We start from the raw sequence: 60,948 nt of genomic DNA, 5'->3' as shown, positions 1-60,948 counted from the left end.
GATTCATCTCTTGCTATTGCCAATCACAACAGCTACAGCTGAGTCTTCTTTTTTCTCATTGAATAGAATTTTGTGTTCTGAAAGAAGATGTCTTCTGCCTGATCATGAGCATATCATGAAGGAATGGAAGTACCGGATACATTAGAAACCACCAAAAATGAATGCACTGCATTTAAGAAGTTCATTAACAGATTTGTGCAAAATCACAAGAAGAAACCAAGAAGGATGTAGCTATAGTGCGTCATAGAAGGCTTAAGTAGCCAACTTTAATGTGTGAGATGATTTTAAAACATGAATTAAATCTAATAAAATGGTCATGAGACATTTTTCAGTTTTTACTATGGTGCCAAACAGCCCCCCTTCACCCTCACAGTTTCACCCTTCCTCGGTCCTCCCCACTCCCCCATACTTTTGAGTACACCCCCTAATTTCAATTTCTGGTGAAAACATAAACTGCTGAAAGTTACTAGATAGACCTTGGGTCTGATCCAATCTGGCAGTGCCTACGTTCATCTTTAGGGTAGAAAGTCTGTGTCCATTGTGAATTTGCTTTAGAAACTGTGATTAAAAACAAAGATAAACAAACAAACAAAAACCCACACTGAGTCTCCGTGAGTTGAATGGCTGGAAAAGGCCAGCCGGAAATGACCCTTTTATCATGTTTAGAAAAAAGCATTCTCAATTTTCGAACTAATCCAGTAATATAAATCATAGGAAGGGAGGTTTAGGTTGGACATTAGGAAAAACTTCCTGATGCCCTGCTGAGTATGGAAAAAGCTTCAGTCAGTGCTCGCACCTTATTTCTCATCAGAGAAGAAACACGGGAGAGAGACCCTATAGGTGCCCTGAGTGTGGGAAACGCTTCTCTCACAGCACTACCCTCATTATCCATCAGAGAATCCACACAGGACAGAAGTCCTACAAGTGCCCCAAATATGGGGTGAGCTTTGTTTGGAACTCACAGTTTGTTATGCCCCACAGAATCTACATGGGAGAAAAGCTGCATAAATCCCTGACCTGTCAGTGACAAATCACACTTTAATCTACATGAGAGAGTCCGCACAGGAGAAAAACTCCATAAATGCCTGATCTGTGGAAAAAGCTTCCGATGGAGTTCAACCTTTATTACACATGAGAGAAAACACACAGGAAAGAAACCTATAAATGCCCCAAGTGCATGATAAGATTTGTTTGGCACTCTGAACTTGTTATACACAAGAGAATCCACATGGGAGAAAAGCCCTATAAATGCCTGATCTGTAGAGAAAGCTTCTGATACAGTTCAACCCTTACCACACATAAGAAAAAACAGACGGGAGAGAAACCTTATAAATGCCCTGAGTGCAGGAAAAGCTACCGTGACAGCTCAACCTTTAATAGGCATTAGAGGATACACACAGGAGAGAAGCTTTTCAAATGCTGTGATTGTGGGAAAAGCTCCAGTAAGAGCTCAGACATTAATGAACATCAAAGAATGCATTCAGGAGAGAGACCCCATGAATGCATGAAATGGTGGGGGGAAATTCCGATATAGCTCACACCTTCCTAAACATGAGAGAATCCACACATGCAAGAAATCCTGGAACTGTCTTGACTAGGGAAGGGCCAAGTGAATCACGTCTCTGCCAATTCCCGTGAACCTCAGAGCGTCAGGCCAGGCTGGAGTGGCTGTAAAATGGGGATATGCAATGGCTATAAAGTAGAAAATAAAATCACATTCTGGGGACAGCAGCAAAGAATCCTGTGGCACCTTATAGACTAACAGACGTTTTGGAGCATGAGCTTTCGTGGGTGAATACCCACTTCCTCAGATGAATGCTGCAGCAGGGCTGGTGCAACCTATTAGGTGACGTAGGCAGTTGCCTAGGGCGCTAGGATTTGGGGGGCGGCATTTTCTTCAGCAACAACCGCGGCGGCCAGATCTTCGGCCACCCTGGTCGCCGTCGGCATTTAGGCAGAGGGAGCTGGGGCAGAGGGGCATGGGGAGGACCGCCTGCAGCAAGTAAGGGGGGGGGCGGCACGCAGGGGAACTCCCCACCCCAGTTCACCCCTGCCCTGCCTCCTCCCCGAGCACGCCGTGGCTGCTTCACTTCTCACACCTCCCAGGCTTGCGGTGTCTAAGCTGATTGGCACCGCAAGCCTGGGATGGGAGAGAAGTGAAGCAGCTCACCCCTGTTCCGCCTCCTCCCCGAGCGCGCCATCACCGCTTTACTTCTCGTAGCCGCTTCACTTCTCCCACCTCCCAGGCTTGCAGCACCAATCAGCGTAGGGACCTCAAGCCTGGGAGGCGGGAGAAGTGAAGTGGCGACAGCATGCTCGGGGTGGAGGCGGAGCAGGGGTGAGCTGGGGCATGGGGGGGTGCCTCAGGGTGGGGGGGGGAGCTGCCGCGGGGGGGCACCGCAGGGTGGAGGGAGGGAGCTGCTGCAGGGGGGGAGCCTCAGGGCAGGGGCTTGGGGACGGGAGAGAACTCAAGGTGGAAGTTTCGCCTAGGGTGCGAAACATCCTTGCATCGGCCCTGTGCTGCAGTGCATTTTCTCTGCCATACAAGCTCTTGTGAGCATATCACACCTCTTCTCTGCTCCATACACTGACTTCTAATGGATTATCAAATTATATTCAAGATCTTGGCCCTTATCTTCTGGGTGCTCCATGGCCTCAGCCGAGGTTATATAAAAAGACCAAATATTGCAGAAGTCCATTAATTTTGCAGTGCTGTTTGTGGCACTCTTCAGAGGTTAAATTCTCTTCTCTAAGGGCTGGACAGTACTCTGTTTTAGCATGATACACACTGTAAGGGCTGGCAGGATAGGGAGTGTTTTCCTCCCACTCCTGCACCAGCTGTGGGGGCACCATCATCACTACAGATCTCGCTGATTTACCCATTGCCTTTTTTGAACAAGACCCTTCTCCGCCTCTCTGGAACATACCTCAAGGTAAAATCCTTCAACATAAGAACAGGCTGCAGAAGTGTACCTGCAAATATTAACCTATCCCTTGCTTTCCCCCCACCCCTACACACCCAGTAGTTGTACAGGCATCCTATTCGAGGGTGAAGTATGGTGGAAAATGTGGTGGAAAACTTTAAACTAGGTTCGATGGGGACAGGTGAGCAAAGCCCACAGGTAAGTGGGGAACAAGACCTGGGAGATGGGTTGGAAACAGGAGGGAGCACGGGCTATAATAGCAGAGAGGAAGGAGGGTCAGGGCAAAGCTGGGAGGCAAGATCAAACCAGTATCTTAGATGCCTTTATACAAATGCAAGAAGTATGGGTAATAAGCAGGAAGAACTGGAAGTGCTAATAAATAAATACAACTATGACATTATTGGCATTACTGAAACTTGGTGGGATAATACACACGACTGGAATGTTGGTGCGGATGGGTATAGTTTGCTCAGGAAGGATAGACAGGGGAAAAAGGGAGGAGGTGTTGCCTTATACATTAAAAATGTACACACTTGGACTGAGGTGGAGATGGACATAGGAGACGGAAGTGTGGAGAGTCTCTGGGTTAGGCTAAAAGGGGTAAAAAACATGGGTGATGTCGTGCTGGGAGTCTACTACAGGCCACCTAATCAGGTGGAAGAGGTGGATGAGGCTTTTTTCAAACAACTAACAAAATCATCCAAAGCCCAAGATTTGGTGGTGATGGGGGACTTCAACTATCCAGATATATGTTGGGAAAATAACACTGCGGGGCACAGACTATCTAATAAGTTCCTGGACTGCATTACAGACAACTTTTTATTTCAGAAAGTTGAAAAAGCTACTAGGGGGGAAGCTGTTCTAGACTTGATTTTAACAAATAGGGAGGAACTTGTTGAGAATTTGAAAGTAGAAGGAAGCTTGGGTGAAAGTGATCATGAAAACATAGAGTTTGCAATTCTAAGGAAGGGTAGAAGGGAGTACAGCAGAATAGAGACAATGGATTTCAGGAAGGCGGATTTTGGTAAGCTCAGAGAGCTGATAGGTAAGGTCCCATGGGAATTAAGACTGAGGGGAAAAACAACTGAAGAAAGTTGCAGTTTTTCAAAGGGACACTATTAAGGGCCCAAAAGCAAGCTATTCCGATGGTTAGGAAAGATAGAAAATGTGGCAAAAGACCACCTTGGCTTAACCACGAGATCTTGCGTGACCTACAAAATAAAAAGGCGTCATATAAAAAATGAAAACTAGGTCAGATTACAAAGGATGAATATAGGCAAATAACACAGGAATGCAGAGGCAAGATTAGAAAAGCAAAGGCACAAAATGAACTCAAACTAGCTATGGGAATAAAGGGAAACAAGAAGACTTTTTATCAATACATTAGAAGCAAGACCAAGGACAGGGTAGGCCCACTGCTCAGTGAGGAGTGGGAAACAGTAACAGGAGACTTGGAAATGGCAGAGATGCTTAATGACTTCTTTGTTTCAGTCTTCACTGAGAAGTCTGAAGGAATGTCTAGTATAGTGAATGCTTACGGGAAGAGGGTAGGTTTAGAAGAGAAAATAAAAAAAGAGCAAGTAAAAAATCACTTAGAAAAGTTAGATGCCTGCAAGTCACCAGGGCCTGATGAAATGCATCCTAGAATACTCAAGGAGTTAATAGAAGAGGTATCTGAGCCTCTAGCTATTATCTTTGGGAAATCATGGGAGACGGGGGAGATTCCAGAAGACTGGAAGGCGGCAAATATAGTGCCCATCTATAAAAAGGGAAATAAAAACAACCCAGGAAACTACAGACCAGTTAGTTTAACTTCTGTGCCAGGGAAGATAATGGAGCAGGTAATCAAAGAAATTATCTGCAAACACTTGGAAGGTGGTAAGGTGATAGGGAATAGCCAGCATGGATTTGTAAAGAACAAATTGTGTCAAACTAATCTGATAGTGTTCTTTGATAGGATAACGAGCCTTGTGGATAAGGGAGAAGCGGTGGATGTGATATACATAGACTTTAGTAAGGCATTTGATACGGTCTCGCATGATATTCTTATAGATAAACTAGGAAAGTACAATTTAGATGGGGCTACTGTAAGGTGGATGCATAACTGGCTGGATAACCGTACTCAGAGAGTAGTTGTTAATGGCTCCCAATCCTGCTGGAAAGGTATAACAAGTGGGGTTCCGCAGGGGTCTGTTTTGGGACCGGTTCTATTCAATATCTTCATCAACGATTTAGAGGTTGGCATAGAAAGTACGCTTATTAAGTTTGCGGACGATACCAAACTGGGAGGGATTGCAACTGCTTTGGAGGACAAGGTCAAAATTCAAAATGATCTGGACAAGTTGGAGAAATGGTCTGAGGTAAACAGGATGAAGTTCAATAAAGATAAATGCAAAGTGCTCCACCTAGGAAGGAACAATCACTTTCACACATACAGAATGGGAAGAGACTGTCTAGGAAGGAGTATGGCAGAAAGAGATCTAGGGGTCATAGTAGACCACAAGCTTAATATGAGTCAACAGTGTGATACTGTTGCAAAAAAAGCAAACGTGATTCTGGGATGCATTAACAGGTGTGTTGTAAACAAGACACGAGAAGTCATTCTTCCGCTTTACTCTGCGCTGGTTAGGCCTCAGCTGGAATATTGTGTCCAGTTCTGGGCACCGCATTTCAAGAAAGATGTGGAGAAATTGGAGAGGGTCCAGAGAAGAGCAACAAGAATGATTAAAGATCTTGAGAACATGACCTATGAAGGAAGGCTGAAGGAATTGGGTTTGTTTAGTTTGGAAAAGAGAAGACTGAGAGGGGACATGATAGCAGTTTTCAGGTATCTAAAAGGGTGTCATCAGGAGGAGGGAGAAAACTTGTTCACCTTAGCCTCCAATGATAGAACAAGAAGCAATGGGCTTAAACTGCAGCAAGGGAGATTTAGGTTGGACATTAGGAAAAAGTTCCTAACTGTTAGGGTAGTTAAACACTGGAATAGATTGCCTGGGGAAGTCGTGGAATCTCCATCTCTGGAGATATTTAAGAGTAGGTTAGATAAATGTCTATTAGGGATGGTCTAGACAGTATTTGGTCCTGCCATGAGGGCAGGGGACTGGACTCGATGACCTCTCGAGGTCCCTTCCAGTCCTAGAGTCTATGAGTCTATGAGTCTATGTCTTAGCATCTCTAAAAGCAGCCCCATCTACAAAAGCATATGGGAGTGGCTTTTAAAAAATGAAACCGAAGCAGTCTGTTAACATGACTGACTTGGAAATGAGTGTTGGCACAAGAACGATTTCTGATATCTTTGAGTTCCCCTAGCACCTGCAATGCACGGTCCATGCAAAGAGGGGCCTTATAAGCCACTGAATGTCTGGCAAATCTACAAGGAAATGGAAAGAAGATGAGAAAAGACGTGGCTGTTGAAACTGTGGTTGCCTTCCAGCCGAGGGCCCTATAGGGCAGAAGTGTGGAGAAGAGGTTTCCGGAAGCAATGTGAAAGTCCCATAAGTGAACAGAAAGAGAAGGAAAGGGAGCGCCTGGCCCGGGAAAGTGAGTGATACATCTGGTACAGATGCAAACAGCTGTGTGGGAGAACATTCTGTTGCCAAAATCATGACTAGCCGCCCAATCGAGCCATGTCCTGCACCCAGGGGAGAACACAGGATTGTGCAATCTCCATTGACACCACCCCCTCCCAAGTAGCAGGGCTTTGCAACTGCTATTCCACCCCCAGGAAAAGCAAAGGGTGAGCTGATGGTTCCTCTGTGACCAGCTCCGAGCACCCAACTTTCACGAGTGTTGGAACCCAGCAGCACACACAGAGGTGCACTGAGCACTGGGGCTATGCTCAGCCTCCACTCCATTGCTCCTACCTTTGCACCATGTTATTGGGTAACTTGTTTTGATCAACTGGAGCTACTTTATTTTTATAAAGCCCAACTCTACTTATAAAACCACTCTGGAATATTCCCACCAATGTGAAACATTCCCTGGAGCAATTCTTAATAAAATCAAAACTGCAACATCTTTCAGTCATATCTTTGCTTTCAGCACCTTTGTTTCACACCCTTCCACCTTGCTAGGATCCCCGCACCATCATGCCCCTATTTCCTTTACTATTTGGGGTGTTACACTGTAGCATCTTCTCTGCCAGTTCCACACGTTCCAGAAAATCTCTCCCCGTCCACCACCCACCCAGCAGCACGGATCTCCCCAAAGCACCTGGCACAGAGCTGTCTATCTGCAGCTACCCAACATATAGTCCAATGGCTGCTCTCTCCTCTCTGTTGATAAGAAACCTGACCACGCACCTTCGTCCTTTGCTACAGACCAAATCTGTGGAAATATGTTTGATTGGAGCCTGCTGGGCTGTCCGGCCAGAGGCAGTGGCGACTGCAGAAAGCACAGACACATGCAGCCTAACATCTGACCACACCTCCCACTGCACAGCGAAAAAGCCACCCTGATTTGAACTCTGGGGGAGGGAGAATCTGATTACAAGTGACGTTGCACTGAATCAGCAGTACCCAGTGCATTCTGCTCTGTGCCCTCGTGACTGGGGGCTGGGGAGGAGGAAAGAAAACAAACAGGTGCTCTGACATAAGAACATAAGAATGGCCGTACTGAATCAGACCAAAGGTCCATCTAGCCCAGTATCTGTTTACCGACAGTGGCCAATGCCAGGTGCCCCAGAGGGAATGAACCTAACAGGCAAAGATCAAGTGATCTCTCTCCTGCCATCCATCTCCATCCTCTGACAAACAGACGTTAGGAACTCCATTCCTTACCCATCCTGGCTAATAGCCATTAATGGACTTAGCCATCATGAATTTATCCAGTTCTCTTTTAAACCCTGTTATAGTCCCAGCCTTCACAACCTCCTCAGGTAAGGAGTTCCACAAGTTGACTGTGCGCTGTGTGAAGAAGAACTTCCTTTTATTTGTTTTAAACCTGCTACCTGTTAATTTCATTTGGTGACCCCTAGTTCTTGTATTATGGGAATAAGTAAATAACTTTTCCTTATCCACTTTCTCCACATCACTCATGATTTTATATACCTCTATCATATCCCCCCTTAGTCTCCTCTTTTCCAAGCTGAAGAGGCCTAGCCTCTTTAATCTTTCCTCATATGGGACCCTCTCCAAACTCCTAATCATTTTAGTTGCCCTTTTCTGAACCTTTTCTAGTGCTAGAATATCTTTTTTGAGGTGAGGAGACCACATCTGTACACAGTATTCAAGATGTGGGCATACCAGGGATTTATATAAGGGCAATAATATATTCTGTCTTATTCTCTATCCCCTTTTTAATGATTCCTAACATCCTGTTTGCTTTTTTGACCGCTTCTGCGCACTGCCTGGACATCTTCAGAGAACTATCCACGATGACGCCAAGATCTTTTTCCTGACTTGTTGTAGCTAAATTAGCCCCCATCATATTGTATGTATAGTTGGGGTTATTTTTTCCAATGTGCATTACTTTACATTTATCTACATTACATTTCATTTGCAATTTTGTTGCCCAATCACTTAGTTTTGTGAGATCTTTTTGAAGATCTTCACAATCTGCTTTCGTCTTAACTATCTTGAGTAGTTTAGTATCATCTGCAAACTTTGCCACCTCAGTTTACCCCTTTCTCCAGATCATTTACGAATAAATTGAATAGGATTGGTCCTAGGACTGACCCCTCTCCATTCTGAGAATTTACCATTAATTCCTACCCTTTGTTCCCTGTCTTTTAACCAGTTCTCAATCGATGAAGGACCTTCCCTTTTATCCCATGACAGCTTAATTTACGTAAGAGCCTTTGCTGAGGGACTTTGTCAAAGGCTTTCTGGAAATCTAAGTACACTATGTCCACTGGATCCCCCTTGTCCACATGTTTGTTGACCCCTTGAAAGAACTCTAATAGATTAGTAAGACAGGATTTCCCTTTACAGAAACCATGTTGACCATTGCTCAACAGTTTATGTTTTTCTATGTGTCTGACAATTTTATTCTTAACTATTGTTTCGACTAATTTGCCTGGTACTGACGTTAGACTTACCAGTCTGTAATTGCCGGGATCACCTCTAGAGCCCTTTTTAAATATTGGCGTTACATTAGCCAACTTTCAGTCATTGGGTACAGAAGCCGATTTAAAGGACAGATTACAAACCTTAGTTAATAGTTCTGCAACTTTACATTTGAGTTCTTTCAGAACTCTTGGGTGAATGCCATCTGGTCCCGGTGACTTGTTCATGTTGAGTTTATCAATTAATTCCAAAACCTCCTCTAGTGACACTTCAAATCTATGACAGTTCCTCAGATTTGTCACCTACAAAAGCCGGCTCAGGTTTGGGAATCTCCCTAATAGCCTCAGCCGTGAAGACTGAAGCAAAGAATCCATTTAGTTTCTCCACAATGACTTTATCGTCTTTAAGCGCTCCTTTTGTATTTTGATCGTCAAGGGGCCCCACTGGTTGTTTAGCAGGCATCCTGCTTCTGATGTACTTAAAAAACATTTTGTTATTAGCTTTGGAGTTTTTGGCTAGCCGTTCTTCAAACTCCTCTTTGGCTTTTCTTATTACACTCTTGCACTTAAGCTGGTAGTGTTTGTGCTCCTTTCTATTTGCCTCACTAGGATTTGACTTCCACTTTTTCAAGGAAGTCTTTTTATCTCTCACTGCTTCTTTTACATGGTTGTTAAGCCACGGTGGCTCTTTTTTAGTTCTTTTACTGTGTTTCTTCATTTGGGGTATACATTGAAGTTGGGCCTCTATTATGGTGTCTTTAAAAAGGGCCCATGCAACTTGCAGGGATTTCACTTTAGTCACTGTACCTTTTAACTTTTGTTTAACTAACCCCCTCATTTTTGTATAGTCCCCTTTTTTGAAATTAAATGCCACAGTATTGGGCTGTTGAGGTGTTCTTCCCCCCACAGAGATGTTGAATGCTATTGTATTATGGTCACCATTTCCAAGTGGTCCTGCTATAATTACCTCTTGGACCAGCTCCTGTGCTCCACTCAGGATTAAATCTAGAGTTGCCTCTCCTCTTGGGGGTTCCCGTACCAGCTGCTCCATGAAGCAGTCATTTAAAGTATGGAGAAATTTTATCTCTGCATTTCGTCCTGAAGTGAAATATGGGGATAATTGAAATCCCCCATTCTTATTGGGTTCTTAATTTTGATAGCCTCTCTGATTTCCCTTAGCATTTCATCATCACTATTACTGTCCTGGTCAGGTGGTCGATAATAGATCCCTAATGTTATATTTTTATTAGAGCATGAAATTTCTATCCATAGCGATTCTATGGATCATGTGGATTCGCTTAAGATTTTTACTTCATTTGAATCTACATTTTCTTTCACATATGGTGCCACTCCCCCCGCCCGCACGACCTATTCTGCCCTTCCGATATATTTTGTACCCCGGAATGATTGTGTCCCATTGATTGCTCTCAGTCCACCAGGTTTCTGTGATGCCTATTATATCAATATCCTCCTTTATCACAAGGCACTCTAGTTCACCCATCTTATTATTTAGACTTCTAGCATTTGTGTACAAGCACTTTAAAAACTTGTCCCTGTTTATTTGTCTGCCCTTTTCTGATGTGCCAGATTCTTTTTTATGTGACTGTTTATCATCTGATCCTGCCCTTACATTATCATCTTCCGCCCTCTGTTCCTGACTATAACCTGGAGATTCTCTATCATCAGACTCTCCCCTAAGAGAAGTCTCTGTCCGATCCACATGCTCCTCTGCAGCAGTCAGCTTTCCCCCATCTCCTAGTTTTAAAACTGCTCTACAACCTTTTTAATGTTTAGTGCCAGCAGTTTGGTTCCACTTTGGTTTAGGTGGAGCCCATCTCTCCTGCATAGGCTCCCCCCATCCCAAAAGTTTCCCCAGTTCCTAATGAACCTAAACCCCTCCTCCCTACACCATCGTCTCATCCACGCATTGAGACTCTGAAGCTCTGCCTGCCCTAGCTGGCTCTGCGCATGGAACTGGGAGCATTTCTGTGAATGCCACCATAGAGGTCCTGGATTTCAGTCTCTTCCCTAGCAGCCTAAATTTGGCTTCCAGGACATCTCTCCTACCCTTCCCTATATCATTGGTACCTACATGTACCACGGCCACGGGCTCCTCCCCAGCACTACACATAAGTCTGTCCAGATGCCTTCAGAGATTCACAACCTTCGCACCAGGCAGGCAAGTCACCAAACTGTTCTCCCAGTCATCACAAACCCAGCTATCTACGTTTCTAATGATCGAACCTCCCATTACTAACACCTGCCTTTTCCTGGAAACTGGAGTTCCCTCCCCCGGAGAGGTAACCTCAGTGCGAGAGGCAGCCCCAGCACCATCTGGAAGGAGGGTCCCAACTATGGGAGGTTTCCCTCTGCTCTCGTTGACTGCTCTGCTTCCCTAGGCCTTTCATCCTCCTCAACAGCGCAGGGGCTGTGTGAGCGGAGGTGGGACAATTCTACAGTGTCCTGGAAAGCCTCATCAACATACTTCTCTGCCTCTCTTAACTCCTCCAGTTCCGCCACCCTGGCCTCCAAAGTCCGTACGTGGTCTCTGAGGGCCAGGAGCTCCTTGCACCGACTGCACACATACGCCACCCGCCCACAGGGCAGGTAATCATACATGCTACACTCAGTGCAATAAACTGGATAGCCCCCACTCTGCTGCTGGGCTTCTGCCTGCACTGTCTCCTAGTTAATAGAAGGGTGGTTTAAAGAAAGGGGTTTTGGAAAATGGTTTGGATTATAGGTTTTAAGTGGACTACAGGGGAACAGGTAGGACTGACAAGGTACTCCCCCTCCCTTCCCAACTCCCTTGCAAAACTCTCTGTTAGCAGCCCCTGTTCGCCAGCTCCCTGGTCGCTTGTGCCCGGCTTTATAAAGCCCTGGCCTGAGTTAATGCCCCACCTACCGATTAAGATGACGCTCTGTTCAGCGCACTTATGACATCTGTTTTCCACTTGTTTTACATAATGCTTTATGGCAGCTCAGCTGCCGGAGCAAAATACTTTAATTCTTTATTATTTGAGTCCCATATCAGATATTCCATCATCTTGCCTGGGATGGACGTCAGGCTGATGGCTTATAATTACCCACATAAACCCCACCCTCCCCTTTTCCAAGACTTATTGAAAATCAACTCTGACAGCACAGTGAGTTCCTAAGCCTGATCTTTTAATACTCTTGATGCAAGTTAGCTTGACTTGCTGATTTTAAAAAAATCTCACTTTAGTAGCTGCTGTTTAACATCCCCCAGAAATTCTTCAGGAATGGAAAAATTTCATCAGCATCATCTGCTATGACCACAATATTCAGCTATTTCCCAAATACAAAACAGAAATATTTATTGAAGACTTCAGCTTTTTCTGCATTATTTTTTATCATTCTACCATTTCCATCTAATAATGGAGCATGATCATTTTTAGAATTCCTTTTGTTCTTAATATTCTTTAAAAATCCCTTCCTAACTCCTCTTTCATCCTTAACTCTGCTGGCCATAGAGTTCTCCTGGAGTTTCTGTCCTTCCCGTTTCATTTTTCTATAGCTTGTAGCTGGTGATTTCTTTGTATAACTATCAATCTTCATGTTTTGAATTTGACAGATGGGTTGATGGATTGATTTTATATAGCTGCCATCAATCAATTTTGTTTAAACCAGTGTGTGTTCTTGTTCACAATCACATTTTTGGACATTTACTAATGTGTTCTTAAACAATGTCCAATTCTCATTCACATTTTTCTATTTCAATTCTTCTGCTCAGCTGATTTGGCTCAAATTATTTTCAGCTTCATGTAACTGACTCCTGAAAAGCCCCAAGTGTGCATCTAGATTGCCGGGCTGGACTGCTGCAGGGAGTGAGCGGGGCTGGCGAGTGAGGGCAGCGCGGGGAGCGGCGGCTTCAGCAGCGGTTACTGCGCATGCCCCGCCCCGCCCCGCCCCGCCTACTGGCTGCTGCAGGGAGCGGGCGGGGCTGGGGAGTGAGGGCAGCGGGAGCGGCTTCAGCAGCGGTTACTGCGCATGCCCCGCTCCGACCAGTGGCTGCTGCAGGGACCGGGCGAGGCTGGGAAGTGGGGAGTGAGGGCAGCGGCTTCAGCAGCGGTTACTGCGCATGCCCCGCCCCGACTAGCCGCTCCCGGGGAGCTCCCAGCTTCGGGGCTCCCTCTGTCGGCTGCGCGGAGCCGGGGCTGGACTTCCCGGGCCACAGGCCCCCGCCCCCATTGGGAGCCGAGCCGAGCCGAGCCAGCAGGTGAGGGGCCCGGGGGAAGGGCCGGGAAGTGACTCTGCCCCCACGGCCGCGCCCCAGCTCCGCTCCCGGGGGCTGCGAGTCCCAGAGCTGCTGCCCCCCCCCGGCCGGGCCAGAGCCCGAGTCTCCCCGCCCGAGGGCAGGAGGGAGCCGGGGGCAGAGACCGCAGGAGCAATGGGGGGGGCTCCCGGCTCCCAGCCCCCCCGGGCAGTGCCTGGCCTGGGGAGAAGGGGGGGCAGGGAGAGGATCAGCCAGGTCCTGCCTCTGGCTGGTGCCCGCGCCGCTGGGGGGGCGCGCAGCCCTGGGGACAGGTCAGGGGGTCCCGGAAAGAGGCATCTTTGATTCTGCTCTTTGGCTGCACAAGTTTATCCTTTTCAGTTGCTTACAAAGTGCTGAAATGACTAGATGGACCTTGGGTCTGAGCGAGTCTGGCAGCACCTTTGTTCATCTTCAGGCTAGAAAGTCTCTCCAGAATGAATAAGTGTTATCAACTTTTGAACTAATTCGGTAGCAGAAGGATTTAGGCTGGTAACTTTATACTTGAGACAGCGAGAATTCCTAGGTCAGACGTGCTTATCTCTCAGCTCTAGTTAAAAATGACATAAGAACATAAGATTGGCCATATTGGGTCAGACCAAAGGTCCATCTAACCCAGTATCCTGTCTACCGACAGTGGCCAATGCCAGGTGCCCCAGAGGGAGTGAACCTAACAGGTAACGATCAAGTGATCTCTCTCCTGCCATCCATCTCCATCCTCTGACAAACAGAGGCTAGGGACACCATTCCTTACCCAGCCTGGCTAATAGCCTTAATGGACTTAAGCTCCATGAATTTATCCAGTTCTCTTTTAAATCCTGTTATAGTCCTAGCCTACACAACCTCCTCAGGTAAGGAGTTCTACAAGTTAATTGTGCACTGTGTGAAAAGAACTTGTTTTTAAATGTTTTAAACCTGCTGCCCATTAATTTCATTTGGTGGCCCCTAGTTCTTATATTATGGGAACAAGTAAATAACTTTTCCTTATTCACTTTCACCACATCACTCATGATTTTATAAACCTCTATCATACCTCCCTAAGTCTCCTCTTTTCCATGCTGACAAGTCCTAGCCTCTTTAATCTCTCCTCAGATGGGACCCGTTCCAAACCCCTAATAATTTCAGTTGCCCTTCTGTGATGTGTGTGTTTCCTGAGGGTTGAATAACTCTCCATTCTGCACACACACTGATTTCTTCTTTCATTTGCTAAGTTTTGTTTATTAACTTAGGATCTGATTTTGCCAACACTTCCACACGTGCTTGTCTTTAGCCATCTGAGCGGTCTCATTGACTATTAAATCACTGTTTCTGGTCAGGTTTAAAAATGTCTCACGGATTTATTCCTGGTGGCAGGGGCAGAGTCTGTGCTATAATCAAATGACCAAGGCCTGGAACTTTAATTACGGGACCCTAAAAGTACATTTCCAAATCCATATTCAGGCAGTGGAATAAGTGGCCTGGTGTCAATAGCTCTGGACACTCAGAACCAAGCCCCACTGTTGCAGGCTCAGCGTTTTTGAAACTCAGGCCACTTAGAGGTAACTGAGGTACCTACCTTGATGTTGCTCATTTGTTTGCTTGACCCCAAGTAGAAGTTCCAATGTCCAGACCTGACGTGATCTCCTGGCTGGAGTGAAGAGAGGAGCTGTGGGGCCCCAGTCTCCAGAGAGAGGAGGAAAGAGAGATACTGAGATGTAAGAAATTGGCAAAAGTGGCTCTGAAACTGTGTTTTACACCCTCATGGCATATGCCACTCCTGAGTTTTCACCAGTCCCGTGTGCCCATGTAGAAACAAACACTCTCCTCCATATTCAGATGGGAATAAGGTGGCAGAATTGTTCCCTTCTTTCTCTCCTTGAGGAAAGGATTTGGGGGCAGTTGTTCAGTTTGTTTCTTCTTTCCCATTCCCCTTTGTGATGTCCCCTTTTTTCTGCATCTCAGTGGGTGACTCCAAACTGGATTCTCTCTCTGTCCCAGCAGGTGATGGGACGGTGAGTGAGACTGAGGAGGAGAACCCTCAGCTAGAAGTCCAGAGCAGAACCACACAGGACAGTTTGGGAAGATTCAAGGTGAATATTTCCCAGTGACTGGGGATGGGAAAAACTTGTAAGACCCAGTCCCGGCCACAGGGGCAACAGGGAAAAGATCCAGGGCAGAGACAGGATGAATCAGCTCACTGGAGCAGAGGGGTTGGAAAAATCAAAGAAACTGCTCAGCTCACAGTCCCCACTGGAGAGACACCCAATATGTTTGGTGACTCTGGGAAAAGCTTACGTAAGAGTTCAGCCCATATTACTCAGCAGACAATCCACATGGGGAAAAAACCCTATAGATGTGCAGAGTGTGGGAAAAGCTTCTCTCAGAGTACTACTCTCATTAACCATCAGAGAATCCACACAGGAGAAACACCCTATACATGTTTGATCTGTGGGAAAAGCTTCCGATACAGCTCAGTCCTTGCTACACATCAGAGAAAACACACTGGAGAGAAACCTTATAAATGTCCTGAGTGTCAAAAAACATTCAGTGGCAGTGGAAACTTTAACAGGCATCAGAAGATGCACACAGGAGAGAAGCCCTTCAAATGCATTGAGTGCGGGAAAAGCTTCAGGGAGGGCTACCACCTTGTTTCACATCAGAGAATGCACACGGGAGAGAGACCCTATGGGTGCCCTGACTGTGGGAAACAATTCTCTGACACTGCTGGGGTCATTATCCATCAGAGAATCCACACAGGAGAGAAGCCCTATATGTGCCCCAAGTGTGGGATCAGCTTTGTTCAGCCCTCACAACTTGTTAGACACCAGAGAATCCACACTGGAGAAAAGCCCTATAAATGCCTGACCTGTGGGAAAAACTTCAGTGATAAATCACTTTTAAATCAACACCAGAGAATCCACACGGGAGAAAAACCCTATACATGTACGACCTGTGGGAAAAGCTTCAGATACAGTTCAGCTTTTGCTACACATCAGAGAAAACACACTGGAGAGAAACCTTATAAATGCCCTGAGTGTGGGAAAAGCTTCAGTAGCATCACAACCTTTAATGGTCATCGGAAGATACACACAGGAGAGAAGCCCTTCAAATGCTGTGATTGTGGGAAAAGCTTCAGGAGGCGCCCAGACCTTAATGTACATCAGAGAACACACACAGGAGAGAAACCCTATAAATGCCTGACCTGTGGGAAAACATACCGATGTAGCTCACACCTTTCTAAGCATCAAAGAAGCCACACAGGCAAGAAATCCTTGAAGTGCCCTGACTAGGGAAGGGACAAATGAATAACATTTCTGCCAATTCCTGTGAATCTCAGAGTGTCAGGCCAGGCTGGAGTGGCTGTGTAATGGGGATTATGCAATGGTTCTAAGGCAGAGAATAAAACCACATTCTGGGGACAGAGCTGTGTAGAACAAGAGGCTGGGATAAGGTTCCCACATTGGGATGAGATTGGTTTATGATTTTTCAAGAAGCTTTGAACAGCTTCTGATCAATGCCTACATTTAAGTTAATTCCCCACAATTTGTCAATTCAGGCCATAGTCAAGGAGCATGTTGGATTCCTCGTTGACACTAAGCTGTCACATAGTAGCATCTGCAAGTAATGTTCTCTATCATCTCCCCTTGGCTAGGAGATGCTGTTCCCTGCAGGCAGACAAAAATCCTGCCTCAGTTACTTACAGCTTTGTCATCCCTCAGCAGGGCTGCAGCAATGTGATCTGCCTGGCCATGAAACCATCAGTGCCAAGGGAGCTTCAGCTAGTACAGAACGCTGCAGTGCATCTTCTCTGCAACGCAAACTCCTGTGAGCATACGCCTGTCCTCCACTCCCTACATGGCCTGTCCCAGAATATCAAATTATGTTCAAGATCTTGGTCCTTATCTTCAAGGTGCTCCATGGCCTGGGCCCGGGTTATTTAAAACCATTCCTAAAGCTCTGTGAAGAAGACCATAGACAGCAACTTTGCAACTCTGGCACATTGAAACTGGCCACAATAAGGGTAAAGTTTATTTGGGCAGAGACAAAACTGCCTTGGTGGCCAGACTGAGACATTGGAATGAACTCTCCCAGGAGCTAAAGACCATTACCAACCTGACCACCTTCTGCTCCAGATGTAAGCCACATTTTTTAAACTTTGCCTTCTGTAGTATAAATACATATCAACACATATACTTGTTGCCACAAACAAAAGCTGCCGTAATAGATCTCTTCCCTGCACGCACTTGTCCCCCAGGAAATGATGAGAGAACAAACATGTGACAGAAGATTGCTTACAGCACCATTGAAAGGTGCTCACATACTGTGGGGATGCGCCTGGTGTAAGCATCCACACAGAATAGAATTCTGCTGCCGTGCAGCTCCAGTTTGATTTTCTTATTCTTTGCAATTTAGCGTCACAGACTCATCGAGGATTAGGGTTGAAGAGACCTCAGGAGGTGTCTAGTCCAAGTTCCAGTGTCCCTCTATTTTTTGCCACTCGTGTACGAAATGAATCTTATGTGACACCAACATGAAGGTGGTGTGTGACAGATCACCTCCATATTGGGGCACATGTCAAAATTAGTGGGGTGGAGCTGAGGGGTTTGTTCGGTATGTGGGAGGGGGTTCCAGGCTAGGGCAGAGGGTTGGGGTGTGGTGGTGAGGGCTCTGGGGTGTGGCTGAGGATGAGGGATTCAGAGGACAGGATGGGGCTCTTGGCTGGGGCAGAGGGTTGGGGTGGGGGGTGGGGGGGAAATGAGGGTGTTGACTGATGATAAAAAATAATAAATACACCAACCACATTAGATTTACCAGAAACTATAAGCTGTTCAGCCCCCGTTTCAGAATGTGTTAAATTGTCTTGCTTTCAGACCCTATCTGTATAGAAATTCCATTAAAGCACACATGTATAAATTTTCAATTCATTTACATTTTATATAGGATCAAAGAGACTGTTGTATTGGGACCACATGGCCTTTACCTCTCACTTTCCCAACTCTCCTCTGTCCCTTGCAATCTGTCTTTCACCTACTCCTTCTGCTCGGGTTGCTTTCAACAAAAGGCAAGAGTAATTTTCTCTTCTTAATTCGGTTGCCTTGAGTGTTGTCACTTTCTCCTTTGCCTTGTGTTTTCAAGCAACAGGTCTTGATTTTGTTTTGGTGTTTCTCCTACCTGCCCAGATTTTCATCAGCACCCTTTGGAAGCTCCTCTGTTTAGGGTGGCTAAAAATCACAACTAAAAATTTTATTTAAATTATGACATTTAAATATGGTTTGGGTTTTTTTTTAATTTAAATCAAATTTCTTATTTACATATTGCTAGTTCTTCTCTTCCATTTTATGGTCTTACATTGTCAAAGTGATGTTTTCTACTTGTTTTGGTTTTTTTAGTTTCCTAAATGGTGTTAATCTCTTCCCAACCTCCTGCCCTGAGCCCCCTTCCGCATTCCAAACCCCTCATCCCCAGCTCTACCCCAGAGCCCGCACCCCCAGTCGGCACCCTCACCACCTTCTGCACCCACTCCCTTGCCTCAACCTGCAGCCCCCTCCTGCACTCTGAATTCTGCATTTTTCGCCACACCCTGGAGCCTAGGGGGCCCACAAAATCTAATAGCTCTGGACCCCCAGAAATGCTAATCTGGCCCTGGGTGGAGACAGGCTGTGCCGGGACTCAGGCCAGAGGACTCCGCCAAGCCGTCTCCCCACCAGCAGCATGGTGCTCCAGGGGAAGGGGCCTCTCTCTCCCTACCAGGCTCTGGCAACAAGGAGCTCTGGGGGAAGGGGCCTCTCTCTCCCTACCAGGCTCTGGCAACAAGGAGCTCTGGGGGAAGGGGTCTCTCTCCCCCCACTGACAGCAGCAAGCTCCGGGGCTGGGAGAGAGGCCTGCAGCTGCCTTTCATACCCCAACTGGCTCCGCTCCCACCTACCTCTCTCCTCTCCAGGCCCTTTATAGCTGCTGCGCAACCGCGCAGCTGAGAGGGAACTTAGACTCCAATCCCCTGCTTGAAGCAGGACCAACCCCAATGAAATCATCCCAGCCAGGGCTTTGTTGAGCAGGGCCTTAAAAACCTCTAAGGATGGAGATTCCACCACCTCCCTAGGGAACCCATTCCAGTGCTTCACCATCCTGCTAGTGAAATAGTGTTTCCTAATATCCAACCTAGGCCTCCCCAGTGCAACTTGAGACCATTACTCCTTATTCTGTCATCTGCTGCCACTAAAAACAGCTGAGCTCCATCCTCTTCAGGTAGTTGAAGGCTGCTGTCAAATCCTCCCTCATTCTTCTCCTGTGCAGACTAAATAAGCCCAGATCCCTCAATCTCTCCTCATAAATCATGTGCCCCAGCCCCTTAATCATTTTTGTTGCCCTCTGTTGGACTCTCTCCAATTTGTCCACATCCCTTCTGTAGTGTAGGGACCAAAACTGGATGCAATATTCCAGGTGTGCCCTCACCAGTGCCAAATAGAGGAGAATAATCGGTTCCCTTGATCTGCTGGCAGTGCTCCTACTAATGAAGCCCAATATGTTGTTAGCTTTCTTGGCAACAAGGGCACACTGCTGACTCCTATCCAGCTTCTTGTCCCCTGTAATCCCCAGGTCCCTTTCTGCAGAACTGCTGCTTAGCCAGTCGGTCCCCAGCCTGTAGCGGTACATGGGATTCTTCCGTCGTAAGTACAGGACTCTGCACTTGTCCTTGTTGACCCTCATCAGTTTTCTCTTGGCTCAATCCTCCAATTTGTCTAGGTCACTTTGGACCCTATCCCTATCTTCCAGTACAGCGATAGGGTTCAACTTTTCATTTATACTTGATAGTACGTTATTTAATGGATACATTCAGGAGAAATAATGGTCTCCATGAGGTTTGAAATGCAATGTCCTGACATTGGCCTTAGGATGACGATTTATTTGCAACTTTCCTGCTGTGCAGGAGGAGGAATAACATGGGTCTGAGTTTCTCAAATTCATTCATCTGCAAAGGAGAAGAATGTGAGAATGGGCCTTCATGGGGTGAGATGGGACCTTTAGGAAAGTCTCTTGAAGTGTTTCATTTAAATTAGAGTCTAGCAGGGCTCTGCTGTTTATTCCCCATAGTTGCCATGAATTCATAGATCTAGAAGGTTTAGCTTATTGGTTCTGAACCCACGGCCCATGGGCCACTTGCAGCCCAATCAGCATGCAGCTGTGGCTCATGTGACATCCTCAGGGGCATTCAGGTGGTACATATCTTGGGTGGATGCAGCCCACATAACACAGAGAGCGCTGCATTGCGACCCACAGCAGTAAATAGCTTGAGAACCACTGGTTTAGCTAGATGACCGAGTTGCTGAAGCAGTGTTCCCTCTAATTTTTTTATATCCATATGCAGAATGAATTTTGTTATGTGCACCAATAAGGAGGTGATATGTGATAGCAGTGGGGCCAAGGTGTTCAGAGTATGGGAGGGGGCTCAGGGCTGGGGCAGAATGTTGGGGGTGAGGGTTCCAGCAGGGGCTGCGGGCTCTGGGTGGAGGTCGGGGCTAAGGGGTTTGGGCTGCAGGAGGAGCCTCAGGACCGGGGCAGAGGGTTGGGGTGTGAGGAGTGAGGGCTCCTGTTGGGGGTGCAGGCTCTGGGGTGGGTCCAGGGATGAGGGGGTACAGGCTGCAGCATAAGAACATAAGAACGGCAGTACCGGGTCAGACCAAAGGTCCATCTAGCCCAGTGGCCAATGCCAGGTGCCCCAGAGGGAGTGAACCTAACAGGCAATGATCAAGTGATCTCTCTCCTGCCATCCATCTCCATCCTCTGATAAACAGAGGCTAGGGACACCATTCCTTACCCATAACCCTCTCTCTGTGCAGCAGCCCAGGGCCAAGGGAGAGGTGCCTCTCCCCAGCTGTGGCTGCTCTGGGATCAGGGCTAGAGAAGTGGCAATCTACTGAATGTGTTAATCCTATTTGTATGCACGCATTTCTTTGTCTGAAGTTAGAAATATGAGGTATATATTTGTTTTACTAATGTAGTCATACTAAGTGAGGACCATTAATGGTATTTCAGGAACTGGATGGCTCCATTTAACTAGAACTAGTTGTGAATGGTTTTGTTTTCCTGTAAGTCTTCCTGCGGATGTGTGAGCTAGCCCATAAAGTATGGAGCCTGGGGTCTCACAGGGACATGTGACCATGTCACCTGATACTGGAATCCATCTTAAACCAAGTACTTTCCCATAAGGAACTGGGAGGGTCAAGCTGAAGTAAAGGACGCCTGCCTTTTGCCAAATCTATAGAAGGGGATGAAACAGGACAGAAACTGTGGCCAGTCATGAGGAAGGCCCTGCTTACCATCCAGGATGTCTGCTGGAACTAACATACAGTAAACGGGGAAGGATTGGGCCCGGGCTAGAAATGTGTCTAGTCTGTGAAAAAAGCTTATTGGAACATCTGAGGGTGAGATATTACATGTAACTAGTTTCTTAGTGTATTAAGGTTAGCCTTGCGTGTGTGTTTTATTTTGCTTAGCAACTTACTTTTTTCTGTCTGTTATCTCTTCTAATCACTTAAATCCTACCTTTTATACTTAATAAAATCACTTTTGTTTATTAATAAACCCAGTGTAATTGTTACCTGGGGGCAAACAGTTTGTGCATATCTCTCTACAACGGGGAAGAGGGCGAATAATATGAACCCACACTGCATGCCACTTTATAGAGTGTGAGACAAATTCATCTGGGATTCAGACTCCCAGAAAGGCTGTGCACTGGGTGCTAGGGCAAGTCCCTTTTAACTGAGCTGCCCCAGGGCTGAGTGAATCTCTGTGTCTGTGTTCTGCAGAGGGTGTGGCCCTGTCTCAGGGTCTGTGCTGGAGGAGGCCTGCAGGGCCTGGCTCAGCAGACAGAGGCAAGGGGTGCCCATTCTGGGGGAAGGGTTAGGCTCAGTGGTATCTCAGCACATCAAGTGACAGTCCCAAGGGGGGCTCTACAAGTGAATCCACCACACTCCCCTTCCCCTCCCCCCACCACCCCAGATTGTCCCAGCCCTGCCATTCGTCTTTATGTGGGCCCAATGGAAGATGAATGTGGCCAGCCAATGGGAGCTGGAAGTTGCCAGACTCTTCCAGGGTGGGAGGGGAAGGGACGGGACTGGGAACTAAAACTGCAGAGCAGAGAGACCAGTAAGTCTTAGGGGGTCCCAATCCAGTCTCCCATCACACCCCCACCCAGCTCCCAGGGGACCCTTCCCTGTGCCCCCAGCTCACACCCACCCAACTCCCAGGGCCCACCCTGTGCCTCTAGGTCCCATCCCACCCAACTCCCAGGAGGCCCTTCTCTATGCCCCAGAGCCTGGGGGACTCCTCCCTACGCGCAGAGCTCCCACCCACTTCCATGTCCACACGGCTCCCAGGAACCCCCCTTCCTCTACCCCACAGGTCCAAGCCTCCCAGTTCTCAGCCCCCTGCTGCCATTCTCCCCAGTTTTCAGAGTCCCCCTCCTGCATGCCACACTCTGACCCTACAGGTCCCCATGCTCCCCAGCTCTCAGGGGCTCCCCCTTTTTCTTACTCAGCCCAAAGGGACGTGCTAGTGCAGGGAGTTGGGGATATTTTGGGAGCCAACCGTCCACCATCACCACCCACCCTTGCTACCTCCAGTGTGCTGGAGCATTTTAACCTCTTTCCCCCCAATAACCCCCTGCTCTGGGCCTGGAGAGGGGCACTTGGACACTGGAGATGCTCAGTATGGGGGTGAGAGAAATCTGTCCTGGAGCCTGCATGTCTCTGCCCGCCTCCTGGTATCCCCACACCAGTGTGATTCTATCTAGACACCTCTGGTTCCCTCCCCCCTTTCTGGGTCTCTCAGGTCACCATGCGCCCCTGTCACCATGGCCCTCTGGTGCCCTCCTGTCACTGCACTTCCCCTTGGGCTGCCGACCCTCTGGGGCTCTGGCAGAGGAGCTGGATGCCGTGCTGAGTGGGAGAGGTTAGCAGGTGCAGGAGAGGCACGACTCTGCCCCATAGCCCTCTCACCCTGTCAGAGTGCAGTGGACCTCCTACTACCTCGTCTTGCTGTCCTGCTCAGCGTCCAGATGAAGGTCCCTGTGGCACTGGCTGGGGGAGTCAAAGTGACTGCTGTGGGGTTTCCTATGGTGCCCATCACCATGGCATCCAGACATGGGTCACTGCAGGGCAAGGCTGGCCCTCCAGGTGGGTGATGTGGTCAGGGGAGTGCTGTGGTTAAGAAGCAAAAAGCAGGGTGAGCCTGGAGTGCCAGGTCATGGAAGGGAGTTTGGGGCAATGAGTGGGGGAAGCATAGGCTGGGGGGGGAAGGTGGGGAGGAGCCTTGGAAGGCATCTGCTGCTGGCGGTGCCATAATACAGGTTTGCTCAGGGTGTTGTTTTCCCTAAGGATAGCCCTTCATGTGGCCATCGCCAGCCGGGAGCTCCTCATATCTGACAGGCACAGTGGGTAGCTAACCAGTGTAGTGCAGCTGGATCAATCGTTGGGGACTCGTGTGCTGCTATAGAGGGGGTGCTGCTGGGCTGGGGTATGAAGCTTGGCCATGCACAGGAAGTTATTGGTGGCTTTGCATGGTTGAGGTTCTTGAGTGGAATTGCTGGGACTCGTGCCTAATCATTGTCCCCCGCACCAGGTCTTACAGCTTACCAAAGGCCTGAGCTATTCTTTCATGGTGCAGCAAGGCTTGGTGGATCACCCTGGCAAGGTCCCCAGTATTCAAGTGGAGTGATCTGGCCAGGTCAGTGGTGACAGGAGCTTCTGCTTTCTTTTCTCCAATTAAAATGGGAACCTTTGTTCCCAAGGCGAGTATGAACACGCGGGTGTTTGTGGTTCCTCCTGTGGTTCTGAGGGACCCACCTTACCCGCTGCTTCTCTGATGTAGGAACCTTTCACTGGAGAGGAGAGAGCAGCCATTGGACTATATGTTGGGTAGCTGCAGATTGACAGCTCTGTGCCAGGTGCTTTGGGGAGATCCGTGCTGCTGGGTGGGTGGTGGACGGGGAGAGATTTTCTGGAACGTGTGGAACTGGCAGGGAAGATGCTACAGTGTAACACCCCAAATAGTAAAGGAAATAGGGGCATGATGGTGCGGGGATCCTAGCAAGGTGGAAGGGTGTGAAACAAAGGTGCTGAAAGCAAAGATATGACTGAAAGATGTTGCAGTTTTGATTTTATTAAGAATTGCTCCAGGGAATGTTTCACATTGGTGGGAATATTCCAGAGTGGTTTTATAAGTAGAGTTGGGCTTTATAAAAATAAAGTAGCTCCAATTGATCAAAACAAGTTACCCAATAACATGGTGCAAAGGTAGGAGCAATGGAGTGGAGGCTGAGCATAGCCCCAGTGCTCAGTGCACCTCTGTGTGTGCTGCTGGGTTCCAACACTCGTGAAAGTTGGGTGCTCGGAGCTGGTCACAGAGGAACCATCAGCTCACCCTTTGCTTTTCCTGGGGGTGGAATAGCAGGGGCAAAGCCCTGCTACTTGGGAGGGGGTGGTGTCAATGGAGATTGCACAATCCTGTGTTCTCCCCTGGGTGCAGGATATGGCTCGATTGGGTGGCTAGTCATGATTTTAGCAATGAAATGTTCTCCCGCACAGCTGTTTGCATCTGTACCAGATGTACCACTCACTTTCCCGGGCCAGGCGCTCCCTTTCCTTCCCTTTCTGTTCACTTATGGGACTTTCAGATTGCTTCCGGAAACCTCTTCTCCACACTTCTGCCTTATAGGGCCCTCGGCTGGAAGGAAACCAAAGTTTCAACAGCCACGTCTTTTCTCATCTTCTTTCCATTTCCTTGAAGATTTGCCAGGCATTCAGTGGCTTATAAGGCCTCTCTGTGCATGGACCGTGCATTGCAGGTGCTAGGGGAACTCAAAGATATCAGAAATCATTCTTGTGCCAACACTCATTTCCAAGACAGCCATGTTAACAGATTGCTTCCGTTTTGTTGTGTATTTGATTGTCATGGTTTTTGTTCCTATGGCAACTGAGTTAGATTATTAGGGGATAGCCCAGCCAGCTTCTGTGTCTGTAAATAAACGGTAGCTTTGTTAGCTGTCTGCTGTCTGGCCTCAAGTGATTTCTTCCTAAACCGGCTGCCCACAAGGATATAACAAGTGGCAATGATAGATGGGATTCCGGTGCTGCTCCAGTAACAGAAGGAAGTAGAAGTCAAGGTAGAGAACAAACAAACAGAAAAACTGCTTGTTTGCACTGACTGTGAAAGTGAAACTAAAAATCATGGCTACTCTGACCGGGCCACTGGAACCTTTTGAGGAGACTATAGTGCAATAATGGCCTGTGTATACTGAGCGTTCTGAGCTTTTTGTTATTGCAAATGACATTACAGAAGCAAAGAAGGTGCCAATATTCTTAAGTGTTGTAGGGGCTAAAACCTACTCCCTGCTGCACAGCTTACTACACCCTGTTAAGCCAGAGACCAAATCTTACAGTGACATTGTGGAAATCCTGGGGTCCCATTTTTCCCCAAAACCACTAGTAATTGCTGAAAGATACAGGTTCCACAAAAGAGACCAGAAAGGAGATGAAACAGTTGTACAATTTGTAGCAATTTAAAAAAATCTAGCAGAACACTGTGAATTTAAAGAGATGTTAAATGATGCCCTGCGTGACAGGTTAGTGTGTGGCCTCTACAGTGAAGCTATACGGAAGCGCCTGCTGACAGAGGCTCAGCTTACCTTACAGAAGGCTGTTGATATTGCTGTCTCCATGGAACTGGTTACAAGGGAGGCGCAATCCAGTATTGCATCCCCTAGGGTGCAAAAAGTGTCACAAGAACCAACCCACAAAACTGGGGGGAGTCAGGAATGTTACCGCTGTGGTAAGCCAGGTCACCAGGCCTCAGAATACTGGTGTAAGGACCTGGTGTGTTAACACTGTGGTAAAAAGGGATACATTGAGTGTGCCTGTAAACAAAAGAAAAAGAGGCCTGTGGTCTGGCCGACAAAAAGAGGAACCCTGCATACCCTAGAGCAGACCCAGGATGATCAAGGTGATACCTCATCGCAAGAGGAAGTGCCACTGCATGTTTTGTCTTTGGCAGTGGGCTCACATGAATACTGGGTAACCCCGTTGTTGGACGGCAAACCTATACGCATGGAACTGGACACCGGTGCAGCCATCTCTCTGTTCTCCGATAATGTGTATAAAGAAAAGCTAATGCATCTTCCACTTAAGGCAACAAAAACTGTTCTGAAGACGTATATGGGAGAAGCTGTGTCCATGTTGGGCACTATTGATGTTAATGTGGAGCTCAATGGACAGGCTGCTAAATTGCCGCTGTTTGTGGTGAGAGGTAACTACCCAGACTTAATGGGTAGGTCTTGGCTTGGGAAGATTCACCTGAACTGGGCAGAAGTGCACCGAGTGACTAAAGAAGAAACCGGTCTGACCACTATACTAAGGAAGAGGATCTGGGAAGTATGAAGGGAATCACTGTGACATTGAACATTAAACCTGACAGTCCACCAAAATATCTGAAAGTCAGAACTGTGCCATATGCCATCAGGCCGAAAGTTGAAGCAGACCTGGAGCACCTGGTCACAAATGGAGTCCTAATACCAGTTACCCATAGCCCATGGGCAACTCCTATCATTCCAATAGTGAAGAAAGATGGCTCTTTCCGGATTTGTGGTGATTTTAAAGTCACTGTCAACCCAGTGTTATGTGCAGAGCAATACCCGCTTCCCCGCATTGATGACCTCTTCGCAGACCTGGCTGGGGGACACAAGTTCAGTAAGATTGATCTGAGTCAAGCATATTTACAGATGCACGTCGATGAAAAGTCCCAAGAGCTGTTGACTATTGTGACTCATAAGGGGCTTTATCGATACTGTCGCCTACCCTTCGGAATAACATCTGCTCCTGTCCTGTTCCAGAGGGCTATGGACCAGATCTTATGTGGCTTGCCAGGAGTCCAGTGCTATCTGGACAACATCCTGGTCACTGAAGGAATGAAGAGGATCACTTAAAGAATTTAGAGGCTACCCGACAAAGACTGGAAGAGTATGGCCTACGAGTTTGCAAAGACAAGTGTGAATTCTTCCAGCCCTCTGTTGAATATTTGGGACACATCATTGATGCTGCAGGTCTCCATGAGGCCGCTGCAAAAGTTAAGGCTATTGTGGAGGCTCCCCCATCTTGAAATATAAGCCAGCTGTGCTTGTTTCTAGGACTACTGAACTATTATGGAAAGTTCATCTCACAGTTAGCCACACTGCTAAAACCACTTCACGAGCTCCTTGGGCTGAACAAGGCCTGGAAGTGGACTGAAGCCTGTGATGTTGCATTTAACAAAGCTAAGGATGCATTGCTAAATTCTGAAGTTCTAACTCACTTTGATCCATCCTTACCCCCTACAATTGGCCTGCAATGCCTCCCCTTATGGAGTGGGAGCAGTCATGTCACACATTATGCCTTCAGGAGAAGAGAGACCTATTGCTTTTGCTTCACGCACTCTAAGCAAAGCAGAAACTAACTACGCCCAAATAGAACATGAGGCATTAGGAATTGTTTTTGGAATTCGGAAGTTTTATCAGTACCTGTTTGAGTGAAAGTTTACTCTTCTCACAGACCATCGACCTCTGATGTCAATTTTTGGACCCTACACAGGCATTCCCCCGTTAGCTGCTAGTCATATGCAACATTGGGCATTGTTACTTTCAGCACACACATATGAAATCAAATATCAGAAATCCACTCTGCACGGCAATGTAGATGGCCTCTCAAGGTTGCCTTTGCCGGTCAAACATCAAGATAGTGCCCAAAAGGAAATCTTCTATTTCAAACAGGTAGAGAATACACTCATCACTGCTACTCAGATAAAGAAGGCAACTCACGTTGACCCAGTATTGTCCCAAGTTATGGACCTGGTGATGCATGGAAAATCTCAACAAACCTCTCCGGTCTCACCCGACCTTGTTACCTACATGTCCAGGAGGACGGAGTTATCGGTCCAATCTGGTTGTTTGTTGTGGGGGAGACATGTCATTATTCCACCGCCACTGAGATCACAGATGTTAGAACAGCTACATTCCGGTCACAGTGGAATAGAGCGCATGAAGGAAATTGCACAAAGCTATTTTTGGTGGCCTGGATTGGACAGTGCTATTGAAGAGAAGGCAAAAGCTTGTATGTCATGTCAGAGCGTGAGGAATGCACCCCAGTGGGCACCCCTACACCCATGGGACTGACCTGAAAACCCACTGGCCCCCTTGAAGGAAACATGTTCTTGGTGGCAGTAGATGCCCATTCTAAATGGCCAGAAGTCTCTATAATGCAGTCCACTACTGCAGAGAGTACTATCCAAAAACTACAGGGACTCTTTAGTCGTTTCAGTCTGCCAGAACAACTTGTGAGCGACAACGGACCGCAGTTCGTCTCTCAGGAGTTTCAAAATTTTATGAAGGCAAATAGGATACACCACATCACTTTAGCACCATATCATCCATCCACCAATGGATTAGCTGAAAGATTTGTGCAGACAATGAAAAACGCTTTGAAATCAGCAAGGGGACAACACTCCATTCAAAAGCGTCTGGATACCTTCTTACTTTCCTACAGAAACACACCTCATGCTACGACCAAGGCATCCCCGGCCTTTCTAATGATGGGACGACAGCTGCGCACTTGCTTTGATCTGCTGAAACCTTCTGAACCTTGACAAATTGTGCAACATCAGCAGCAATATTAAGTCATCAGATGGGCACCCAGAGCAAGAGACCAAACCTTTAGCTCGGGACACCCAGTTCTGGCTCGGAATTATACTTCTGGAGCTAAATGGGTCCCTGCCACTATCATCACTCAAACAGGGCCTGTTTCCTACACAGTCCGGACTGCAGAGAATCTTACCTGGCGGCGACATGTAGCTCAGCTGTTGCCAGGTCATGCCAGTCCTCAGGACACATCTGCAGTTGAGTGGTCTGACTTCACCTCTTCCGGTGAGACACCGAATCACGAATCACCTGTTCCTGACCGTTCTCCTCCATTACTGCCGGCGGTTGAGATACCCCTTTGCCCAACATGAGCTGATAACACCTGCTCACCTGTTCGTGCTGCAGACCCTGAGCCCGTAATACTTTTGGGTGCAACAGCACCAGAAGTTCATCGTAATCCACCTAGAGACAGAAGGCCTCCTCATCGACTGGATTTTTAGCGAGGGCGAACCCACGGTTATGGGGCAAAATAATCCCCAGGGTTTAGCCGGGAATGGAGGCAGTCTACCCTCCTTTTCTAGTCTATTGTGTGTTTTATTTAGGGGATGTTCTTATTAGGGGGGAAGGAATAGGCTGTGTATTTGGTTGTCATGGTTTTTGTTCCTGTGGCAACTGAGTTAGATTACACTGCTCTACAGCCAAAATGCTTCTGAAATAAATGTAGTCCAACTTTACTAATTCTGGGTCACTGAGAACGAAAATGATGCTTAAAATTGTTGATTGGCTCTAGTTTTCAAGATATGCTACTGGGTCAGTATATACGACCCTTGACTTGGGAATGGCGGAGGATAAGTGAGTTATAAAGGGAAGGGATCTCAATTTAAACCAGAAATGACTAAAATACATCTTTGACTGGATCTATGAATAAATCTATGCCTGGGTTTGGACACTACTTGCTTTTTAGGCAAAACAATGAATGATGCAATCTGAAGCTGGTATTGCATCATACATGATATGAATTGCATCATGTTATTCCTAGAAGTCATGGATGACGCAATCATAACGAAGCTTACATCACTCTGCTGAACAAATTGCCCTATATCAGCTCTAGAAATCATACAGTGTCATGCTCTCTTATTTGTCAGTGTTTGATTTTGCAAAGGGACACATTTCTATTTAACCAAGGTGAGCAGAGATGCCTCGTACTTGTGTGAACAGTGCAGATAACTTCTGCTATGTTTGTGGTGAAGTGACTTTTGCATCCCAAAAGCGCAGTATAACCACTATGGTTAATAAAGCCTCTCACCTTTCTTTTGGCTGCAAAATTGGAGATCAGGACAAGAGATGGGCCCCATACATATACTGCAACACTTGTGCAACAAATCTTCGCCAGTGGTTGAACAGGAAAAGGAAATCTATGCCTTTTGCAGTGCCAATGATTTGGAGAGAGCCAACAGATCATACCAGCAATTGTTACTTCTGCATAGTGCCTCCAGTTGGGAAAGGTGTGTCAAAGAAGAAAAAGTGGACTGTGCATTATCCAAACATTCCATCAGCTATACGCCCAGTACCCCACGGAGAAGGACTGCCGGTTCCTGATGCACCAGAATCATTCTCACTTGAGTCAGACGAGGAAGAGGAAGAGGAGGAAATTTCTGGTCCTGAACCATCAATGTCACAGGACCCACATTTTCTCCCATCCTCCTCCTCTGAACCACACCTCATAACACAAGGTGAACTGAATGACCTTGCCAGGGATTTGGAACTACCCAAGAGTAAGGCAGAGCTGTTGGGCTCCAGACTACAGCAGTGGAATCTCCTGGCAGGTTATCAGGGCAAATGGAGCCCATCAATGCTTGCAGACTATTGCTGGACAGTGACAAGAGATGCTCCATTTAATGAATACAAGAGACAAGCCAAGAAGCGCCAAGTAGACACTGAATAGGACTAAGCTTTGTACATAGTTTCATAATCAATTTTATTTATATAACCCTTTTGCTGATTTTTAAAGTGTTACATAAACAGGACAGGTGAAATATTATCATGTAAAGGAACCATAAACACATGAAAAGACAGGTTTACAATTTATGATTAAAACTCTACTATCTACACAATATACATAGACATAAAATGTAAAAACTTAAATATCTTAGAAACAGTAGCCAATCAGTTGTTTTAATTGTCATATTTGAATTCAGCACATCAAAATACATAATAAATATCACATTTTATCTCTGAAGCAGACGACTTCTCAAAAATTGTAGACCGGTGTTATTAGGATGTAGCCCAGCCAGTTAGGGGAGCTCTGTGTCTGTAAATAAATGGTAGTTTTGTTAGCTGTCTGCTGTCTTGCCTCAAGTGATTTCTTCCTAAACTGGCTGCCCCCAAGGATATAACACGTTTCACTTTTTAAATGCCACTTCCATGTGCTTTTGTAGACTGGGCTGCTCTTAGAGATGGTAAGACATTTTCCACCTTACTTCACTCTTGAATAGGATGCCTGTACAACTGCTGGGTGTGTGGTGGGGTGGGGGGAGCAAGGAATAGGTTAATATTTGCAGGTACACTTCTGCAGCCTCCTCTTATGTTGGAGGATTTTACCTTGAGGTGTGTTCCAGAGAGGCAGAGAAGGGTCTTGTTCAAAAAAGGCAATGGGTAAATCAGCGAGATCTGTAGTGAAGATGGTGCCCCCACAGCTGGTGCAGGAGTAGGGGGAAAACACCCCCTATCCTGCCAGCCCTTACAGTGTGCATCATGCTAAAACAGAGTACTGTCCGTCCCTTAGAGAAGAGGATTTAACACCTGAATGTTACCACAAACAGCACTGCAAAATTAATAGACTTTTGCAATATTTAGTCTAAACCCAAGAGGTTAACAATGTAGCCACAAGTGCCTTATCTCTATGCATCATGGAATGACTCTGTGCCTCCTTTGGGCTATGTACCTCCCATTATAGTGATGGCTTGAAGCTGTGAAGGGAGATAAAGGCGCAGGGCTCAGATCATGCTGGAAGCCAAAGGACGTCCTCTGTTGCTTTTCCTCTTTCCCTATCTGCTGTTACAATAAACGTGCCAGCTAGGCCAGGTGTTGTATGTTTAACCTGCAAGGTGCTGCCGTCTTGCCCAGCGGAAGGAGGTCTGTTGTTCATGGGAGGTGGCAGATCTATGTCCAACCCCCTGCTTTGCCAAGCTGATCCAGCTAATTCCTCCATTCAGTACAGCTACACTGAACACAGTTAATGGCAGCTGGAGGCCCTGCAGATGCATGTGGAATTCAAATCTGTGGCACCCACCACACTAAGGATGGCACTGTCTCTTAGCTCCTCTGTGTGTCTGCGTATTGCAGCATCACTGTCATGGCCCCCAGTGGCTATTGCCAGCCCCTGGCACCACAGCTAAGGGAAATTTAATTCATGACATCACGAGGGCCAGGAGATGGTCAAGGTAAAGGGCAGCCCCTGCTCTGTGAGAATTTGCTATCTGAAGTCCAGGAGATGGGGAAGGGGGATGGGATGTAGCAAATTCTGACAGTGTAGCAGAAAAGAATAGGTGGGTGTCTGTATCCGCTACTGGCAGCAAATTGTGCAAGAGAACAGTCTTGGGACACGTTTCGTAGAAGCCCATCCCTAGTGCTGCTCAGCAGATCAGACATTGAACTTCCTGGGTCAGACGCCACCACTCCTGCTACCTTTCTTGCCGTGGTTTTCGAGCTAGTTACCGTTGTGGGACGCATGCAGTATTACCTATATGGCTCTGGGAATGTCACATGGGTCGCAGTCATGTGCAGACTGGGCCACAAGCAGCTCTTGGGCTGCAGGTTGAGAACCTCTGCTTTAATGTGAGCCAGGAACCTGGGCTGAGCCGCTGCTGCTCTCCAGTGGGGTGTGTGCGGGGAGTGCCCTTCCCTAGTGCCCCTCTGTGCCCAGCCTGAGGGACTTTCTCCAGGCGGGGGCTGGAACCCCCCCAGGCTCTTACCCTTCCTGGACAGGTGAGTGACTGCAGCTCCCGGTTTTGAATCGGGTGTGTAGTGATCCCAGGGTATCTGCAGAGTGACAGGGTGAAGGAGAGAGGATGGGAGAGGGCTGGACACTGGGTTGGAGTTATGGGAGAGCCAGGAAGTAAAGTTATTATTTATATTATATATACATTATTAATATATAAATTAATATATAAATTAGATTAAATGCCAATAGCCAATGTTCCATACTGGGGAAACCGGACTGATTGATTGATTCTTTATGTAAATATGCTTATATGGATATGGCTTAACTGAGATGTACTTCATGCAAGAGAGCGCATGGAAAATATGACTGGAAAGGTTGTGATTTATTGAATGTGAATATCCAGTCGGTGTGCCTGTATCATTTCTGTAGCTGAAGTCAGGAATATTGACCATGTGTCTGTATTTCAAATGTACTACTTTGGGTGTCACCCACAACTACTCCTTCAGGTACAGCAGTGACAAGCCAGACAGGCTGATGGCCCATTAGCAAAGACAAAGGACTGTGAAAGGGGTTAGTCGTGTGGACACTCCAGACAGCTTGCGAGTAATGGCTACCACAGCCCTGCAGAGACCTGGGTCTGAGACACCTGGCACTGGGTTTCCCTCCCTTTCGACTGCCAGTGTTTTTCCACGGGATGACAAAGGGTTCCCACCATACACAAGAGCGATATAAGGCAGGAGAGTGACGGCATCATGGTTCTCCTCTGCCTTCCCACCCAAAGAGACACTCAAAAGCACCCGGAAGCAAGAACTGAACTGGAGGGAGAAGGGTTGAGCTCAAGCTGGAAGGGCGTCTAGCCTGTGAGTAATAATACCTGAAGTCTCATGCTGCAAATGATGACTCTGGCTTTCAAGACTTTCTGTAATCTGCCTGTGACAATATTTAGGGGGAAAATTTACTATTTGTAACCAGTTTCTTTAGTGAATCAAACTTAGTTTGCATGTTTTGTTTTATTTGCTTCGTCGTCTGCTCTGTTCTGTTTGTTATCTCTTTAACAGCCAAAATCTGCCTTTTATAGCTAATAACATGTGTTTTGTTTATTATTAACCCCAGTTTATGTAATTTATAATGGGAGGGAGAAATTGTGCATATCTCTCTTCACATTGAGGAAGAAGGCAACATTTTATGTGCTTGTGCTGTACAGATATTTCTATACAGTGCGAGACAGCATTGTTTTGGGTTTAGCCCCCAGAAGCGGTGTGCACGGGAGTGCTGGGTGAGTCCTCGCACAAAGAACTGACTTCAGTGCGTGCTGCAAGAGGCCAGAGAGCCTAATTCAGCAAAACAGAGACGGGGATCCAGGCTGGTGGAGCAGTGAAACCCCAGTACATCCAGTGGCAGCCTGGACGGGGTGTTGGGGGGGTGTCCACCCTGTCACCAACTGATTATAAGCACATGTTTTAAAAACCCACGAGATAGCAAAATAATTGTATTTTTTGAGATCAATGCAAAGGACTAATGAAATCTTTAATTTAAAAAAATCTTTATTAATTTTGCAGAACAAGCAGAACTAACCTTGTCAGAAAGAAGAATGAAAATAATAGAAGAGTAAAGCCCGCGCTACAAAAGAGAAAGAAAACCAGAACTTACTACCATATCATTACCATTCGTAGCACAGAGTACAGTGTTAACATACATATGCTACCCCGATGGAATTCTGGGCCAAACAAAATGAAAATTCAGTGCACAATATTGTAAAATTCTGCATATTTCATTTGTCAAAGCAACACAATAGAATCACACCATTTTCAGTTATTTTGGTAAATTATTTCAAAATAGCTGTCAACAATACAGGATGTGATGAACTGGGGTTTTGTGCACCTTGTGATGTTGCATGTGAGTCTTGCTGTCCTATACTAACACTGGGTGTACCTCAGTTTCCCTGGGTACTGCACCAGTGCCTAGATGGTGATAGGAACTGGGTGTGTGACTTTTACTGAGGCTCTGGGACAGGTCAGGCTGCCCGTCTGCCTACACATAAACAATGACCGATGCCCTTTGTAACCTGAGTCCCAGGAGAGGGTTGCAACCAGGTCACTCTTTGCCCAGGAAGCAGACAAATAGTGGGGAACGAGCAACAGGCAGGTCGGAGGCCCAGTAGCTGGAGGCTGGTCAGTCTGCATTGGGGACTGGTGGGATCCAGGGCATCTGGCCTGGGAATTCCCTGAGATGCATTAGGCTAAAGCAGAGGTTGGCAACCTTTCAGCAGTGGTGTGCCAAGTCTTCATTTATACACTCTAATTTAAGGCTTCGCGTGCCGGTCATACATTTTAACGTTTTTAGGTCTCTCTATAAGTCTATAATATATAACCAAACTACTATTATATGTAAAGTAAACAAGGTTTTCAAAATGTTTCAGAAGCTTTATTTAAAATTAAATTAAAATTCAGATCTTATCAGTTTAATGTGATCCTTGCCCTTGCTTTTCCTTGCTGAGTTTTCCAATGTCTGGGAGGGAGTTAGGGTGAGGGAGGACACTCAGGGTGGGGGTATGGGCTCTGGAAGGGAGTTAGGGTGTGGGAGGGACATCAAGGTCAGATGCGGGGTCTGGGAGGGAGTTAGGGTGCGGGAAGGCGCTCAGGGTGGGGGTGCAGGTCTGGGAGGGAGAGAAGGTGCTCAGGGTGGGGGGGGTCTGAGAGGGAGTTAGGGTGCGGGAGGGACATCAGGGAAGGGGAGTGGGGTCTGGGAGGGAGTCAGGGTGCGGGAGGGACGTCAGGGAAGGGGAGTGGGGTCTGGGAGGGAGTCAGGGTATGAGAAGGCGATCAGGGTGGGGTCTGGGGTCTGGGAGGCAGTTAGGATGAGGGAAGTTGCTCGGGGGGGGGGGGAATTGGACTCTGGGAGGGAGTTAGGGTGCGGGAAGGCGCTCAGGGTGGGGGTGTGAGCTCTGGGAGGGAGTTAGGGTGTAGGAGGGAGCTCAGGGTGTGGGGTGCGGGGTCTGGGAGGGAGTTAAGGTGTGGGAAGGGGGTCAGGGTGGGGTGTACGGTCTGGGAGGGAGTTAGGGTGTGGGAGGGTGCTCAGGGTAGAGTGCGGGGTCGGGGAGGGAGTTAGGGTGTGCGAAGGCATTCAGGGTGGGGGTGCGGAGTCTCAGAGGGAGTTCGGGTGCAAAAAGGTGCTCAGGATGGGGGGGTGCGATCTGGAAGCGAGTTAGGGTTAGGGAAGGCACTCTGGGTGGGGCTGTGGGGTCTCGGAGGGAGTTAGGGTGTGGGAGGGCACTCAGGATGGGGGTGTTGGTTCTGGAATGCAGTTAGGGTGTGGAAAGTGCTCAGGGTGGGGGTGTGAGGTCTTGGAGGGAGTTACGGTGTGGGAGGCTGCTCAGGGTGGGGTCTGGTAGGGAGTTACGGTCTGGTAGGGCACTCAAGGTGCAGTGCACGGTCTGGGAGGGAGTTAGAGTGTGGGAGGGGGCTCAGGGTGAGGTGCATTGTCTGGGAGGGAGTTACGGTGGTGGAGGGGGCTCAGGGTGGGGGTGTGGGTTTGGGAGGGAGTTAGGGTGCAGGAAGGTGCTCAGAGTAGGAGTGCGGGGTTAGGAGGGAGTTACGGTGAAGGAAGTCACTCAGAGTTGGAGTGCGGGGTCTGGAAGGGAGTTAGGGTGTGAGAGGGAGCTCAGGGTGGGCTGCAGGGTCTGGGAGAGAGTAATGGTGGGGAAGGGTGCTCTGGGTGGGGAGTGTGGTCTAGAAGGGAATTAGGGTGTGAGAGTGCGCTCAGGGTGGGAGTGTAGGATCTAGTAGGAAGTTAGGGTGTGGGAATGTGCACATGGTGGGATGCAGGATATAGGAGGGAGTTTGGGTGCAAGAAGGTGCTCAGGGTGTGTGTGTGGGGGGGGTCTGAGAGTGAGTTAGGGTGAGGGAAGGTGCTCAGAGTGGGGGTGTGGGGTCTGGGAAGGAGTTAAGGTGTGGGAGGGTGCTCAGGGTGGAGTGCGGGGTCGGGGAGGGAGTTAGGGTGTGCGAAGGCACTCAGGGTGGGGGTGAAGTGTCTAGGAGGAAGTTAGGGTGTGGGAGGGCACTTAGGGTGGGGGTGCGGGGTCTCAGAGGGAGTTCGGGTGCAAAAAGGTGCTCAGGATGGGGGGTGCAATCTGGAAGCGAGTTAGGGTGAGGGAAGGTGCTCTGGGTGGGGTTGTGGGGTCTCGGAGGGAGTTAGGGTGTGGGAGGCTGCTCAGGGTGGGGTCTGGCAGGGAGCTACGGTCTGGTAGGGCACTCAAGGTGCAGTGCACGGTCTGGGAGGGAGTTAGAGTGTGTGAGGGCGCTCAGGGTGAGGTGCATTGTCTGGGAGGAAATTAGGGTGTGGGAGGGTGCTCAGGGTGGGCTGTGGTGTCTGGGAGGGAGTTACGCTGGTGGAGGGGGCTCAGGGTGGGGGTGCGGGTTTTGAGAGGGATTTAGGGTGAAGGTGCTCAGAGTAGGAGTGCGGGGTTAGGAGGGAGTTACGGTGAAGGAAGTCACTCAGAGTTGGAGTGCGGGTCTGGAAGGGAGTTAGGGTGTGAGAGGGAGCTCAGGGTGGGCTGTGGGATCTGGGAGAGAGTAATGGTGGGGAAGGGTGCTCTGGGTGGGGAGTGTGGTCTAGAAGGGAATTAGGGTGTGAGAGTGCGCTCAGGGTGGGAGTGTAGGATCTAGTAGGAAGTTAGGGTGTGGGAATGTGCACATGGTGGGATGCAGGATATAGGAGGGAGTTTGGGTGCAAGAAAGTGCTCAGGGTGTGTGTGTGGAGGAGGTCTGAGAGTGAGTTAGGGTGAGGAAAGGTGCTCAGAGTGGGAGTGTGGGGTCTGGGAAGGAGAGAAGGCGCTCAGGGTAGGGATGCAGTGTTTGAGAGGGAGTTTAGGAGTTGGAATGCGCTCAGGGTTGGGGTGCAGGGTCTGGGAGGGAATGAGGGTGTGGAAAGGTGCTCAGGGTGGCGGTGTGTGGTCTCAGAGGGAGTTAGGGTCTGGGAGGGAGCTCAGGGTGGGGTGCGGGGTCTGGGAGGTAGTTGGGGCGAGGGAAGGTGCTACGGGTGAGGGTGTGAGGTCTGGAAGAGAGTTAGGGTGTGGGATGGGGCTCAGGGTGGGGTGCGGGGTCTGGGAGTGTTTTAGGGTGTGGAAGTGCACTCAGGGTGGGCTTGTGGGGTTTGGGGGGCAGTTAGGGTGTCAGAGGGTGCTCAGGGTGGCGGTGTGGGGTCTGGGAAGAAGTCAGGGTGTGGGAGGATGCTCAGAGTTGGGTTGTCGGGTCTGTGAGAGAGTTAGGGTGCGGGAAAGCGCTCATAGGGGTGGTGCGGTTTCTGGGAGGGAGTTAGGGTGATGGAAGGCACTCAGGCTGGCAGTATGGGGCCTTGGAGGGAGTTAGGGTGTGGGAGAGTGCTCAGTGTGGGGGTGTGGATTCTGGGAGGGAGTTAGGGTGTGGGAAGGTGCTCAGGGTCGGAGTGTAGTTTCTATTAGGGGGTTAGGGTTTGGGAGGGTGCTCAAGGAGGGGGTGTAGGGTCTGGGAGGGAGTTAGGGTGTGGGAGGGCTCTCAGGGTGGGCTGCGGGGTCTGGGAGGGAGTAATGGTAGGGGGAGGGCACTCAAGGTGGGATGCACGGTATGGGAAGGAGTTAGAGTGTAGGAGGGCTATCAGGGTGGGATGTGGGGTCTGCAACAGAGTTAGGGTGTGGGAGAGCGCTTAGGGTAGGGTGCAGGGTCGGGGAGGGACTTAGGGTGTGGGAGGTAGCTCAGGGTGGGGTAGGGGTCTGCGAGGGAGTTTGAGTGCGAGAAGGCACTCAGGGTGGGAGGTGGGGTCTTTTGTGGAAGTTAGGGTGAGGGAAGGTGCTCAGGGTGGGGGTGCAGGGTCTGGGAGAGGGTGAGGGTGTGGGAAGGTGCTCAGGGTAGGGGTGTGGGGTCTGGGAGGGAGTTAAGGTGTAGGAAGGCGCTCAGGGTGGAGCGTGGGATATCGGACGGAGTTAGGGTGGGGAAGGGTGCTCAGGGTGGGGAGTGTGATCTAGAAGGGAATTAGGGTGTGAGAGTGCGCTCAGGGTGCGGGTGTAGGATCTGGTAGGAAGTTAGGGTGTGGGAATGTGCTCAGGGTGGGGTGTAAAGTATGGGAGGGAATTAGGGTGTGGGAGGGCACTCAGGGTGGGCTGCGGGGTCTGGGAGGGAGTTTGGGTGTGAGAAGGCGCTCAGGGTGTGTGTGTGGGATCTGGGAGGGAGTTAGGGTGAGAGAAGGTGCTCAGGGTAGGGATGCAGTGTCTGGGAGGAGGTGAAGGTATGGGAAGGAACTCAGGGTGGCGGTGTGTGGTCTCGAAGGGATTTAGGATCTGGGAGGGAGCTCAGGGTGGGTGCGGGGTCTGGGAGGTAGTTGGGGTGAGGGAAGGTGCTACGGGTGAGGGTGTGAGGTCTGGAAAGGAGTTAGGGTGTGGGATGGGGCTCAAGGTAGGGTCTGGGGTCTGGGAGTGTTTTAGGGTGTGGAAGTGCGCTCAGGGTGGGGTTGTGGGGTCTGGGGGGCAGTTAGGGTGTCAGAGGGTGCTCAGGGTGAGGCTGTGGGGTCTGGGAAGAAGTAAGGGTGTGGGAGGATGCTCAAGGTCGGGTGTCGGTCTGTGAGACAGTTAGGGTGCAGGAAAGTGCTCAGGGTGGTGGTGCGGGGTCTGGGAGGGAGTTAGGGTGCAAGAAGGCACTCAGGGCAGGAGTGGGCTCTGGGAGGGACTTAGGGTGATGGAAGGCGCTCAGGGTGGGGATATGGGGCCTTGGAGGGAGTTAGGGTATGGGAGAGTGCTCAGTGTGGTTGTGTGGATTCTGGGATTCTGGGAGTTAGGGTGTGGGAAGGTGCTCAGGGTCAGGGTGTAGTTTCTGTTAGGGGTTTAGGGTTTGGGAGGGCGCTCAGGGTGAGAGTGTAGGGTCTAGGAGGGAGTTAGGGTCTCGGAGGGTGCTCTAGGTGATGTGCGGGGTCTGGGAGGGAGTTAGGGTGTGAGAGGGCAGTCAGGGTGGGGGTGTGGGGTCTCAGAGGGAGTTACAGTGTTGGAGGGCTCTCACGGTGGGGTGCAGGGTCTCGGAGAGAGTTATGGTGAGGGTAGGCACTCAGGGCGGGCTGTAGGTTCTGGAATGGAGTTAGGGTGTGAGAGGTCACTCCGGCTTGAGGTGTGGGGTCTGGGAGAGAGTTAGGGGGTGGGAGGGGGCTCTGGGTGGATTGTAGGGTCTGAGAGGGAGTTAGGGTGCGGGAAGACACTCAAAGTAAGGGTGTGTGGTCTGGGAGAAAGTTAGGGTGTGGGATGGTGCTCAGTGTGGGGATGTGGGGTCTTGGAGGGAGTTAAGTTGTGGGACGGCACTCAGGGTGGGGGTGCGGGATCTGGGAGGGAGTTAGGGTGCGAGAAGGTGCTCAGGGATGGGGTCTGGGTTGTATGAGGCAGTTAGGGTGTGGGAGGGCACTTACGGTGGAGGAGTGGGGTCTAGGAGGGAGTTAGGGTGCCAGAAAGCGCTCAGCGTGGGGGGTGGCGTCTGGGAGGGAGTTAGAATGAGGGAAGGTGCTCAGGGTGGGAGTGTGGGGTCTGGGAGGGAGTTAGGTGAGGTAAGACACTCAGGGTCGGGTGCGGGGTCTGGGAGGGAGTTAGGGTGTGGGAGGAGGCTCAGGGTGGGGTTGTGTGGTCTGCGAGGGAGTTAGGTTGCAGGGAGGCACTCAGGGTGGAGGTGCAGGTTTTGGGAGGGAGTTAGGGTGGTGGAGGGGTGCATGGTCTCTGAGGGAGTTAGGGTGTGGGAAGGCACTCAGGGTGCCGGTGTGGGGTCTGGGAGGGAGTTAAGGTGTGGGAAGGTGCTCAGGATCGGGGTTTGCGGTCTGGGAGGGAGTTAGGGTCTTGGTGGACGCTTTGGGTTGGGTATGGGGTCTTAAACGGAGTTGGGGTGTGGGAGGGTGCTCAGGGTGGGGTGCAGGGTCTAGGAGGGAGTTAGGGTGTGGGAGGGTGCTCAGGGTGAGATTGTGGGGTCCGGGAGGGTGTTAGTGTGAGTGAAGATGCTCAGGGTGGGGTGCGGGGTCTGGGAGGGACTTAGGGTGCGAGAATGCGCTCAGGGTGGGGAGTTGTGTCTGGGAGGGAGTTAGGGTGAGGGAAGTCCCTCAGGGTGGTGGTGTGGGGTCTGAGAGGAAGTTAGGATGAGGGAAGGCGCTCAGGGTGGAGGTGTGGGGTCTGGGTGAGAGGGTGTGGGAGAGCACTCAGGGTGGGTTGCGCGGTCTGGGATGGAGTTAGGGTGTGGCAGGCCACTCATGGTGGGGTGCATGGTCTGGGAGAGAATTAGGGTGTGGGAGGGTACTCAGGATGGGCTGCGGGGTCTGGGAGGGAGTTAGGGTGCGGGAAGGCAATCGGGGGGGTCTGGGAGGGAGTTAGGGTGCGGGAAGGAGCTCAGGGATGGGGTCCGGGATCTGGGAGGGATTTAGGGTGTGGGAGGGTGCTCAGGGTGGGGTGCGGGGTTTGGGAGGGAGTTAAGGTGTGGTAGGGTGCTCAGGGTGGGGTGCGGGGTTTGGGAGGGAGTTAGAGTGCAGGAAGGTTATCAGGGATGAGGTGCAGGGTCTGGGACGCAGTTAGGATGTGGGAAGGCACACAGAATGGGGGTGCGGGGTCTGAGAGGGAGTTAGGGTGAGCAAAGGCGCTCAGGGTGAGGGTGTGGGGAGTAAGAGGGTGTTAGGGTGTGGGAATGTGCTCAGGGTGAGGTTGTGGGGTCTGGGAGGGAGTTAGTGTGCAGGAAGGCACTGAGGGTGTGGGTGAGGGGTTTCGAAGGGAGTTAGGGTGTGGGATGGTGCTCAGGGTGGGGTATGGGTTCTGGTAGGGAGTTTGAGTTTGGGAGGGCACTCAGGGTGGGGTGCACGGTCTGGGAGGGAGTTAGGGTGTGGGAGTGTGATCAGGGTGGGGGTTGTGGTCTTGGAGGGAATTAGGGTTCAGGAAGGCGCTCAGGGATTGCGTCTGGGGTCTGGGAGGGATTTAGTGTGTGGGAAGGCACTCAAGGACGGGGTGTGGGGTCTGGAAGGGAGTTAGGGTGTAGGAGGGGGCTCTGGGTGGGGGTGTAGGGTCTGCGATGGAGTTAGGATGTGGCAGGGCACTCAGGATAGTGTGCAGAGTGTGGGGTCTGGGAGGGAGTTGGGGTGTGGAAGGGTGCTCAGGGTGGGGTTGCGGGGTCTTGGAGGGTGTTAAGGTGTGGGAGGGCACTCAGGGTGAGGTGCACTGTATGGGAGGTAGTTAGGGTGTGGGAGGGTGCTAAGGGTGGGGCGCAGGGCCTGAGAGTTAGTTAGGGTGGGGGAGGGCACTCAGGGTTGGGGTGTGGGGTCTGGGAGGGAGTTAGGGTGTGGGAGGATGCTCAGGGTGGGATGCGGGGTTTGGAATGGAGTTAGGGTGTGGGAGGGCGCTTAGGGTGGGGGTGTGGGGTCTGGGAGAGGGTTAGGGAGTGGGAGGGCACTCAGGGTCGGGTACGGGGCCTGAGAGGGAATTTGGGGGTGAGAGGGTCCTCAGGGTGGGTTCCTGGTGTTGGTGTCACTCTGGCATAACCTTAGGTAACTCGAAAAGGTGATAGACCACAAGTGTCAATGAAGCCCTTCTGCTGTAGGTCTTAATGAACCAATGTTCCTCCATGTTAAACACTTTGTGTAACCTAGTGTAACCTAATGTACTAATAGCTGCAAAAATGTAGTATTAGCAGTTAGCTTTTGATTGTAATAGCCAGTTCTCTGCTGTAACACATTGAAGCTAGGCTAGAGCATGTTCAAGGTCGTTTTAAGATACTGTGTACATGTCTCAGCAGCAGAGAGGGGGAAGTCAAAAGATTGACTGAAAAAGGATACTGCAGCTGGATGGGAAAGTACAGGAGAGTGAAAGATCAGCTAGTCAGCAAGAAAGTTTTGTAGTAAACAACTGGGATATAAAAGGAAGAAACTGCTTGTTTTAGGTGTGCAGGATCTGAGATTGTTATTTCTCCCTGGCACCTTATTTGAGCTCAAATAAATTTGGTTGTTTGCTTCTCCACCCTGGTGTGTTTATTGGCGCTTAAGCACTCTAGGCAATGAACCACTGTTGCTTGCCTCTGGCACTGCTGTGTCTGCAACAGTTTTTGGTGTCCCTGGGTGGGCTGAGGCGAAAATTAGCCTTGCCTGGATCCCTCCTGGAGGTCAAAGGATCGCGGTGACGACCGATGGCCAGTGCACACCGGTGACTTCACTGGGGGCCCTGGCGGAGATGCGGTGTGAGCGACCCCAGAGGGCACAACGGTGCAACGCGCTCAAATAGTGGAGAACCAGTTGTGAGCGACAGTGTGGAACCGGTCCCGGGCGACAGTTAGGAACTGGTCCCTTGGATAAGGTAGGAACAGTCCGGTTGTCCGGACTTTCTCTGTTAGGATCTGGGGACGCCCAGCATCTACCTGCGACACAGGGCAGGGGCAGAGCAAGGTGGGGAAGGCAAGGGGCTCCCCCTTAGAATGCATTCTGGAGAATTGGAAGGTGTTTGGATCAGATCCGTTATCCAAAACTAGGTTACAAAGGTTTTGTACAGTGGACTGGCCTCAGTACAAATTAAAGGGTCAGGAAAGGTGGCCACCTGAAGGCTCAGTAAAGTACAGTACAATTACTCCTGTTTTGTCAGTGAACAGGTAGGTTCTGAAACTGTTTGTATGAAAAGCTCTGGTTAAAGAAAAAAAAGAAAAAAAAAAAGAAAAAGAAAACAAAAACAAAAAATCAAACCGTAGCTCCTGTTCTTCCCCTTGTCTGGCGAAGTGCAAGGATCCAAAAGCAGGTTTGGGATAGTTCAGGGACAAAGGAGGGACCTGTCTAGGAAGGCGAGACACTATGTCCTAGTGCACTCTCTCCCTGTTGTGGCTGCAAAAAAAAAAAAAAAAAAAGGGGGGGGGCCAGTATGAGTAACTGTTACCGGAAGACGCCCAGAGTCCCCTGTGAAGCAAAAACTCGTGATCAGGACTACTCTAACGCAAGCCCGGTAACTAGTGGATCTTTAGGATGTCCGACCCATGGTGGGCTGACTCGGCCTGGCATCGTCCGGTGAGGAAGCTGCCTGGGTCTAGGAGTGTGTGTAACCATCTTCCCTCCCCATTTCCTTTCCGTGTGGGCTACTGGCAGTCTGATCATCTCACTGGATGCAATCAGAGTAAGCGGCGCCATCTCCCAGAGACTAGCCGACGCTCTTTGCTGAAGGGAGGTGTAGCAGGGTCGTGGCCATCCTCGTTAGCCTCTCCTGTGTGAGTACCCTGTAGGGAAAAATCCTTAGTTTATGAGCCGCTAGCGCGGACAGGGCACCCTCACTGTGTGTGTAAGTGGAAAATGGGGGAGGGGCAGTCTAAACATTCCATCTCACCCCCTAAGAGTACCCCAGGATATTATATGTATGTACATTATGGTTCAACAACCTGCAGGTATTTAGAGAACTGGAATATTTACATGCGTGAAAATCCAACTAAACAATGCCCACTAGAAGGTACTTTAATCTAGATAAGATCATACATCGAAGAGGAGCGTTTAATCACCAAAAAACCCTGACTCAGCATGAGCAAATTTGTCTATTGAGGAAAGGAATGGGTTAATTTAAAAATCATCTTGGCCCAGGGATGGAAGGGGGGGAGGTGCTCTGCATTCAGGGTCAGGAATCGGCACGGACTGTGCTTGGTGCAGGGAGGGGCTGCTTGCTGTGAAAAAATATAGACAGAGGCGAACCAAAGGCAATACAAGTTACAGAACTGAGATTACATTTGTAAAGCTTAACTGTCCAGTAAGTGTGCCTTTGTGACCCTGGAGTCGGTGTGGCTTGGTGACACCAAAGAAGCCACAGGCAGCCGACCTGGACTGGAATCTCTGAAAGAGACGCCGCAGGAGATTCCAGGGTGTAAGAGAACAGCCCTCCCAAGAGCAAAAGCATGTTGGAAATTCTGGACAAGCTGTATACAGGATAATCTCCTGTCTACCTCTCCCCCTCCTCTGAACATTATACACAGAAGTGGCCAGTCTGGACGTACGTGTGTGGGTCTGAAAGGGGCTTGGGGCATTAATGTTTTCCTGAGTAATGTGGGTGCGTTCCCAACAATCTCCATTGTTGTTTTATTATTTTATTAATGAAGCTTTAAAATTCAGTTATATGGTGTGTTTTCTTTATCTTCCCTCAACGATCCTGTAGTGTCAGCCTGATCACCTGACATGAGGGATAGATTGGTAACAAAAATTTGTCACAGTTTGGAGAGCAATTAAGAATGGAGGAGCCCTGCAGACTTTACACCATCTATTTGTTTTACCCTTGTTATTTTGTGTTTGCTTTGCTTGGTACTGTTGGTGTTACATGTTGAGAATTGCATGAGTAAAAGTGAGCCCTAATAGGATAAGGAAACACTATCTGGTTTTGGTTCTGTTCTGTTTAACCGGTTACTGTTGTTTTTCTGCTCTGTTCATTTGGACGTTAGGAGTGTGGGCGGAACTGAACCTCTCGTTCGTAATTCCTCGGAGTGGAAGCCATGTGTGCGAGAGAGCTCTGAGGTGGAATTGAGATCCTTCTGTCCCGTCCCCTGTAGCGGTCAGTGTATAGAAGTGGGAAAGTCTGGCTTAGACTGTAATTCCCTCTGCTCTCTGTGTAATTCTCTTCTCTGTTTAAGTGTCAAACAGATGAATGAGTCTCTGGGTAAACCCTCTAAGAATAGTCCTTTAAATTATATGTTAAGTAACTGGCCTTTGCCCAATGGGCCATGTGTTTTTGTCCAGGTGACAAGCCTTGTGAAGGAGGACTTGGGTAGTCTTGTCAGTAAGAATGTTTAAGGGAAGAGACCAGGAAGGGTGGAGGCTAGTTGAGAAGCCCACCCTCCTAGCTAAACTGGTAGTGGAACAAGTTGGTGCCCATGGAAGGGACGGTTCAGCAAGAAAAGCAGGATCGGGCCCAGGCAGGCAGGCAACAGACAGAGAGATTGGAAAACAGGTTGGAAAACTTTAAGGGTGTAGTGGAAGGAAGGAGCCAGTAAGTGTAAGGATGGGGATTTCAAATACCTAGGACTTACTTGGAATGGTGAGTTAAGTTGATAAAAGTGGCTGTTGGGAGACAAGCAAGTGATTTAAGGAAGAGTGAGAAGTTAACTCTGTAGTTGCTGGAGAAAACAGCAGTTGAACTTTGTAAAAATGCTAAAGAAAAAAGGTTTTTGGTGTCTGTGAAATGTTTGTAAATAAATTCAGGCAAATAAATTATTGGATTGCAATCATTTGGTTTGGCTATGAACAATTTAGTTAAATTAGCTGAAGAATGTATACAGTGTCATGTAATTGGAAACCTGGGCTGCTTATGAAACAAATACAAGAAAATATGGGGTAATTCCTCTGTTTTTGCCTGAAGTCAACAAGGGTATTTGTATATTTCAAGTGATGATTGTCTGCCCAGCAAGGGTGGGTAGACCTCTTGTTTTTTTGTCTTTCAGATAATCAGAGAAAACTGATGCCAGCTGAACAGCATTCAACATATCATGCATTTACTGGCACAATAGAAATTATGTTTTGTGTTCTATGTTCTGTCTTGTGGTGTTTGTCTTGTGGCCGGAATTTTTGTGTTTAATATTTTTATAAAATAGTCTAGTTTAAAATCAAACAAAAAGGTTAAATTAAAAATGCAGATACTTGTTTTGTTCAACTTGGAATACAAAGTGTTTGGGTAAATCAGAAGAATGTAATATACTAAAGTCTAATGCATTTCCTTAAGTAAAGAAAAGAAACTTCATTGGTCAAACTGTTAGTTGCAAAAATTGTTATTAAAATTTGCATACCAACAGTCTTTGAAAGCAAGGACATGAAAAGTTAACCCACTCCCCATATTGTATATGGGATCTTTCTGGCTACCTCAAATTTCTAGCCAGAGGGCTGGGGATGGTGGGAAGCTATTGGACTAGAGGTTAAATTTAATGAACTCCTCAAAGTGGGTGTGCTTGTCCTGGCTTGTTGCTCCAAAGCTCTGTAATAAGGTTATTTTAGTAAAAGGGTGTGTGTGGCATATATTAAATAATAAGACTAATTACTGTATAATGACAATGTTTATGTCTTCATTGTTGGGAAAAAGGTGTATAAGTAAAAAGTGGAAGTTTCCTTTGCAGGTTAAAAGAAAACAAGAAAGAAAGAAGAACAAAGCACAGAATAAGTTAAGGGAAAAAAGAAAAGAATTAGCTAGCAAGCTCAGGCTATAGCTAAGACACTGACTCCATTCAAGGACACTGCTCACAGTTAAGACTTGGCTAACAACTAGGAAAAGGAGGGTTTGAATTTGCCCACACAGCTATGAGATCTGAAAAACACTGCCAGGCACTAATGAAATGTGTAAGTTTCTTTTCTCACAGGTAAAGAAGCACTACCCAAAGACCCTAGCAGCCCTGCCACTCCTTGGAACCAGGAGACGGGATTGATGTAAAGGTCCACCGATGAAAGACTGCTTTGGCTCCATGCTGGAAAGGCCCTTAAGTCCCGGTGACTACCAACACTGCTGTGAAGTGCCAAAGACTGACTGCTTGGACCCAAGATTCTCACTGCAAAAAGACCCACTCCACATAGGGAGAATTCTCCTACTGATGATTAGCCTATTTCACCTTCTAGCTCCACTGTGCCTTTTGGACAGCAGGGAAAAAGTACAAGGTGACGTGCTAGTAACCTCTCTCTTATCCACTGACAGATCTACTGTGCCTTTGAATTTTTCTAGAAGAATCAAAACCATTACAGGGTTATGTGCTAGTAACCTCTGCCCTGTAGGATGCTGCATCACGACTGTTTTGGGAAAGAAGAAGGAACACTCGCTCCACTGAAATTGCCAAAGTCCAGGAATTCCTGACTAGAAAGGACATTAAGAACTGACCCTGGTGAGGAAACAAAGAATTATACACTGGTGGGAGGACATTTGTGGGACCCATGTTTGGGAATGTGGTATTGAATGGATTTTGGGGTTTATTCTACAGGCTGTGCCCTGTGTTTTGGATAAATCCCTCAGCATATATAGCTCTCTCTAATTGGATTTTAAATAACAAGTACCCAAAAGTTTGTTCTGCTACTAAAAATTTTACCCATATTGAAACCATTCCAATGACTAATAATGTATGCTCTTAATGGGAATGCCTTTTGACAGTACCTGAGAATAGTTAAATAATAGGTGTATTATAGTACTACACCAAGAAGGGATGGTATTAAATATAACTGAGGCTGGGAAGGCATTGCAGTGGAATCTAGTATGTTTAGGAATTCGAGATTTCCTGAATGACCAGCTGATGGCCATTCGGAGTGATCTTGAGTACCAGACTTGGCCCACTGCCCTTACAGACGCATCAGGAATACCATCTGATCTGTGATCATGGAGACATATGTGGACACTTCCTGGGTGGAAGTGTGGCTTCCCAGGGCAAGGTGTGCGCCCTTATAGGGGATGAATACTGTACTTATGTCCCAGAAAGCGCACAGGATATTAACAAGCACATCCTGTCAGCCAAACAGGCTTTTGAACAGTGGAAGGCCCAGGAAAGGAAACCTACTATTTCTGATTCCCCCTGGGGCTGGTTGCTCAACCTGGAAGAACTAAGGGAAGGTATTGTTCACCTCCTGCTCACTGGTGTGGTGTTGTGTATTGTTACTCTTCTCTTGCTTGCTTGCTGTAAAGCACTCCAGCTCCCTAGAGCTTAATCACATGTTATCCTTTAAATGTGAGAACACTCAGCCAAAAGTTTGTTGAGTATTCTCAAAGGAGGGAGTTGTTTGTGTCACTCTGGCATAACCCTAGGTAACTCAAAAAGGTGATAGACCACAAGTGTCAATGAAGCCTTCTGCTGTAGGTCTTAATGAACCAATGTTCCTCCATGTTAAACACTTTGTGTAACCTAGTGTAACCTAATGTACTAATAGCTGCAAAAATGTAGTATTAGCAGTTAGCTTTTGATTGTAATAGCCAGTTCTCTGCTGTAACACATTGAAGCTAGGCTAGAGCACGTTCAAGGTCGTTTTAAGATACTGTGTACATGTCTCAGCAGCAGAGAGGGGGAAGTCAAAAGATTGACTGAAAAAGGATACTGCAGCTGGATGGGAAAGTACAGGAGAGTGAAAGATCAGCTAGTCAGCAAGAAAGTTTTGTAGTAAACAACTGGGATATAAAAGGAAGAAACTGCTTGTTTTAGGTGTGCAGGATCTGAGATTGTTATTTCTCCCTGGCACCTTATTTGAGCTCAAATAAATTTGGTTGTTTGCTTCTCCACCCTGGTGTGTTTATTGGCGCTTAAGCACTCTAGGCAACGAACCACTGTTGCTTGCCTCTGGCACTGCTGTGTCTGCAACAATGGGGTCTGGGAGGGAGTTAGGGTGCGAGAAGGTGCTCTGGGTGGGGAGCACGATCTGAGAGCGAGTTAGGGTGTAGGAAAGTGCTCAGGGTGGGGATGCGGGGTCTGGGAGGGAGTTAGGGTGTGCGAAGGCACTCAGTGATTGGGTCTGGGGTCTGGGAGGGAGTTGGTGTGGGAGGGCACTCAGGGTTGGTATGTTCGGTCTGGGAGGGAGTTAAGGTGCAGGAAGGCGCTCAGGGTGTGGTGCAGGGTCTGGGAGGAAATTAAGGTGTGGGATGGCGCTCAGAGTGGGGTGCAGGGTCTGGGAGGGAGTTATGGTGCAGGAAGGCGCTCAGGGTGGGGTGCAGGGTCTGGGAGGGAGTTAGCGTGTGGGAGGGCACTCAGAGTGGGGTGCAGGGTCTGGGAGGGAGTTTGGGTGCAGGAGGGTGCTCAGGGTGGGTGTTAGGATATAGATATTCAGGCCTGTCTGCAAAGGCCTAGACTTTAAGAATGTAGGTGTATTCTTATCACTTAGCTAGTTATAGAGGTTGATAGACCGAGGCCAGTGGGGTACAGCAGAATAGCTGAAGGCAGATATACTGGCCACTGGATTAACAGTTTTCTGTTCCCTGACTGACCAGAGCAGGGGCTGCTCCAGGGTAATAAGAACACCTGACTCTAATTAACCTGCAAAGAGTCAGGTGAGGCCATTGAGTTAATGTGAGCACCTGACTCTATTTAAGGCCCCGCTGAAACTATAAAAAGGGCTCACTCCAGTCAGGCTGGGAAGAGCCACGGAGTGGAAGTGCAGCTGAAGGGCTGTTAATGAAGACACCCTCAAGCCATCGGTAAGGGAGCCCTAAGGTAAGGGTGAAGAAGGGAGAATCAGGAGAGCTGAGGGGAAGTGGCCCAGGGAAATGTAGCAACTCTGGCAGTGAAAGGTCGACTGCCAACAGCTGCTACCATTAGGGTCCCTGGGCCGGAACCCGGAGTAGAGGGTGGGCCCGGGTTTCCCCCAACCCACCGCTACAGTGTCAGGGACTCTAACCCCCAGATGGCAAAGTTCGTTGTCTGACCGCGAGAGAGACAGGCAACACCAGCAAGGTCCGATCAAAAACTCTTTATTGACAAGTGCACGCATCAATAGAGAGTAACTCGTCTCCCGAGAGAACCAGCCCGCTCTTTACATCTTAGTATAAGCCTATATAGACAGTTTTGTTGCGTTATAAATTATTTACTGGAGCAACCTACCCCCTTCTTTTAACAACTAGAAACTAGACACCTTTAGTATACATGCATGCCTAAAGTTAGAAATGTAGGGGAGTTAAAAACAAACAAAGAACAAAACCAGGGAGTGAAAACAAGGAGGCTGGGAAACTAGGGCTCTTATCAGTTCTTCGAAGGAGCTGCCCGAGCACAACATATCTGGTACTATGCCAGGAATGCAGCTTCTCGCTTATCTTACTTTTTCCCAGCGCTTGTGAGACATGCTGCTGCTTCTTAGTGTTTTCCACTCAGGAATTACCCAAAAACCTCTGTTAGCCTGACTTTGGTCAGGTTGGCATACCTGGTTTTGTCTGCAATATCTTTATTCAGGTCTCACAACAGGAACATCTGGGAGGGGAAGTCAGGCCCCTGTCCGGACAGGAGGCTAAACTGTTCTGAAATAAGCCCCCAGGGACAACAGAGACTGTGGAGGTTCTCTTACCAACCTCTTAGCTGGCCTATGATGAAAAGGGCTCAGTAGACTGTAACCCTGGCCCTAGAGAGAGAAGGGCTACGTGGAAGGTCGCAGTGAGCCACTGAGGCTAGCATAAACCGCTTAGAAGCGCAGGACCCACGGGTGCAAGGTCAGAGCTCTGCCACAAGAGGAATAAAAGAGAGAATCAAAAATCACCGTTTGTCTGTAATGGCCTTTTTTTACTGTGACAGTCTGGGGCCTGGTTTTTCAGCTAACCAGCAGAGGCAGCCATAAACTGGAAAGTGTATGGTCACATTCTTACATTTTAAACTAGTTACATGAAAATAAGGTGCTATTGGGCTGTTAGGAATAGAACCCTGTCCTGATATTTCTATCACCTCCAGAGAAAGGGAAGAGCCTAGAAGATGTAAAAGGAAACTTAGTTTAATAGCATCCTGTCTGGCAAGAACTCACTTATCAATAGCTGGGATGTGAAATCCCCATTTCTGTATTGTTCTATCACTGTAGTCTCCACTTCCCTATTGTTTGTCTGTATTATCTGTCTGGTTCTGTGATTGTTTCTGTCTGCTGTACAATTAATTTTGTTGGGTGTAAACCAATTAAGGTGGTGGGGTATAATTGGTTAAATAACCATCAAAGAATCCTGTGGCACCTTATAGACTAACAGACGTTTTGGAGCATGAGCTTTCATGGGTGAATACCCACTTCGTATTCACCCACGAAAGCTCATGCTCCAAAACGTCTGTTAGTCTATAAGGTGCCACAGGATTCTTTGCTGCTTTTACAGATCCAGACTAACACGGCTACCTCTCTGATACTTAAATAACCATGTTACAATATGTTAGGATTGGTTAGTTAAATTTTAGTAAAATAATTGGTTCTGGTATAGCTAAGCAGAACTCAAGTTTTAGTATATAGTCTGCAGTCAGTTAGGAAGTAAGGCGGAGGGAAAATGGGAACGGGGACTGGGGATGAGGGAATTGGGATCATGTTTTCCTAAAGGGGGAAATGGGAACGGGAACAGGGACACAGGCAAGGCTCTGTGGTGTCAGAGCTGGGAAGGGGGACACTAAGGAAAGAAACTGGAATCATGCTTGCTGGAAGTTCACCCCAATAAACATCAAATTGTTTGTGCCTTTGCACTTCAGATATTTCTCTCCATGTGAGAAGGACCAGGGAAGTAAGAGGATGAAGGAATAGGCCCCCTAACAGTGGGGTGTGGGGTCTGGGAGGGAGTTAGGGTGTGGGAAGGTGCTCAGGGTGGGTTGCCAGGTCTAGGAGGGTGTTAGGGTGCTAAAGAATGCTCAGGGTGGGGGTGTGGGAGGAGGCTCAGAGTTGGGGCAGACAGGAGGTGCAGAGCACTTAAATGAGGCAGCTTCTGTTTGGTACGGGGGGGTGCAGGTGGCTCTGTGAAGCGCAGCATTGCCCCCATGGCTACGATTCTGGAAGCTGCCTGCCCCTGCCAGGCGAGGGCCCCCCAGAACGCAGTGGCTTTAGGGGCTGCAGGGCCCTGAACTAAGCCTGCAGCTCTAAAGCCCCTTTCAGACTGCAGCCTTGCGAGCACAGGCCAGAGGACTCAGGAGGAGCAAGGGCAGCTGCGCAGCCAGTGGCCGGAGAGAAGCGGCCACTTCTCTCCAGCCACCTGTGAAGGGGAAAGAGCCACTTCTTTCTGGCCGCTGGCTGCATGGCTGCCCCTGCTTCTCCGCGGGCTGGAGGATTCACAGACTCTAGCACTGGAAGGGACCTCGAGAAGTCATCGAGTCTAGTCCCCTGCCCTCATGGCAGGACCAAATACTGTCTAGACCATCCCTGATAGACATTTATGTAACCTACTCTTAAATATCTCCAGAGATGGAGATTCCACAACCTCTCTAGGCAATTTATTCCAGTGTTTAACCACCCTGACACTTAGGAACTTTTTCCTAATGTCCATCCTAAATCTCCCTTGCTGCAATTTAAGCCCGTTGCTGCTTGTTCTATCATTAGAGGCTAAGGTGAACAAGTTCTCCCTCCTCCCGATGACACCCTTTTAGATACCTGAAAACTGCTATCATGTCCCCTTTGTTTTCCTTTTCCAAACTAAACAAACCCAATTTTTCAGTCTTCCTTCGTAGGTCATGTTCTCAAGACCTTTAATCATTCTTGTTGCTCTTCTTTAGACCCTCTCCAATTTCTCCATCTTTCTTGAAATGCGGTGTCCAGAACTAGACACAATACTCCAGTTGAGGCCTAACCAGTGCAGAGTAGAGTGGAAGAATGACTTCTCGTATCTTGTTTACAACACACCTGTTAATGCATCCCAGAATCACGTTTGCTTTTTTTGCAACAGCATCACACTGTTGACTCATATTTAGCTTGTGGTCCACTATGCCCCCATATCCCTTTCTGCCATATTCCTTCCTAGACAGTCTCTTCCCATTCTGTATGTGTGAAACTGATTGTTCCTTCCTAAGTGGAGCACTTTGCATTTGTCTTTGTTAAACTTCATCCTGTTTACCTCAGACCACTTCTCCAGTTTGTCCATATTTTCAATTATGACCCTGTCCTCCAAAGCAGTTGCAATCCCTCCCACTGTGGTATCATCTGCAAACTTAATAAGCATACTTTCTATGCCAACATCTAAGTCGTTGGTGAAGATATTGAACAGAGCCGGTCCCAAAACAGACCCCTGTGGAACCTCACTTGTTATACTTTTCCAGTAGGATTGAGAACCATTAACAACTACTCTCTGAATACGCTTATCCAGCCAGTTATGCACTCACCTTATAGTAGCCCCATCTAAATTGTATTTGCCTAGTTTATCAGTAAGAATATCATGCGAGACAGTATCAAATGCCTTACTAAAGTCTAGGTATACCACATCCACCGCTTCTCCCTTATCCACAAGACTCGTTATCCTATCAAAGAAAGCTATCAGATTGGTTTGACATGATTTGTTCTTTACAAATCCATGCTGGCTATTCCCTATCACCTTTCCATCTTCCAAGTGTTTGCAGATTTCCTTAATTACTTGCTCCATTATCTTCCCTGGCACAGAAGTTAAACTAACTGGTCTGTAATTTCCTGGGTTATTTTGATTTCCCTTTTTATAGACAGGCACTATATTTGCCCTTTTCCAGTCTTCTGGAATCTCTCCCGTCTCCCATGATTTTCCAAAGATAATAGCTAGAGGCTCAGATACCACCTCTATTAGCTCCTTGAGTATTCTAGGATGCATTTCATCAGGCCCTGGTGACTTGCAGCCATTTAACTTTTCTAAGTGATTTTTTTATTTGTTCATTTTTTTTTAATTTTATCTTCTAAACCTACCCTCTTCCCATTAGCATTCACTATGTTAGGCATTCCTTCAGACTTCTCGGTGAAGACTGAAACAAAGAAGTAATTAAGCATCTCTGCCATTTCCAAGTTTCCTGTTACTGTTTCTCCCTCCTCACTGAGCAGTGGGTCTACCCTGTCCTTGGTCTTCCTCTTGCTTCTAATGTATTGTTTCCCTTTATTCCCATAGCTAGTTTGAGCTCATTTTGTGCCTTTGCCTTTCTAATCTTGGCCCTGCATTCCTGTGTTGTTTGCCTACATTCGTCCTTTGTAATCTGACCCAGTTTCCATTTTTTATGACTCCTTTTTATTTTTTAGATCATGCAGTATCTCGTGGGTAAGCCAAGGTGGTCTCTTGCCACATTTTCTATTGTTCCTGCCCATTGGAATAGCTTGCTTTTGGGCCCTTATTAGTGTCCCTTTGAAAAACAGCCAAGACTCCTCAGTTGTTTTTCCCCTCAGTCTTGATTCCCATGGAACCTTACGTATCAGCTCTCTGAGCTTACCAAAATCCGCCTTCCTGAAATCCATTGTCTCTATTTTGCTGTACTCCCTTCTACCCTTCCTTAGAATTGCAAACTCTGATTTCGTGATCACTTTCACCCAAGCTGCCGTCTTTCAAATTCTCAATGAGTTCATCCCTATTTGTTAAAATCAAATCTAGAACAGCTTCCCCCCAGCAGCTTTTTCAGCCTTCTGGAATAAAAAGTTGTCTGCAATGCAGTACAAGAGCTTATTGGATAGTCTGTGCCCCGCAGTGTTGTTTTCCCAACATATATCTAGATAGTTGAAGTCCCCTATCATCACCAAATCTTGGGCTTTGGATGATTTTGTTAGTTGTTTAAAAAAAGCCGCATCCACCTGGTTAGGTGGCCTGTAGTAGACTCCTAGCACGACATCACCCTTGTTTTTTACCCCTTTTAGCCTAACCCAGAGACTGTCAACACTTCCGTCTATGTCCATCTCCACCTCAGTCCAAGTGTGTAAATTTTTAATATATAAGGCAACACCTCCTCCCTTTTTCTCCTGTCTATCCTTCCTGAGCAAACTATACCCATCCACACCAACATTCCAGTCGTGTGTATTATCCCACCAAGTTTCAGTAATGCCAACAATGGCATAGTTGTATGTATGTATGTATTTATTTATTTGCACTTTCTGTTCTTCATGCTTATTACCCATACTTCTCGCATTTGTATATAGGCATCTAAGATACTGGTTTGATCTTATCTCCCAGTTCTGCCCTGACCCTCCTTTCTCTCCACCATTATGACCCACGCTCCCTTCTGTTTCTGAGCCATCTCCCAGGTCTCCATGTTCCCCACTTACCTGTGGGCTTTGCTCACCTGTCCCCATCGAACCTAGTTTTAAGCCCTCCTCACTAGGTTAGCCAGTCTGTGTGCAAATAAGGTCTTTCCCCTCCTCAAAAGGTGAACGCCATCTCTGCCTAGCAGTCCTTCCTCCAATAGCGTCCCATGGTCAAGGAAGCCAAAGCCCTCCTGGCGACACTATCTTTGCAGACATTCATCTCCATGATGCATCTGTCTCTACCCGGGCCTCTACCTTTGACAGGAAGAATTGAAGAGAATACCACCTGCGCTCCAGACTCCTTCATCCATACTCCCAGAGCCCTGTAGTCACTCTTGATCTGCTCAGTGTCACACCTCACAGTATCATTTGTGCCCACATGGATGAGTAGCATGGGGTAGTAGTCAGAGGGCTGGATAATCCTCAACCATGCCTCTGTAACACTTTGGATACAGGCCCCCGGCAGGCAGCATATCTCCCGAGATGAAATGTCAGGGCAACAGATGGGCACCTCTGTCCCCCTCAGCAGAGAGTCTCTGACCACCACTACCTTACGTTTGCTATTCGCAGTGGCAGCAGACCTCCCAGCCTTAAGGGTACAAGGCTTCTCCTGCTTTACTGTAGGGGGTGATTCCTTCTCTCCTGTATCAAGAAGAGCATAACAGTTACCTATTACCACGGTGGGAGGCTTTCAGAGCAGGGTGGAGCACTGCCTGCTGCCAGAAGTAACAGCTGCCAGCATCCACCCTGAGCCATCTCCTCCTCCACCAGAGGTGTGTCAGCAGTCCTGTGTACTGGGACAGCTACCTCAGCTGTCTCCACGTGGACACTGTCCAGGAATCGCTCGTGGATTCGGATGCTCCTCAACCTAGCCGCCTCCTCCTGTAGCTCTCCCACCTGCTGGCTGAGAGATTCCACCAGTAGGCACCTTTCACATTGGATCCCCCCCGCAGCCTGGATATCAGTAAGTGGAAATTGCAAGTTACAGTGCCTGCAAAACCACACCAGGATCGGGTAGAAGCATCCATGCTCAGGTGCTCTGTCTGGCTACAGGCACAGGTGGAGGAGACAGAAGCAGTGCCAGCACAGGTGTTGCAGGTCTTCCTAACCATCGTAGGCCTCTCTCTGTCAAAATCGCTCTCAAATTCCTCGGTCTGAAGCCCCCTGTCCGCTCTGCTCTCCTGGTCTCTTTGTCTCTGGCTTTTAAAGCCTGCTTGCCTAGGTTAGTCCCACCCCCTCGTGAGTCACACTGGGGAAGGCTAATCAAGGGAACAAGGTCAGGCACTCAGTTCCAACTGCTACAGCACATGTCACTGAAACTGAAGTCACCTGAAATCAGAATCACAATTAAGATTCAAACAGTCGAGCACCCTCACTCACACCAAGAGCTAGGACTTTCACGTGGTAGCCAGTTCAGCTGCAGGATCTTTTGCTCTCCCTCTCAAACTCCCCTGTCTGCAGCTCCCTGTCCGCTCTGCTCTGGGCCTGAGGGCTGCATTCCAAAAGGGGCTTTAGAGCTGCAGGCCAGGGCCCCAGAGCCCCCTTACCCCAGGGCCCTGCAGCCCCTAAAGCCCTAGAACTGGCCCTGCCATTGTTCTAGATCACTTTGAATTGGGTGTACCACTGACTGTGCTGTGACTATATAGTAATGGTGTCTTGTTACTAATCTTCTGAATTTCTTAAATATTCAATTGTACAATAGATGAGAATACATATTAATGACCCTGCTGCTTCACCCTCTGAACCGCTCAAGATAACCTCAAGTTCCACGAAAGAATTGGTCTTAGATGTGGGAGAGAATAATATTTTTCAGATGCTTTTCAGAATCTCACTATATGCATTAGAATAAAAACATGTGTTCACATTAGTGATTGTACTTTCTGAACTGCTTTTGAGGAAATCTGGATAGTGTTGTGATTAAGAAATATTTAAATACTCGTAAAGGTACATTTTCAGTAAAAGGCATGATATTAACACTATAAAGTACACTGAACAGAACAGACAAAGTGAAGTGGCCACAATCACTAATCAACTAAGGTTTTTTCCCCTGTCTTCGTAATTCTCTTCCTAGGCTTTCTTAAAGTATAAAGGTTTGAGAGTCAATTGCTTGATGCTGTACAACAATTAGACAGAAGAAATTAAGTACATGAAACTGGCAAGCCAGAACTTCATGAGAGTTAGACAGTATCAAAGACTTTAATATACTTAAATATTTAAATTTATTGTTAGTGTGATGGGTTCCTCCCCGAAGTGCTACTTGGAACTGGGGTACCACTGAGCCCTCTGACCCACCAGCCTGGGCTCCCTCTCATACTCTGCTGCTGTGACAAGCTGCAAAGCCCCCCAAGCTTGCACTTCCACCAACTTTCACACAGGTAGGCGGACACCTAGCTGCAGCTACATGCAGGCTCTGTCCAGCCACTGCATGTAGCAACAGTAGAAAGGCACAGCCTAAATAACCACCAGCTTCCCAGGCTAGGACCCCCAGAGCAGTCCCATCTTGCCCTGCTCAAATTTGGCCAGTCTATGGGTTCAATACCCAGCCTGCCTCTCCCTCAACGTGAAGAGGACAGTGCACACTTGTGGTAACCCACACACTTCAGTCAAGTCTCTCTGGCTTAAATTAAAGCATAAAATAAGTTTATTAACTACAAAAGGTAGATTTTCAGTGATTATAAGGGATAGCAAACAGATCAAAGCAGATTACCTAGTAAATAAACAAAACCCCAAACTAACCTTAAGGGACTAGAAAGACTGGATATGAACTAGCAAATTCTCACCCTGTTGATATAAGCAGGTTTACAGATTCTTAAGGCACAAGCTGACTTTGCTTTGCAGCTTGGGTTTCCCAGATTGTCATATACAGGCTAGAAATCCCTTTAGCCTGGGTCTATCACTTCCCCCAGTTCAGTCTTTGTTCCTCAGATGTTTCCACGTGTCGTCTTGTGTGGGGAGTGAAGAACAAAAGATGGCACTTTTGGTTTTGTATAGCTTTAGCATAGGGCAGGAACCCTTTGTTCCCAAATCTGTTACCAGCCGAGTTTGTGGGAAAAACACTGACATCTTAACATGCAACAATATCATCCATTAAAGAGCTGGTTTGCCATGACTGCAGCTTACCATCTTCTCATTTGTTATTTTGTGGTCTCATCAAATGTTTGCTGTAGCAACTTAGCGTATGCTCTGCTGGACAGGGACCATCATTGTCATATGTCTATACAGTGCCTAGCCAAAGGGTCTGGGGCCAATACACCTGGCTGTATGATTGGGAGTTAGCAATCCCTGGGGAAGAAAAGAGCAAGCTGGTTAACAAGCTCCCCTATTCACTCTGTTGGTTTGAGCCCCAGAGCTAGAGCCTTGAGAAGTATAGGTCGGCTTTCCCCTAATGTTAAACTAATCTGGTTTCAAAAAGAGTGTGTGTGTGTGTGTGTGTGTGTGTGTGTGTGTGTGTGTGTGTGTGTGTGTGTGTGTGTGTGTAATTAAGACTTACCATTCAGAAAAAAAGTGAAAGTTCTAACCCATGGCCCTTGCGCGCACCCTCCTGGTCTGTCAATCGTTTTTAACAAAGCATGCTGGGAAGGCTGCAGTCTGGTGGCTTTTTACAAGGCAGGCTCTACATGTTAAACAACCTGTAATCAGGACAGCATTCTAGTAGGAGAGCTGCATGAAGATACTTGGGGGGAGAAACAGGTTCATTTTTTTCTCTGAACCAGAAAAGATTCCAGGAACCATTTGTTTTGAGTTTTAATTTCAGGGACTGGCTTATATGTACTTTACTGTGTTCGTGGATGTAAATCACTTTCTGTGGTTAAACCATTTTATTTATGTCCGCTTGCTGTCAGGGCAGGGTGTACTGACTCAGTGTGTGGCTGGCAATGGCTTTTAATTACTCTCTGGCTTTGTACTAGTCTCAGTGACTTGGGGTTTAATAAATACTAGAATAAGACACTTGTGTAGCTGGCATACAATATTTGTCAAGCATGGTGTCTTCAGCATGAAGTACACATTTAACAAACTACAGGTACTGATAAATAGCAAGGGAGGGACTCCAAGCTCCAGCTTAGGGTGTGTGGGGGTCAAATATGATTCAGAGAAGGGTCTGGATCTATACTGAAGCGCCGCCCCTTGTAGAATGGTCAGGTGTCACACTCATTGCTATCAAAATTGCTACATTTGGTGGTATTGGTGAGTAACAGAGGCCACGTCTACACTACAGCATAAAATCGAAATTATTAAAACCAGTTTTATAAAACTGGTTTTATAAAATCGATTTTATGCGTCCACACTAGGGCACATTAATTCGATGGTGTGCGTCCATGGTCCTAGGCTACCATTGATTTCCGGAGTGGTGCACTCTGGGTAGCTCAGTAAAAGAATGAGACCAATAACTTCGATTTCTGTCCACACTAACCCTAAATCGATATAGTAATATCGATTTTAGAGTTACTCCTCTCGTTGGAGGAGTACAGAAATCGATTTTAAGAGCCCTTAAAATCGATTTAAAATGCCTTGTAGTGTGGACGGGTACAGCGTTAAATCAATTTAACGCTGTTTAAATTGATTTAACCCTGTAGTGTGGACCAGGCCAGACTAGGAAATCTCCAGTCAGAGAGAGGAACCCCTGGACTTCAACACAGCTGCAACTGTTCCTATGGTGGTGAGGCCTCAGCTGGAGTACTGTATCCAGTGCTGGGCACCACACTTTAGGAAAGATTTGGACAAACTGGAATGAGTCCAGAGAAGAGCAACACAAATGACCAGGAGATCGAGCTGGAATATCAATTGGCTAACAACGGATGACTCCTACTGTCACCAAGAGTCAATACTGACACTGTTTCCTTAGTCACTGAGAATACAGCAGCATGACTGGTACTAGCCTTGTAATACCATCTGAATTAATACTACAGTGAACCCAACTGCAATCTACCTCTCAACACCAGCCATTGTAAACTCTCTACAGAAAGAGCACTTATTGGCACTGTTGCCACTGCATAAATGCTTAAATGATGATTTGAGTATCCTAAATTGTCTTCTAGAAAGTACTTCCTGAGTTAAAAATCCTGTAATATACCCTTAGATGTACAATGTGTGACAGTTTCATTAACTAGCTCCACCTTGACAATCCCACAAATAATTAAACTCGATGAGACTCCATATTGCAGTGAGCCCTGACAATTTCAGTGGATCTCTGTGTGAGCACAGGAGTCTACCAGCATGGAGCTCATTTCAGAACTGGAGCCAAAATGTCTGAGTAAATTGGGGAAAGAGAACTACATTATTTCTTTGAATACTTGCTCATGTCGATTCTATCCTAGATGTGTGCGAGCCTTCAAGATGGCCTTCCATGTTGCGCAATGTCACCTCTGGAATTATTCTCCATGGCCTTTTTTGTACTTCGATTTTTTTTTGAGAAATAAAGAATAAGTAAATGGAAAATGTAGACTTTTTTCTTTAACATTAAAAAGGAATCTCCCAGCACTTCAATTTTGCCTCATCCATACTTTTCTCTTACTCATTTGGGGTGTTTGGTCTACATTTGGGCTGTGACAGGCAGAGAAGAAGCTA

At 47.9% G+C, this 60,948-nt stretch overlaps 1 protein-coding gene across 8 annotated transcripts; it reads left to right on the top strand.

The window, feature by feature from the left end:
- Nucleotides 1–11,522: 11,522 nt before the first annotated feature.
- On the top strand, nucleotides 11,523–35,102 carry LOC115652951 (zinc finger protein 239-like). 8 transcript variants are annotated; one of them, XR_004000788.1, is made up of 5 exons: nucleotides 12,974–13,168; nucleotides 14,794–14,912; nucleotides 15,179–15,270; nucleotides 33,291–33,644; nucleotides 34,344–35,102. XR_004000788.1 is itself a non-coding variant. In XM_030565610.1 (3 exons), exon 3 carries the CDS (start codon nucleotides 15,295–15,297, stop codon nucleotides 16,468–16,470), a length of 1,176 nt encoding a protein of 391 aa, XP_030421470.1. In that variant the 5' UTR covers nucleotides 12,970–13,168; nucleotides 14,794–14,895; nucleotides 15,179–15,294; the 3' UTR covers nucleotides 16,471–17,825. The 8 variants fall into 8 exon arrangements, 4 of the variants coding, with proteins under 4 accessions (XP_030421471.1, XP_030421470.1, XP_030421468.1 ...); XR_004000790.1 differs by lacking the exons at nucleotides 33,291–33,644; nucleotides 34,344–35,102 and adding an exon at nucleotides 19,754–19,788 and having other exon boundaries at nucleotides 12,986–13,168; XR_004000789.1 differs by lacking the exon at nucleotides 33,291–33,644 and having other exon boundaries at nucleotides 12,988–13,168.
- Nucleotides 35,103–60,948: the final 25,846 nt, after the last annotated feature.

The sequence above is a fragment of the Gopherus evgoodei genome, chromosome 5 (assembly GCF_007399415.2).
Source record: "Gopherus evgoodei ecotype Sinaloan lineage chromosome 5, rGopEvg1_v1.p, whole genome shotgun sequence".
NCBI lineage: Eukaryota > Metazoa > Chordata > Testudines > Testudinidae > Gopherus > Gopherus evgoodei.
The sequence above is the reverse complement of the archived record's forward strand: the minus strand, read 5'-3'. Positions and strand labels throughout refer to the sequence as shown.

Excerpts from the sequence above, each read along its gene's own strand:
- LOC115652951 (XM_030565611.1), top strand. The coding sequence starts at position 15,295 with ATGGGAAAAACTTGTAAGACCCAGTCCCGGCCACAGGGGCAACAGGGA.